We start from the raw sequence: 60948 nt of genomic DNA on the forward strand, positions 1-60948 counted from the left end.
TCCCATCCCATGGACGGAGTGTTGCGCACCGAACCGTTATCATTTACTGATAACATTTTTTCCTCGTATCAGCCAGTTATCAGAAGAAACGAGGAGAGTTCCTTCTTGGAATTGGTTGAATAACATCTCCGCTGGGCCGCCCAATGGTATTGTATGACTTGAATAATACATTCTCTAATTTTTACCCTTGAAAAACTTGATTAGCAAGGATATAAATGATTATGATGCAATGATGTATACATTCTTCAGATTCTCTAGGCAATTGAATATCACCATTTGATTCTTTTATGAACTGAGGACTCTTTTGGCAATTAATTATTTATTTTGTATTTTTGATGTGATTATTCATTAAATGTACAATTAATCAATGCTCATTAAATTTTGAGTTTTCTTATATTAATAATGTTTCATGCGATGTGACTTGTGAAATGGTTTAACAATACCCGGAAATAAATGTATTATTATTACAACTCTGGTAGTGGCGGCTCGTGAGTCAAATGCTGGGGGGGACGCACTCCACCGAGGGGTCATAATTTTTTAATATTTCGTTTATTTTATTAAATTTTTACGGCAATCTAGGAATAAAATTTTGTGATGCCATATGTTCCGTTTTTTTCAACAAAAATACCTAGTTTTCCTAACAAAGCTTGATTAATAAATACTAAATGCAGTAGACTCTCGGTCATACGGATCGGCTTAGTCCGGACTCTCGATTATACTGATCAATGATCTTGAAGAATAAAAATATATTTGCTGCGATATTTTGCAAATACAAACATAAAATACGTAACTTTAGGTTTTAGCGCCTAAATTCTTCGTACGGATATGCCCGCAATACACTTAAGTTGTTCGTTTTGCAATCATAATGCGTTATTTGTCAACTCTATTCAACATTTGCAAAGATTTAGGTAGCAGTGACACTTGTAACACCTGAGGAGGGAGGGGAGTGTCACTGACTTCCACTAGGTAACAAACACTACTAGAATGCGCGCGCTTTGCTATTGCAGATGTAAACTTTGATTGCGGTGTTCGCGTTGCTTCTTGAATACAGTATGATTTAAAATCAAAAATTAAACATTTCTCACACATTTTTAACAAAATCTGAAATACTCACATGCCTTTAGTTATATTGCAGAAGTCCATCCTTCTTTTCTTTTGTCCAGCAAAGTGATCAATTACACGCTCGTTGAAATCAGCGCCGGACAAAAATTTCTTTCCGATTGAACACATGGCAAGGGCCCTAGTCTATAAATAAACCAGGGACTTAATAAACAAGGGACGACACAAAATGGGCCGACGAAAAATACGACCAAAAAGAATAAGGTGCCTGGACTCAGATTTGGGGACAATTTTTCCCTATATTTCCCCAAAACAAAAAAGCACTGTTGATTAATTCAAAATTGTATTCTTGAATGTACACACAGCACTAAGAAACTTCTTAATCGGCAATTAAGCACAGTTAACTCCTCGAAAATGATGTCTGAACTCATTTCACCCCGTTCTTTACGAGAGTCTTGTCGTTACTATAAGGAAGACTCAAGGGAGATAGAAGTCGTGGTCCACTAATGCTGATTCAGCTGAGGGACGAATTTAAGGTCAGCAAAGGCATTCAAGCGAGCAAAAGACGTCACGGACCATCTCCTTGAGTCTAAGATTCATATGTGGTAAACACACGAAACGCCAACAGGTCGCACTTGGAATAACCATGTCTTCGAAATCATTGCCATGATATAATAGAATATAAATTCTAGATCGTAAAAGAAGACGACTCTGAACCACTGATAGGAGCTGTAAGGATCTTCGCACTGATATGAACTCTTCGAAGCCATTTAAATCAGACCCAAGTGGACATTTTTCGTCACACAGCTACCGCTCTGCCGCTGAGGAATTAGGTGAACATTAACTAATAGAACAAGGACGGCTAGAAAAACGATGAACCTACACATAAAAGGTGCATTGTACGCGGAACTTCTTTACATTCATTGAATGACTCTATTTAAAGTCACGTTTTACGGGTTAAATCATGTTTAATCCTTCACCCTATCACGCACGCACCTATTTCTTAAATTATAAATCAGTGGGGAATGTTAACTGATTTTTCCTTATACTGCAGGTCTTTTGATAAATTTATCTGAAAAGTAGGTACCGCATTTCTAATCATCGGGAAGATATGAATACATTGTTCAGGCCTAAACATTATAATATTAGTTTCCCTAAGGCTCTTGAAATTCGTAATCATAACAGAACTGTGGCAAATACTCGAGAATAGTTTTCCTACGTCAATACGGCCTTTAACTGGTTGGATTTTATGTGTTCCGGGATTCAAAAACGCAAGCATAATGAGATAATTTATTTTCTGTAGCAATACCTACCAGTAATTAAAAATTAAAATCGTATAACTACACCCAGTACAATGACCATTCTGATTCCTTACGTCCCTTTTCTGTGGCAGCACCAAGTAGACGCCAGATTATACGCCCGCCGGCCTGCGCAGCGATGTCAACTCACACGCCGCTCTGCGCATTCTCGGACGACGTCCCAAGACCTCCATAAGACACAACGTTACAACGACACTTGTAGACGCGTCATAGCACATGCGGCCCCCACCGCTACCACTCTCCATATAACTGCATAGGGATGGATTGGGACGTTCTGGCCAGCGCCCCACGGCTACAAATACGAACTTCTCGCGCTATTTCTTTTCGTGTTTTTCCTACACTTTCGATGTATGCGACTGAAAAACACTCTGATTAATTAGATGTATAATTATAAATTAATGGATATTTATTTTTTTTACTTTTTCAAATATTTGGGAGGGGCGGCGTCCGAGAGTCCTTATGGTCAAGCCGCCACTGAACTCTGGATAAAACTGTTCCCCTCCCCCTACAGAAGAGACTGCCTTATAATGTGGCTTGTATTGTTAGATCTTCAGTTCCGACCTCATACTTTTTGATGCTGTTGAGCATGGGTAGGTATTTTTAAAAAATCAGGCCAGGTGTTCAGTAATTCTCTCAAACGAAGGATATCGTTTATAGTTTATATGAATCATCATTTTGGGGGGGGATATAACATTATGGCACAGAACTTAAGGCCCCACCGTGCTTCGTCTTTATGTCTTAATCGTTTTCCAGGTGCAACATATTTTAGAGTGGTAAGCGCACCAAGCGACTCGCTGGATGCTCGCGGGCCGCACGCAGAAGTACAGATACTCTAGAGCCACATAGGCAGACTGATACGTTCCTACAAACTTACCCAAAGGCGGATCCAGGGGGGGGCACGTGCCCCCCCCCCTCTCCCAGACCCTTAAAAATATGCTAGATTTTTAATTCGGTCCCATTATCATTTCGTTCGTTTTGCATAACAAGGTATCATTGTGCCCCCCCCCTGAACAAAATCCTGGATACGGCCTTGCTTGTGCCCCCCCCCAAAAAGAAATCCTGGATCCGCCCCGAACTTACCTACCGTCCAATAAGCTCTAGTTTACTCATGGTGCATTAGTCGGACGCTTTTACATAATTTACCATCCAAATGAATGCACGGCATGAGGTAAGTTTAACCGCAGAACTCCGACCATATATTTAGTAACCACTGTTGCTGATATCTCACAGCCTAATTTCTATTCATCATCATCATTAGTCAACAATCCTAAGATTGGTTTGACGCAGCTCTCCATTTCTCTCTCCTATCCGCTAATCTTTTCTAATCTACGTAAAATAGTAGGGTTTTTTCTCCTTTGAAAAACCTTTCCTTTCCGCAGAAACATTAAATTAATGGTTTCGCTGGTGGGGAATACAGGAAAATCGCCGCCCAAATGGCGGCGCGGGATTCCTGTATTCCCTTCCTTCCTAACCTCTCCTTACCCTGGAGGCGTCGTCGGGCTCCCATCGCAGCGCCTTTCCTATCTCTGCGTAATTACTATCTCCGCTTAGAAGGCGTCCCGATAAGGCCACCGAATAACATTGAGAAACGCTTAATTTCTCCTCATCGTCGTTTTCCTCAGTGAGACCATCGCCTCTATAGTGTTTTCCAAGACGCTTTACAAGTTGAAACATTACGATAGAGTTCTAAAAATAATGAACCAACGGAACAGATAAATGTGCATCAATGTCATGGAGACTGGCTCAAAAAACGATATATATTGAATGAAAAAGTGCACTACATACGGAAATTCCTTTGTACTGTGACGTGCTAATACGATACTTATGAACTAGATAGATATTAAGGAAAAATATAACAGATGATGGAGCAAAATAGCCATATAACGCTCGTTGCGATCTAATCTATTAACATACTTTATCACCAATGTGTCCGCCATTTTGGAAAATTACGTCACCGACGCTAGCGCCGCTAGTGGTGATTTGAGTCGACAATACTCTGTGCCGTGACCGTGTGCGCCAGTGCGCCAGTGTGCCCATACTGTCAAGCTGTCAATGCCGGTTTCTGCGCCCGCGATTCCCACTGGTGACCACTTTTTGCTCTGTGGCTCTGTGAAGAGTGTGAAGTCAACTGACGTACTGCTTGGATTAGAGAGGCAATTGGACGGTCTCGCTTACGAATACATAATATAATTATACGTATAGTTATCATTTAATGATGGACCTGGAAGGCATGAAGGAATATTGTTCATTTCCATGGATGATAGGTGTGATTCTGCTGCTTGCTTTTTGGAAGAAGAGGTATTTGTTAATGAATGCATATTCATATTATAGTTCCTTCCGTTTGAGTTCCAAAACTGCCGACTTAAGTGAACCCATAATCTCTGCCTCCTATTTTCAATGGTTTTCTGCAAATTGTCTTCCTATTCACCATTCTTCTTCAAATTCATGATTTGTTCAGAAATAATAATAGTTTAAATATAAATGGAAATACTGAAATACTGCCCACATTGCACAAAATATCTTCTAGATATCTACAAAATATCTAGAACGTCTTCAGCTAATGTCTAGAAAATATCTTGTAATATCTTATAGACATCTTCTAGATATTTTGTAGATATCTGAATGTCCGCTTTTCTGATATCTACAAGATATCTTTGAGAAGATATTTTCTAGACATTCATGTTCAAATTGGAATCATTGTGAAAATTCAGGACAAATGACTAAAATATAATATTTTTCGGTATAACAAGAGTTTATTTTCAACTGAAAGCCTACTGGTGGAGCAGGAGGTGATGGTAGGGTGCCTTCTGGGGATTCTTCCTGAATATTGGAACCTCTCTGGCATACACTTCTTTCTAATGGGGGCTTCGACCTCCGATTCCAAATTTGAAGTTACCAAAGCAGCTTTACAGTTTCCTTTTAGATTTCTCTAAGGAGTCTGCAACATTATCAATGAATGTTGATTCAATGTCTTGCAATACATATAGGTCTTGAAGAATTTTTAATGCAAGTTTTTTCCAACGTATTTGAATACCTTCATCAGGGCTACAAATTCATGATATTTATATGAATGAGTGCATAACTGTGATACGTAAAAGGTTATGGTAATATTTATTACGATAGTAAAAATTAGTTGTAAATTAATCATAAAAAGCAGAGATGAGAATTTGGACATACCTTTTATTCCATTGAATTGGATTTATTTATTGATGGTATCGAAGCTGAGACAGTTCATAGTTACCTATCAATTTTGATTTCACTGGACATGTCCAAAAAGAGTCTCCGCTCAAAAAGACATGTGCTAGACATCTATTAGATTTTTATAATATCCACGACATTGAAGGCATTTTCTAGACTTCTAGGGGATACTTAAAATATCCAAGACATTGAAGATATTTTCTAGATATCTAGAAGATATTTTGTGCTATGTGGGTGTGTGCTTGTAAAGGCCGTTTTACACAGGGTATGTAATTCCGCCGTGCATTGCTTTCTCATTTTGTCGTGCAGTGGCGCAGCTACGACATTACCTAGATCGGGCTATTTTGCTGTATAATACATCCATGCATTCTCGAATTCGTCCGGGAAATTCACTGCTTTACGCGACGCAATGTTGACAGCACCCTTGTACACAATTGGATTGTGCAATTACACCCCTGTCTCGTATAGCGCAATTTCGATATAGCGCAAATTCGTTCCTCGGGGAAACATTGCAACGCAGTGTAGCCTAATCAAAAATCTTAAACGCTTTCGTGATAAAACGTGAACTTGCGCTAAGTACACACGAAATTGCTATCATTTTACTCATATTAATAGTATTGCTTGCTTCAAATCTTCTAATTTGTTTATGTATTAATCGAAATCTATTGCTGTGCAATGGCCAAAAGCGTTACTCGTCATTGGGTCCAGATAGTCGGCCTACCGAAGTAATTTATCTCGTCTCCTTAACAGAATGAGTTAATTTAGATCATAAATTAAGCGTGGGGCTAGTGGAAATGAGTTTTTTTTAAGCAATACTGGTTGAGACGTAATTTTTGCCGTCATAGGTTATCGGGGCGATTGACTTCCAGGTAGAGGGTCTACGCTACAGCCTTCAAGGTCATCGGTATTCACGGGGGAGAAATGGAGCGGTGGCCGAGTTGCGTATGAATAGCATCAACACATAAAAGGGTCCGCTATTGAGTCTCAAACACAATAGCTTTGTTCCCTCCCCGCAGTCGTAGGCCCTCTGCGTCTCAAGAATACAGTTCAACAGTAGAAGGTGATTTCGATAGGGCCATGCAGAGTAAAAACCAAGAGAAAATGGCAAAAAATGGGAATGCGGGTAGAAAAATCAAGAATTTATTAAGAAAAACCATAAACCTAGAAGAGAAATTGATATAGGTCAATTGCTTTGAAAATGGAGAACGTCAAAGCGATATTGCGCGGAAGTTTAAACGCACGATGCCTTATTCTGAATAAAGACGAAGTTAAAACATCAGTGACCTCAGCCGCACCAACTTCAACCAAGCGGTCTACACTACGGAAAGTTCATAGTGAATCAGTACAAAAAGATGAGAGTGGTAATCGCTGCGAGACATTTAGTGAAAGCTCCGGTTGGTTCCAGAATTTAAACGGCAAGCAGGTATTTTCAGTGCGGCGATATCAGGTGAATCTGCAAGTGTTGATAGTGCAGTCACCACAACATTTTCTGATGAACTCCAAGCTGTGATTGAAAGTGGCTCCTTTCCCCCTCAACTAGTTTTTAATGTTGACGAGACTATATTCTTTTGGAAATGAATGCATTCTCGTTCATTCATTTTCAGGGAAGGAAAACCTGGGTCAGGTTTCAAGGCATTTAAAGACTGTTTCATGTAGCTGCTAATGACTCGGAGGACTTCAAATTAAAATGATTTATCATTCATAAACTCCGCTAGCTATGAAATGGCATTCAAAGTAGCATTTGCCTGTCATTTCGATGAGCGACAAAAGGGCCTGGGTGACACAATAGTTGTTTTTAGACTGGTTTGAAAAATCGTCAACTGCCGGAAATGCATTACGAAACCCTGATATAGCTGATGTTAGCCCACCCGCACAACAGGAGGGTATTTCAAAAGCTCATAAGAATTTTTTTTAACGTGAATAAAAGTCTTCAAATGCGTGCATACTATCTTTAAAGATGTTTTAAACTATAAAAATTTATATAAATAATGTTTTCTGAGGCTATTTATGGGAATATATATGTTTTAGAGGAAATTCAATACCCAAGACCTATGCTACCAGGAACGCATCCCTATCTTCCCAATGTTAAAACGCTCTCGTATAACGCAAATTCGTATAGCGCAAAGACCCCAAGGAACGCATCCCTTGCGCTATACGAGACATGGGTGTATGTGCCTTGTGTAAAACTGCCGGGAAAATTGCTTTTTAATGCCTCTGTGTACAGGCAATATTTCACACAGCTCCAGATGTTACGGGTTACATGCTGGATAAATTAAGAATGGGAAATAGATGGCATCACTAAATAATGAAACTATAACTTTAAAAAATAAGTGAAAAAGTTTGCAGTTCAAAGTTCCGTTTGAACGTAGAGATAAAACTTGCTGTTGCATGATATCCCTGTGGATCATAGTAGCACACACTAAGGACTTAAAGCCATTTCATGAAATAGTGTTAAATGATATTCTACTGGGATATTTTTTCATCATTTGGACTTGTAATTTTTCCATTGTGACTTCATCATTTTTAGGGTAAGATGTAATTTAGCTGCATATAAGACCACATTAAGAATTACCTTTCTTTTCATCATCATCAGTCTGGTCTAGTATAGAGTTCTCCTATCAACTTATCTTTTCACACCTACGTATTCCTTCTTTTTCACATTCTTCTTTACCTGCTCCTTATATTTTATTTGAGGTCTTCTTTTTCTGTTCTTGCCATCCACGTGTCAGTGTGGTTTTCATAAGGCTTCTCTTCTCTCCTAAAAATGTCCTCATTCCTCAGTCGATCCATTTGATCCTCATAATTCTTCTGTTGCCCCAAATTTCAAAAGCCTCCACCCTTCATTTCATACCTCACTTCCATGGAGAAGCATACTCCAGGTGGAAGTTCTGATAATTTTTTTCCGTACTTCTATGTCGAAATTCTGTGCTGTTAGTAGATTTTCTTTTTGTGGAATAAAAGCCCAACCCAACTTTTTTTATTTACCCAACTTATGCGAATGCATGCACAGAAAATGGAACCTGTTCTAATTTGGTTCATGCATTCATACATGTTCCGTTCCGGTCCACCAAAATCATTCACGCAAACGTATATTAACTTGTACGTGTTTATGTACCGTGTAAGGTCACCCAACTTGTGCGAATGCATGCACAGAAAATAGAACCTGCTCTAATTTGGTTCATGCATTCAAACATGTTCCGTTCTGGACCGCCAAAATCATTCACTCAAACGTATATTAACTTGCACGTGTTAATGTACCGTGTAACCAGGCCTTAAGAAACGAGAGGCAGAAAACCACTTGGAAAATTTTGATTTTATTCTTGTAATTCATCTTGAAAGTGAGGTTTTTGAAAATGTGAATGTGAATTCCAAAGTGCTACAGGGGCCTAATTCAGGCCTAGGCAGAGTGTGGCAGTTTCTCAGGCATGCTAGTGATTCGTTAAAAGCGGTCAGAAAAGACTATCTCAGGTTTTTTATTAAAGCAGTTGCCCATTCATGAGGTGTTGTTGGTAATTTAAAAAATGAATGGAAGCAAATTGCTAAACGCTTTTTGATGAGTTATACGTTGATCACATTTTGGCAACCCTGCAATATCATTTGAAGTCAAAGTTTTCAATGCAGCACTAGATACTGTCATTGGTCAGTTACAAATAGATTTGAAGGATTGCAATGTATTGATGAAAGGTTTTCATTTCTCATGCCTCAGAATTTAATTAAATTGACTCATGAAACAATAATGGAGGAAAGTAATGGCTCTGGTAAATGTGTATCCTGGCGACCTTTCTATTGAATTGCCTAACCAAGATATATCTTTTAAAACTCGGATGGTTGAAGAAATAGTAAAATAGAAAAGCATTTTAGAAATAATGAATTTGCTTTTTGAAGACAACAGATGCCTCATGAGTTGCCTATCTGATTTGAATACAGCATTGCAGCTTTATTTGACTCTGCCCATTACAACCGCTATGACCAAGAGAAGTTTTCTAAACTTAAATTAATTAAGTCATACTTGAGGAATACCATGACTCAACTTGGTTGAGTGACTGCATTGAACATGAAGAAACTATGGAAATCATTATCGACGAAGTGGTTGAAAAGTTCTTAGCTGTGAAAAAGAGGAGATTGGGCTTAGACAAATTCAAAGGATAAACTTTGTTTGATAGATAAGTTTAGTTATTTAAAATAACTCTCTGTAACATATTTTACAAACTCATCACCAATTGAAAACAAATTTTATAAATACGTGCGGAAAAATTGTGAAAGTGGAGCGAACTGTCAATTCTGTCTAGGTCGAGAACATTTCTTGTATAGTTTACTTTTGTGGTGTTTTGAAAATGGGTGAGTTTGGTGATATAATTTTTTAATTTTTCATTGTATAAGTAGTGTGACTTTTCAAAAAAATTTAAAATCCCTAAAGAAGACCATTGTTTATGATAGAATTGAACACGTTCAACTTTTATGATGCTGTGTAGTACTACAATTTCTTAATTATAAAAGCATATGAAGGTTTTATACAGAATAGGAAGCCTTTAATTCATTTCTGTTTATGTAGACATAGTTTATGGAGGGGCTCCACAAAAATTTTTGCGGAGAGGGGGGAGAGGGGTAGAATGCTATCATTAGTGCCACCACTGTGCATTAAGTATGTGAAAGTAGTTTAATTTAATAAGATGCTATTTCACACCCTCCAGGCCACACCTTGAATTCACTGTGAGCGTTTGGAATACAGCACAGAAAGAAATAATGCACCATCTGATGAAATAAAAAGCTACAAAATTTATCAAAACTGCCCTGAGAGAACATAGACCTGACAGATTTTATACAATAAACCAGCATTTTCATGATATTTTTTAAAAATTGATCTTAAAGTTTGTTCATTCATTGTAGGAAAAGTTAATTTTTCAGGTCCTTGTCTTATTGTGTTCAACAAATGATATTTGACGGTTAAAAGTTTGTTAAACAAAAAAATAATGCATACATTATCTTCATTTCAGAAATGAATATGGGAAATTTTGTACACAAATGTTGGAGAAGGAAAAATTGATAAAAGATATACAACAGGAGACAAGACCTAATGAGTATGCATTCGACGATATCACCTTACTTGGGTGAGTGGAATGTTAATCGCTTTTTTTTAATATTCTTATATCAATAATGAATGGTGTCAAATGATTGGGATATTATTTTAGGTTGGAGGCTCAAGCAGATCACCATATTCAATGTATCGATGCTGCTCTTACATCAATACCAAAATTTTGTTATCACCATAAAGAACTGCGTCAAGAAAAGAAAGGAATGATGCATTTTCAAGAGGAAATCATACAGGCACAAAGGAAATATGCGGTAAGACTTCATTTCCTTTTGCTTAACCCTTGATCTGTGTGTGCCTTGCAAATTAAAAAAAAATCTGTGAAACTACATTTTTTTGCGGTGCATTTGTTGAATAGCTCTTATGGGATTATGTAGTGTGAAGACAGGGGCGGATCCAGGATTTTTTTCTGGGAGGGGCACAAGCAAGGCCGTATCCAGAATTTTGTTCTGGGTGGGGCACAAGGATACCTCGTAATACAAAACGAACGCAATGATAATGGGACCGTATTAAAAATCATGCATATTTTTGAGGGTCTGGGGGGGGCACGTGCCCCCGTGCCCCCCCCCTGGATCCGCCTATGTGTGAAGACACTCTGATTGTGAGATGGCAATTAAACCACTTACATAATCATATTTTCAGCAATGCAACCTTAAGAATAGAAATTTTGAAAAACTCTGGATAACCTTCCATTTTTTAGATCATTCCAATATTTAGATTACCAGATTATAAATCTGCTACTGTATTTCAAGGTCGGTAAATGTTGTACTTGGTGAAGGTTCTAAGTACACTGCTGAATGAAGGTTTTGGAAAGAAGACTTCTGTCCTGCTCCACAAAAAATCGTCTGTAAAATGCAGTTATTGGGAGAAATTTCAAGACTCTTCAAGATCTCAAAAGTTCTTATCAATGAAAAATATTGGAATTGATAACTGAAGATTTTAGGACCATTAATTTTATGGAACATGAATATAAGATATAGACTACATCCATAGAAGAATAGAATGGAGAGTCCAATAGTTCCAACATGAATACCAACTCTAACCACTTGCAGTGTTTGGTTAATTGTCCTATAGTGTGTGCATTCCTTGGCTTTCTCCTTTTTCTTCTGCATTAGAAATGTCTTCACAAAAATGTGTGGGTCAAGTCTCCTATTCATATAACTGATGGATAGGTTTGGGAAACCTTCTCCTCCCAGCCATACCTAAGTTCTTCATATTCTCCAATAGGATGTTGTCCACATCCTCTCTCTTTTTCCTCAAATTCCAATGCCATCCTGACTTGTCCCCTACTCTTTCAACCTGTTCTGAGCTTCTTCTTTTTCATTCATCATCCCTCCATTTTTATCCCTAACTTTTTTACACCAATTGTCAATTTTCCGCTGATAACAATGCAACCTTGCTATGAAGCACACATACCTCTTCCTCTTTCTGATGAGTAACCATTTTGTTTCATTTTTTGTCAGTTTCCATTACTCATACCTGTCCTTAGCATGTTCCTTTTTTTGTAACACTACCAGCTTTCCTATTTGATTGGAGTGCATTTTTGGTGACTTTTCATCATTTCTCAAATTTAGAGTGGGCCACGTTCTACGTGATGGATCTAGCATGTAGAAGTCGTCAAAACAATTTTAAATTTTGCCTAATGGGAGTCGATAGTCTGGTTTTGTACCATAATTTAGATACTGGCATTAGTTTTCATCATTATAATGATATTGAAGGCGAAATAAAACAGTGTCTTAACTAATACGAAGTTCTCTCCATGTTTAGGCATATTTTTCCATCAGTCCAGAGAAACAGGAAGAATTCTCTTGGTTTTTATCAATCTCTAATCTGCATTCCAAAGATTGTTCTCTACAAAAGATTATTAGAGAATCTCCCATTGAAAATGTGTTGTGAGTATCCATTCTATTTTATTGTTTTAACCCTTAACTGATGGAGTTGCATTGTTCAACATTCTTTGATTCTCCTCCTTGTAGTTGGAGTCAATGTACTCCTAGTCAATCAAAGGAGCTGATTGATGAATTGAATCTGCTGAAGGACAAATATCCTGACAAATCTGAGTGAGTTTTATTGAACAATTTAAATTATTTTAATTCTGTTACTTTGTGGGTGGTGTCCTTTGTTGAAGGTTTTGGAAAGGCTTTTATCGTATCCAGATACCGTATTTGTCTGAATATGGTCCCCCTTTTTTTCCAAAAATACCCATGATAAAAGTGAAGGGGGGACTATATTCAAACGTATTTCTTAAAATTTTCCCGAAGCTGAAGCCTCAAAATTAGGGGGGGGACTATATTTGGAGGGGGACTATATGGTGCTTTTTTCAAAATGAGAATATAAGGAAGGAAAGACAGGAAGTGGAGTGTGATAACTTTTTCTTTTTTGCTGGATGGAATGTATAGTGGCTGGAATTGAAAAAACCTTATATTTTTTAAGATTGGTCTGCAGCATTCAATTTTTTGGCAGTTGGTTCTATGACCCCTACAAAACTTCAGCTTGATCAGACTAGTATGTCTTCAGACTGAGCTTTTTTATCAAAATGTTGTGAAAAAAAATCAAGCCTTTGTAATTTTTCATGGTGGTTTCTAGAACTCCCTGGAGTGTTTTAATAAAATTTGAAGGTTGGGAAGAAAATCAGTGGGCATGGACAATATCCCATGTAGAATTCTAAAAATCTAGGGGTAGGTAGGAATCTCGGTAGGTGAAGGTTTGATTGGTCTAGATGATAATTTTAATTAAATTAATGGAGACAAGGGCAAGTGTTTGGGTGACAATGAGTTCAGGAAATCAACTCCTGATGTGGTAGTAGTAATGCAGACCCTAGTGGAGAGGAACCTATAATATAACCAGGACGTATTTGCCTGATTTTTGAATTTTGAAAAAGCATTTCATGGAGTGGACTTGGTAAAGTTAATGTACATTCTTAAGAAAATAGATGTAGGTTAGAGGGATAGGCATTTATAATCTTTTTATGGCACAGACTGGGAGGGAGAGTATTGGATGAAGAATAAGGTTGGGCAAGCATTTCATATTTATTTATCAACATGCCAAGGCCCATTAGGGTAGTTTCCTTCATCAAAGTAAACAAAAGGCATTGATTGCGATTCGTTACCCACCATTAGTGTATTCATAATATACAAATCATTTGGTTTTTGAAATGCCGGTTTAGACGAATGGCAATTTTATCCTCATTTGAAAAAGGCCAGATTGGCGCCCATGCGATGCCACTCCACGTGACGTCACAAGGACAGAGTTTCTATACGAGTAGATAGGAGTTTTACATCGTCTGAGATTACCAATGCATGCATGAGGCACAGAGCTCAGGGAAACATGTCTTAATAATCACCTATAAAAACTAGCTAAGGTCGGAAAGTTTTCTTCGTTTGATAAGGTATTAATAATCCTTATTTAAGCCAGCTACCTACCAGCTAGCAGGGTACTCTGCTACCTGCTAGCATCCTGCATCGTATCAGCGCTTAAAGCCTCGCCCCAAGGTCACCTCACTTGTGGCAGCGTGAACCAGAACGATGTCACACGGAGTTTTTCCAGCATTCATACTTAGCAGTTGGGATTTCACACGCTTGAAATTTTTCACTCTTCATTTAATCGCGAAAAATAGATATAGTCATTTAAAATTCTAAATGCGTGAATTATGTACTCCAGGAGTAATAATCTTTCGATTTAGGCAATAAAAAAATAATAGGAAACCACCCTAATACAAAGCAATATCTTTACAAAATGGCATTAAAAGAATTGGCCAAGGAGTGAGGGAAGGCTGTCCACTATTGCCAATGCTTTTTAACATGTATGCTGCGGAGATGGTAGAAGAGGCGTGGAATGAATTGGGAAAAGAGTTTAAGTGTAGGGAATGATCTTTGAATCAGAGAGGTTTGTGGATGATCAGGCATTAAGAGGGCTGTAGGCAATAGTGAATGTGTTAGATATTAAGCATTCAAGGAGTATGGTATGAGGGTTAATCAAGAGAAAGCTCTATACGGTTTTGTTAATCTTGACGTGCAAGGAATGTGAGGCTCAAAATCAAAATGAGTTGGGAAAAACTTATGCTGACGGGTAAATAAACCAGATGGAATACAATGAAGTTTCATTCAAATTAAAAAATGATGAAATACAATGAAATTGGTCTTATAATGAAAGAATAAGGGATGTCTAAATTTGGTGGGGGACAAGCCAGGGTCTTAACCCTTTTACTGCTATCCTTCTTCCTGGGGTGCAGTCGAAAAATGTGGAGGGTATTTTAATAAAATGCAGCGACTAGGAAAAATAAACATTATATACTTAATTTTTTAGATATCTTTAAGCAGTTTTTTTAATTAATGAGATTAACTTGGACAATAACCACAACATTTTTATACGTTTACTGATATATAAGTTTTTTTATTTCAATGTCCTCAAATTTAACATCAATAACGTAAAAGCCGATATATCGGTGCACTGCACTTATCAGCCGAGCGGTAAAAGCCGATATATCGGCGTGCCGCACTAAAAGGATTAAGCATAATGAACCATGTGAACCTACCTTAACCAGTGATATACTTCAATAATTTGTAATCAGTCCTAATTTGTAGTGTACAGTGGTGGAAAAATTAAAGCAAAGCTCAATTGCATATGAAAACGGCCAGTTCAGGAACTACAAGTAGACTTCCGTCTTCCACATTTTGCCCTCATAATGTCTCATACAACTGGGAATTTAAAAATCCCCTTATACTAGGGAAATAATCATATTCGTAGCATTATGACAAGGCACCAAAGGTCCAGCTACGAATTCTTCCCCTTATTCTCCAAAGTATGCTTCACCCACAACTCACCTAGAATGGAGTTTACTCTTATAGGAACATCTGTGAACACAACTGCCATATTGAGCATTGAAACTGCATCAGGGTGTTGTGGGTAAATAAAGTATCATACAACGAATCAGATTTTCCATGGATCAAGTCTTTGTATGATTTGATGCTGCACACACACTGTGGACATTTCTCTAATCTTAAAACTTTGCAAAACCTAGCACAGGGTCCAGAGGATGTTGCATGGCAATTGAATTCTTATGTGCTTATTTATTTGTTGGAATTCAACTCCTATTTTGCATGCAGTCTACTGTGCAGTGAATTTTGACTACCTTTTCACGTCATCCAGGCGTGCTTCGAGGCCCCTAACATTAGTTGCATGTGCAATGTATTATTCTTCTCCTTCTTCCCCTGTTCAAGGGAAAACTCCATAGAGGTCCTCAAAGCTGAATGAAAGTATATTTTTGAGTCACCTTGAAACCTCCGCGAAATTGGTTGTCTGTTTCCAATTCAAATTGGCATTGCCCTGCTAAATATATTCCATGTCCAATAATAGTTTCCCAAGGATTAAATTGGAACAGCTTAATATACTGCAATTGAAAAGAAAAGCAAAGCTAAATTCATTTAGGTTATGAAAAATTTGATGCCCAATTTAAGCTTTGACAATTTCTTTCATGTGGATATCTGAAGCAATTGATCAATTTGGTCATTCACGGATTGCTCTGATGCTGAAATGAGAGGCATAAATAGACGTTTGTGAATTTCATAATATCTTTTAAACTTGATTCTTAATCACTTATAGGAACTCTCCAAATGCATATTTGATTAAGATCAATAATTAAAAATTTAATATTTATGAAAATAGATGTTTCTGATCTTAGCTTTGAATGTTTTAACTCTATAAACTGACATGAAATGAGAACCAGGAAAGTATTAATTATGGTCTACTACTATGGTCCCGGGGTTAGTAGATCTAAGTACTCCTCACCATGTCCTGGTATTACGAACTCCAAAGGAGCGTCATCGGACAGGGTAGAAACGGGTTTATAGTGTATCCACTGACCATCCTCGATACTCGTTTGTGTTGGCGGCACGGAAAAAAGATCGAGTTCAGACTTTACACATTCACAGGATTGGTGGTGCAGAAAAGACATTTTAGGTAAATATGTCCTTCAAGTCTTGCTTAGAAATCTTTCTTGACAGAACCGTCGTCGTCTTCTTCCCCTTAATCTTCCTCTTCTTATTTGAAGTAGATGTCTTACTCCCTCGGGTGGTAGTCTTCGACTGAGACTTCCTCCTACGCGTTTTCTGAATATACCCACCCCCTGTCATCCTCTGTATTTTACTCTCCGCCCTTCTCATGAGATTCTCTCCAGCCTCTAGAACGCGTTTGCGTATCACCCTTTTTACAGGCTGTGCATCGTTCGAGGCCAAGTCGCCAATGACATTCATTCCGGTTCTAAGAGCCTCGTGACCCACGGTGCGAGCACCGCTTTTCAGTAATGGCAGCACGGATCGAAAGAGCCCTCCCAGAAACTTCCCTATACCGTGACCTTTTTGGTAGCTAACTCCCTGATAAACAGATCCCACCCCATTTCCAACCTGATTTAGGTAGTAACGAGTGTAAGGATCGTAGTTGTTATTCGTCTTTACCATAGCTCCCACGCTTGCGAAAGTGAAGTACTACAGCTGATGTCCCATAAAGAAATGGTATGGGATGACCCGCGTGAGTCCTTAAATCTATTTCTATCGTGTCAAACTCTCTCTTCATAATAGGAACGTAGAATGGTCTGCTGAAAACGTGGTTAACGTTGAGACCAAATTTTTTTTTCTCGGCCGCCGTACTAACTATTCGCAGGAGAGGGGCTACAGTATCGCCTATTACCTGTGGCTCGACGATGTCGCAATAAACGTATATCTGAGAGGGGTAGCCTATATCGAGGTCGGGTTTGCGCCTAGCTTTTTTCTGCTCCACAATGTCACCCCCAGGCTCGAACCCTAGTTGCAACGCCAAAATTTCAGATATGGTAACAACTGTGTCTATCGCCTCAATTGTAATAACTCCCCGTTCGTTGTAAGAAAATTTCACATCGTTAGAGCTAGAAATCTTCTTTAGATCTTCGTTAAATGTCTCAACGAGATCTACGATAGATGAGTAGTGACTCGCCGGTAGTTTTCTGTAATAAGAGTCGTTGCTACTGGCATGGTAAACGGAATATTCGCGCTGTTTACCATAAACGTTGCAAATTGTCATGGGGAAGTGAATCTCTGCGAGAGAGACCTCCCACTGCCCGTCCAAAGAGATATTTCTAGGCAGAAGACATGTAAATTTAGAGGTTGTGTTGCTCCCATGACTAGACATAGAGCTGTTACTAGGGAGCGTGAGGTAGAACTCTTCAGACATCATAACTTCTTTATCGATGACGCTGGAATCCACGAGTTGAATTTGGTGGGATATCCTCTCCACTTGACTAACGCCTCTTTTCTGATCCCTCTCCCCCTCGTTTGAAGTACTTTATCTATTTTGAATGTCCTCGATTTAGAGAGAATAATTTTTTGTAATTCGGGTTCATAAAAAGTACCTTCGATTATTTCGCCTTCTAAATCTCTTAACTCGTAAACTGGCGGCCGCCTCTTAATAACTCTCTCAACTATAAATATTTCTTCACTCCAATTCGATTCGTATCCTTTCCGAAATGACACCTTCTCTCTACTTATTCTCACTCTGTCTCCAACTTTCAGGCGCGCTCTTACGCTCTTCTTCTTCACAGCGCCGTGGACATTATTCCACACTTGAAGAATATTATTCTCGGTAACGTCCGCTGGAGCCATCTTGATTGTAGAGTGAATGGATTTATTGTACGCGTCTACGATCTTCTGAAGGACTTCAACGTATCTCTTGGTGTTGTACATCGTAAAATATCGCCACATCCGAGATTTAAGAGTTCTATTTAGGCGTTCAACTATCGATGATTTGGTGTCCGGATTATTAGAATGGTAATAACCAATCGAATTCTTTTTTAAAAAGTCCTGAAATGTTTTGTTTAAAAATTCGCTGCCCTTATCGGTCATGAGTTTGAGAGGTTTTCGTTTCGTTGATTTCAATATTCGATAAAAACCCTCTGTCACATTTGCGCCTGTCTTTGAGCGCAGAGGGACCGCCCATGAAAAGCGACTAAATACATCGATCACAGTGAGAATATAATTGAATCCATCGTTCTGCTTTCTTATATGCTTCATATCATTTAAATCCGCCTGCCACAGATCGTCCATATTGTCGACAATATATCTATTTCTTTGAAACTTTCGTTTTAAGGGCTTATGAAGCGTGTATGCATCTTGTTTCTGAAGCCATATTCTGACGTCTTTCCTTGACAAAGTAGGTGGTGCAGCTTTCCACAGCTTCTCTGCTCCGGAATATGACGCAGGATGCGCAGGGTCGTAATAAATATTTCGAAGTATCGAATCCACAGACTTCTTCATTTTTTAAAGCGATATGGAGTCCAGCGCTGAATGATCGTCTCCTTAGCGGAGGATGAACTCTTTGGTGAACTCTGAGTCCTCCGACGCATAAATGGCAGCCTTTCTACGTTACGTTCTCTCACCTTCGGTGTGTGGCTCTGAATGATTTGAAGCCGCGGGCGATTCCCTATATATTCCATTGGCGTGTTTATTTCCGATAATAATGACGCGAAGGAAGCGATACCGATAGGGTTTGAATTTTTCCTCTCTCTCATTATATCTCCAACTAGATCTATGATATTGGACCCTGGAATAACGCCACCTTTGATGGTAACCGTTCCATCAGAGCTCCAGCTGATTTTATCTGACAACGAGATTCTGTTCACGAGAAGCTCTGCCCTTTTCCTGTATTTCAGTGGTACTGAATTAAGAATTTCAGACCGTAGGGGAATGCGTCTCTCCTCTCCTGCAGCGACAGAACTTTCATCGTCCACGTTGCGTTCCTTTTCCATTATAGGTAGACCTAATGGTTTCCTTTCCTCTCCCGCAAAGTGTAGAAAACGATGGAGACATTGTTTATATAACTTCCATTTTTCACTGTCTGATTGCATGGGTGCGCGTAAAATTCTCTCCATCTCGTCATCCAGGGCCGAGAGGACTTGGCCGCTGTTGGTCATCGGAACGGCTGGGTTATTCATGCGATGCATAGTTTCATAAGGAACAAGCACCATTTTCTTAGCGTGATCCATTACTTATAAGGCTGGAAATGACACCACTTATAACTGGTAAGAGTAGTGGTAAAATGAAACCTCCCGATTGTACTATTAATTTCTTCTTTTTCTGCCAGCAACCTTTTCCCGTTGCGAGTTTACGTAGCAAGGCTTTGTGCCTCGCTAAACGCTTTCTCTGCGCAGCAGTTAAATCTACTCTTCCTTTCAACGTGTTATCAACGATTTCACAAATGGTTCTGGTGAGCGCTGGGTCCGCCGTTTTGAGAATTGCTGTGCGTATCGAAGGTTTGCAGCGTGCAATGAAGCTCAGAATATCGGCGTGCTTAGCTATCCTCTGCTTCATGGTGACTAAAACATTGACCAAGTGTCTGTTTCTATTTATTACCACTCTAGCGTCAAGTCATTTGTCTTCATTTCCTTGGCTGGTAAAAATAATGATGCGCATCGTCCGGAAATATGTTGGCACGAAAGCGAAATGCATCGGGAGTGGACTGTTTTAAATCGATGAATAAATATCCATGAGCTTCTTGCGCCGCATCGTCATACGCGTCTTGCAAAAATCTAATATCTCTCGGATAAATCTGTCGTGCGAGACTCAAAATCTGACTTCTATCCCTAGGATTTTTGAAGTATACAACATAATGGGTGTTGAGTGATATATCTCTAGCTCCCTTTCCTTGATGAAACAGGTTCTGAGTTAGATGGATAATACTTATATTTCTGTGGTGACTACCCCTTGAGAATAGATCTACCACGACTCTATCATTACTTTCCATCATTAGATCGTCCAAGATCATTAGCTTAGCGCCGCTTGATGGCGGAATACTCTTCATGTCTGGTAGTCCTTCATGGAAGTTGACACCCAAAAGTTTTAAAGGCTCGTAGGAGGGCTGCCATTCCGCATAACACCAGATTATGTCGGAAAACGACACGTCAAACATTTCCTTTTGAAATTTTATAAGTTTACTTGTGAAACAGGTCTTGCCGCACGAGCTAGGTCCGGCAACTAACGCGCAGAACGGATGCTTCAATCGCAGGTCCATCTTAACGATTAAATGTCTAGCTGCTGCGTTTGCGCTTTTTATTGGTTATAAATACCACCATCTGATGTTCGTGCTCTCTAAATTCATGTAAAAAATATAATAAAAAAAGTTGGACTACTCTTGGTCGTACTCCTTGTTGGGAAGTTCTTAAGCCCATCCACCACGTCAAGGTGGTAGCCCACGGAGGGAAAAATTTTGTGGAAATGAAATTCGTATTCATATAAAGAAAGAAAGAAAGACTGGAAAATGTATAAGAAAAACTTATTTTTTGAGATTAAATAGAAGTGATACTGAAAGAGGAAGTAAATAAATTGTAGAGAAATAAGTATTCATACAGAAATAAAAGCAAAGGTTGATTAATTAATTAAGTTAAACTTCAAATACAGCAAACATTGAAAAATAAGCAAAGTATTGAGAGAGAAAAAAAAATTGAAGAGAGAGACGATATTGAGAGAAAAAAGCTGCGATTTTCAAGAATTAAGTTGGTCTTCTTACATGCTCTCTGTTCTTCGCTTTTTATACCCATATGGTAGGGTGTCGTAACCTTCTTCCCGCTTCCTCTTTGTATAGACAACTCTGAAGAGCTTCGTTTCAGCCCTTGTTGCAACATCGTGCTTAGCAGTTCGATAAATTCTGTTTTTGTAGGATATATTCCGGCCTGGAGCTCCGTCGAGGACCATTTCTTTTAAAGTATCAAAACAAACTACTCCATCGTTGGAAGCGTTTATGGTAATACCACGAACTTTACAAACACTCTTCTCGAACGTGGGATCGCGTTTTGATTTCACTATGTACGCATAGTTCTTGGGTCCTCCGGAGACAAACTCCGAAATGTAGCACCCCTCTCCAAGGGGAGAAATTTCGTCCGTCATGTCACCAAGGTAGTCCCCCACAGGCGGCGCCCATTCACCGGGACGCTGCGTGAAAACACAGGAATCAGTGTCGTGATATAAAACACGTCTATTTAGCTTCTCCAAGTACTTGTAGAGCTCCAGCCTTGCATGTGCCGTTGTATAGCACGCTAAGACTATGCTGCTACTGGGGGAGGGAGTGACGGCTTCGTCGACCTCTTCCCAATGGGCGTAGAGGACCTCGTCATTTACTTCAATCAGTCTTAACACTTCAGTATTGGGACTCGATAGAAGCGAGTATAGTTCGTCAACTTTTCTTACAACACTGGTACGAGTAAGATTATCCCGCTGCCCAAATTTTCCCCAAAAGGAATTCAAACAAAGCTTTGCTAGCGAACGCTTTCCTGGATTGTGTCCGATGTTGTTTCGCTCCAGAGTAATGCCTTCTCTCTCCAAAAACAAACTCAAGTACTGTTCCTTCTTCTCGTCCGTCGTGCACCAACCTGGCCATCCGCTCGCTTCCTGTTTAATTTTGAGAAACGAGTCTATGTAGTCGGAGAAGAGCCCTCCTTTTCCCGTTTCCCTAGAATACGCAGTGATTGAGTAGCTCCATACCTCGTGTATTTTTAGAACTCTATAGCCTAGAGCGACGGCTTTTTTCAGCTCATCAGACACCCAAGTACCCTTCAAGGCTCTATCGTCTTCAGAGTGCTCACACGATCCTTGTTCTTCACTCAATGCACACGAACGACAAAGGGGAAAAAACAGCTTCCCGTTGGCTTTCATCGGAAGAACGGGTAGATATAAATCAGAAGGGGGAAGCACATCACATTTCACTATCCCCTCAATGTCTGCTAAAGGAGGGCATTCATCACCTACATACACAGTTGGGTGACCAATAGGGTATGCCTTGTATTTGTTTACATACGGGTAGAGCGAACAGATATCAATGTATTTTATTTCCTCTCCCTCTGCCTCACATGCCTTATGATACAACCTCACTGCGTTCGTTCTCCCTCCGAAGAACGCGTCACGAGGGTTAAGAGGAGTGATTCTAAATAGTTGATTTTCTCTTACAAATGTATTTAGCTCAGAGTCACGCTCCAGTTCTCGTTGAAATTCGCACTCCCATTTCTGCGTCACTTTATAACCCCGCTCCTCTAAAAATTTAATTTTTCTCTCAGTGCTTTCATATCTCGAATTCATGGTCTCTGTGGATCTATTGTTCAAGGGTTCTTCTCTATTCTTGAAGCACTTGGGACATCCGTGGTAGAAACACCCATGGAATTCAAATATTTCCTCGCCGGTAGGTGTTTTCAGATGTCCGTCGACCTTTCTCCCCAGCACCTTTACCTCTCGTCCATTTGCCGCGTGACGTATGGATATTCCTCTCTTTCTCTCCTCAGTGAGAAGCCATTTGATAGCACTCAGAGACTGAATGTCGCCCCAGCGATAGCCACCAGGAGGAATAATGGCGATCTCCTCGCCCCTCAGATATTTCTTTCGAAAAACCCTCATACAAGCGCTGGCTATTGTAAGGGCCTCTCGGAAAGGATCCGTATCATTTAGGCATAGAAAGTCCCTTCGAAACTTGGCGCAAGACAGACGTAGAATATTCACATCTTGAATACAATAATTTTTAATTTCTTCCCTCATTTTGAAGACGTATTCCCCCGCAACCATCTCCTCGTACCATTTGTTAAATTTAGCGAGATCCTGCCGTGACATCCCTTCAACCCCGTAGTCCGCCGCCGGAGGCATTGGTCCTTCATAATCACTATTGTCTCTAGTGTTGAAGAAATGCGGGAAGTAGCCTTTCGCGAGGGAGTCCCCTAGCCCGAGGGCCGAGGGAATCTTAGACAGAGGCATGGGGAGGAAGTTTAAAGAGTCTATAAACTTTACCCCCTCATACTCGATGGACATCAGCTTGGCCCCATTACTTATTATTTTAGGCATCCAATTCATCTTCTCCACCATCGTCTTAGTAATGAAGTGACTGTCGTAGCCCTTTGCATAATGAGCTATGCAAATTATCTCCGTAAACCCCTTCTTACGCAGCGCCGAAATACTTCTCATGAAGTCAAGAACAGGATCGGATTCGTTGTATATTAATTCTCTCTCTCCGCAGACTGAGCATACTTCAAGAGACTCAATGTCAACACAGCTCGCACAGCTCTTTTGGGCGACCAGGAAATTCGGAGTATGAAGAAAATGTCCAGGCTTTCCAGGCATGGGAGTGTCCTGTCTGCATTCTATATCATAGAACACAAAAATGAATTTTGGTGGTGCGACCCTCTTTTTCACCACCACGGGGGACATGAAACACTTATCTCTGCCCTCATGTCTGCGCTTGCATGCGTGACAATATACTTCTCCACATATATGCTTTCCTTTGACGTGTGACAAGTTGTAGACCATCTGACATAGAGTGCAATATTTTATTATTTCGCAGGGAGATTTTCCATTTCCCTTCCTCCGCAGATGATTTGCAAAGCAGGCGTCGCCGTAAAATCTTCTCTTACAAACATCACAGGAAATGGACGGCAAGCAGTCATTGCACGGGGGAGATATCTTGCACCTGGGGCACTCAGACCTGCATCTGTGCTCGTACTGGTGATTATATCCTACTTTACAGGTCCGGCAGTAATAATCACAACTGAAAGCACCCGTGAGTGACGCTATATAGTTAAAATGTCGCTCCCCGTAAATCAAGTCTATGTGCTTACGAACACTTCCATCTGGGGCCGGCGTTGAGGGGCCTTCGAAGAGGACTTCGCGGCCTTTGCGATCACCGTAGACAGTGATTTTATACCCGTCTAGACAGTCCTGGAAAGCATTGAGCTGTTCGAGTCCTCCACCATTCTGCAGATCGATTCCATGTTCTTCACAAATAGCCGTAGCTCTTGTGGTTTGCAGTCCCCCTCCGCGCTTCACAGTCTTAAACGTCAGAGCGGTATCCTCATGACGCGAAATACCCACGCAGATAGCTCTTGCGAGACACAGGTTATCGCGATTAGCAATTACTACTATGGATTTCTTGGCGCTGCAGAATTCGTGGAACGTACATAAAAGGTTCTTATTTCGTCGACCCCCTATCGGCTGCTCTACGTAAGTAAAGATGACACGTAACACTCCATTTATTAAAAAATTCTCACTTGACTGGACAACTTTTTCAATCCTGTTGCAGATCACCTCCGCAGAAAATTGATCCACTCTCCGATAAGAGATGAAGATGGGATTTCCAGGGTTTTCAGAATTGCAAATGGATAATCCCGCCTTGCAATCCTCAGGGATTCCATTCCGCAGTTCCGAGATGAGGGCGTCCAAAGAGGACTGGAACCATGCTAAGGGATCCTCATTAGGCGGCGCTGGGCGTAGCACACAAGCAATTTCACGCCCTCTTAGACGGAAGTTTCTGAGATGGCTACGGTTTTCAGAGAGTACGACAAAGTATTTACTTTCACGTCGCCCTCCCATTTGTCTATTCGTAGGTAGCTCCACTAGAGGATCCATTAATCCTCCATCCACGACAGGATGATCCAATAGGCTCATGTAGCCTCCCGCGTTGTCTTCAAGAGATTCAGAAATAAGGTCTTGTGCTCCCCGCTGATGTTCAACAGATGGTTTCGCCAGCCCGTTTTCTTCGGGAGAACAATCCGAGCTCAATTCATTCATCACGCTAGCTGTCAGAGCGTCTGATGAGCTGGGTTGCATACACGGTCTATTTAACTCATTTGAGAGTGAGGAACTACTCCTCTGATCTTCGCGGGGGGTATTATCAGAGCTGGTGGCGCCACTGAACAATTCTCCAGTTAAAAAAGGAGGCGTTTCGTGGTGAAGGGGAAGGAATGAATTTTCTAAAGACTCTAGCGCTTGGGAGTCGATATTTAAAGGAGTTTCTTCGAATCCAGGTAGAACATGAGGAGAGAAAACATCCAATCCATGAAATTTATCCAAGTCGCTAGAGTGAGCAATATTTTCTTGTTGGTTAGAATTCACTCTTTCAAACTCTGAAGGTGGACGAGCTGTATTTGAAGAGCTTGATGAGCTAGAGGTGGAGTTGATGTTCTGCATTGACGATGTAGAGAATCCATCGTCCACAACCGGTAAGACAGAATCCGATGGCGGAGACACTGATTGATTAATCTCTTCTGCTGCTTGCGATTTCATCAAAAAGTCCACAAATCCACGATCAAGCGTGGGAAAAGGGGAGGCATTGCCTGGTGAAGCAGGTAACACCTGATGAGTCTCATTTTCCGCATTTGAACAATTAGGCGGGACGTTTAATGCCTTAGGGGCAATTGCAGTCGAAGCGGTCTGAGCTTTCTTCACATCTTGAATCATATTAATTAGATCGTCTACTCCCACTTCCTCCCCAAGCACAACCCTACGGTGCACCAAACCGTTCAAGGCACTGTTCAGAAGAGTTAAGTCTGTAAACGCTCCCGAACGATGGGCGCGAATTATTTCAGCGGCCGGCACGAATTCAAAAATTTTATCCATGATAATGATTTATCAACTCACTTCTTTTCCTGGCGATTCTGATGCGTTCCCCTCTGGAGATTCTGTTTTCAATTGGCTGCAACGTGTAGTCCCCACGAAAAGGTTGACAGCGCGGCGACTTCTCACTCTGGACCGACGTGTGATAAACTGGATAGCGAAATGTATAGACAGTCGACACACTGACTACGCCGCGACTTCTCACTCAGGATCGACGTGTGATAAGCAGGATAGCAAAGAGTATAGCCAACCGACACACGTAGCACACAGCAACTCTGGCCTCTAGACGCAACCACGAGACAAACAAGCGATAGAGCTCTACTCTCAGCCCTTTTAAGGGTATGTACTGGCATACCCCCACTCAAAAAAAAATTAAGGGGTGAGTTTCCTTCGAAACGCATGGGAAAATACATTCACTTTGGTCTCTTCAACATACATATTTCTCTCACTGACCATACCCTTCCCAGGGGTGAAGAACCCTTTTTACAAATCATAAGTAACTTTAGGAACACCTTAAGACAGTTAAACACCTTTCACCATCCTTCCCGCGATTTATAGTTTGTCAAACGAAATCTCTTTTTTCAAAATCGTTCAAGCCGTCGCGGGAAAATTCTTTGGACCCTCGAAAAAGCGGCAATGCAATAGTGGAGGGTCATCGACATAAGGCGCTAAACACAGCAGACCCTTTTCTCAACTCCCCCTTCACTCACATAACGTCGGCGCAGAACCTTACCGATCCGTGCCTGAAAGGCCACTGCAGAGCTGTTAAGAGGTGGCCGTCAAAAAATACGGAAAGGCATCCGCATTTAGACAATGCTTCCCAACTCCCTCCCTCCCTTTCTTTCACTTACGTACCTTCCCCCGCCTTTACTTCCCCACCTCTGGAAAAAGGGTTGCGAGTGGGTCTCAGTTGTCCCTCACCCGTCGGTCGGAAAGCACCCATCCACGTTCCACAACAGAGTCAATTATTGAAATGGACGACAAGTATGAGAAAATCACTCCTGAGGAAATTGAACGAGAGGTAAGCACTTTGGCATTTTTTTTTTCTTACGGTCATTGTTACCAATCATTGTATTCGATTTTCAACTCCCCGATTCCAGCACTGAAAACTTATAAATTCTTTATTTCAGATTCAAGCTGCCAACCTTTATAGCTGGGAAGATGACGATCACTCAGATTATGACGATCCACCATCCTCTATCAAGAACGACTTTCGATGCTCTACACCCGTTACAGCAAACAGAGAGTTTCCGGATGGCTTCTGGTCGCCGAATGGCGAGGTATTTGCGGCTGTAGGGAATACAGAGGAGATCAGCAGCACGGCGGAAACCGTAATCATCGACGCTGCAACGTATGATGATGATCATGATACAGAGGCCGAAATCCAAGACAGTCTGATACTTTCATTTGAACTATCAGAACCACTTTCCAGTGATTACTGTACGTGTGCCATTTGTGATACCCTCCCTTTTCAACCCTCGCCGAGGAGGGTCGCGCGGATTGTTGTAGTAACTTCCGTTATTAAATCCGCACCTGCAGTATTTCCTTCCTCCCTTAAACCAAGGGTGGTGGCTAATGCCAGCTCAGCTACTGAAGAAGTACTTTTTATGTTCTGAACTTTTCTTCTCTTAGATCTGTAACACGAAGAAGTAAAGTCTTTCTCGGGCCGCCCTAATGAGCCTAACAAAGCAATAATAGTAGGATATAGAGTGGTACATAAAATGCATTACATATGGAATAAGTATAGATATTCAGAAATTAAATTTACTTTAAAAGTTCAAAACATAACGTAAATATAATACATACCTGTTGCCTTTAAGGAACCAGGAAAGTATTGACGGACAGATTCAGGGATAATTATTGGCTTCGCGAGCCATTCCTTACTTCGCAATAAAAATCGTTTATTAATACGGCAACATTTGTTCCATAATTTTTCGTAATATAGCCAAAATTCCAACCTAAGAAATTCTCGGAGACCATCAACAGCTTCTTCATAGCTCTGGACATTCAGTCTCCGCGACAAAAAATCCAGTAAGAGTATTTTTTTCTCGCCTGATGTTTTACTCTTCATTTCTAATATTTTATTATGCAACTCAAAACGATTTATTTGACATGAATCCATTGCTACCCTAGAAAACAAATCAAAATGATAATTGCCATGATGACAATCTAAAAGTGATATAACACATTGTTTAAGAAGTCGGCAAACACACGTATATTTGGTATGGAAATTGGTAGAACTTACCTTAAAAATTTTCAAGCTGGAAAATCACAGTTCCGTACAACTCCGAGAATAGATAGTAATTATTAGTGATAATTCAATAAAGGTCGAACTAAATCACTGGGCTAGATGAATTTCAGAATTGCACTAGAGCACGACACGTCACTAGGGCAACAAACACGACCTTTCTTCACCGATTCCAAAATAAAACTGCAAGTTGACGTACGTCTTTGCCTTGAAATCCACCCCACCAATGAATTTACTATTAACTAACACACAAACAGACTTCCGAGTCACTTTTTTGCTTTTCAATACTATTGCCTTTTCGTAGGATCCCCAATTATAAAAAAAATACCACACACAGGAAGTACACCCGATGAGAATTTCAGCACACTGCCTGAAAGTACACCACATAGCTTGAATGACTCTAGTGGACTGAAGCTAGTGGTTTAGAAGGTCCCTCAAGAGACGAGAAAATATCTCGAAGGGGTCCTGATATACGCTGACTGTTTACATGGAATCCTATATTCGTTGATTGCTGTCCAGAAAAAAAAATGCAGAGCGAGGCACATGGCCCCTTCGCTAAGGACGCTAAGGACTAAAGACGCAGGCCAAACACACTTGGGGCTCGAGGTGACGACAAACAAGGAGGAGACAGAGAGAAGGCATTGAGCTTAGAAGATACCGTATCTCAAGCTAAAGTAGCTGACCGAGCTGAAGATTTAAGAGATCTGCTAGATTTTGGATGATGTTGAAGATGAGGACTCAGACATCAGTGACGACAGTTCATTCGGGGATTGAAAGTTGAATTACCGTTAATGAAAAAAGACAATGTAAAATCTCATAAAAATGCGAAGTAAAAGGTGAATTCCGAAGTATGTATCCTCTTTATATTCCTGTTCATAACTCTGCATTAAATTAATTCGTAAGATTTAGAGCTAATGATTGGTAATCCATTAATGCTACATTGTTTTTTTATTGAAATATTCCACTACGAATTTAAAAAAACAGGTTCCAAACTTTAAAAACGCAAGTGTTTGATTTCATAATGATTTTTGCATTAATCAAACGTGTTTCTTGTATGCTGTATCACGATGGATGAAAAGTGAAATTTGACAAATTCATTTTAACTCTTTATTTACCAATTTAATATAATATTTAATTATAAATTAAAGGATAAATCATTATCTTTTCTTTCTCCTTCAAACATTCTCCTAGTGTATGGTGATATCAAAGAGTAAAAACCCGTGTAGAAGGACCCTTTACATACCTTTGCCTTTAAAGGCCTTGCGTGGTCATAAAACGCCACTATCCGCGCGACCCTCCTCGGCGAGGGTTGAAAAGGGAGGGTAGTTACTGGTAAGGACAAAGAATATAGGTAGTTGCCTTTCCCAGAAGCTGTTTACTTCTCTCTTTATTTCGCATGCCAACTGAATCTCTTAACAATACTTCAATATCCGAAGCATACTTCGTGAACGTAGAATGGTACGGACAAAAATCTAACCCTTACCATCTTCACTAGAGTAATGCGTTACACGGTTAATCGATCGATCCATTATCTTGGTAATAGTGTTTAATGTCAATACTGACTATGTGCCATGCTTCAAATGGCGATTTTTAAGAAGCAATTCTGAAAAAAACTTGATAAATCGCCCGCAGTTACCAAGCCTCAGAGTCCCGCGTGGCGTAGCTCAGACTTGATGCGCGATCGAAAAATCGCTCTCATTTCCGTGGTCGCAAACTTTTTTCCAAGATTTCTTCGCAATATTCTTAACAAATGTCTACTTCACACTGTGATGTAAATTTCCCGATTACCATATTTCGTAAACGAAAGATAATGTCTACTTAATTTGAAATTTCACGCGAAAAATGGGTACGCCATTTTGTGTTGTAAAACTATGTAAATGTGAACCAAAATCTTCAAAAATCATGAACAATATAGCCAAAGCATCTTTTCAAAGGAATATTGTGTTTTTTATTCCATAAAAATCATAAAACTGCAACACCACCTGCTTAAGTTCAAAGATTTTCGGAGAAAAGCGAGTTCGCGCGAGTTTTTGAAAATTGGTCATGTTTGAGCTGCTGTATCTCAACAACGGATCAACATTATGAAAAATGGCATACAAATCCATAATCAACCATCATTTGTGAAAATTTGTGCCAAGTTTCAGGTCCCTAGCTCAAAAAAAGCCATTTTGGACTTTTGTCCGGCTTTTTCCGATTTCGGACCACTGTGCGTCGCGGGAAAATTCTTTGGACCCTCGAAAAAGCGGCAATGCAATAGTGGAGGGTCATCGACATAAGGCGCTAAACACAGCAGACCCTTTTCTCAACTCCCCCTTCACTCACATAACGTCGGCGCAGAACCTTACCGATCCGTGCCTGAAAGGCCACTGCAGAGCTGTTAAGAGGTGGCCGTCAAAAAATACGGAAAGGCATCCGCATTTAGACAATGCTTCCCAACTCCCTCCCTCCCTTTCTTTCACTTACGTACCTTCCCCCGCCTTTACTTCCCCACCTCTGGAAAAAGGGTTGCGAGTGGGTCTCAGTTGTCCCTCACCCGTCGGTCGGAAAGCACCCATCCACGTTCCACAACAGAGTCAATTATTGAAATGGACGACAAGTATGAGAAAATCACTCCTGAGGAAATTGAACGAGAGGTAAGCACTTTGGCATTTTTTTTTTCTTACGGTCATTGTTACCAATCATTGTATTCGATTTTCAACTCCCCGATTCCAGCACTGAAAACTTATAAATTCTTTATTTCAGATTCAAGCTGCCAACCTTTATAGCTGGGAAGATGACGATCACTCAGATTATGACGATCCACCATCCTCTATCAAGAACGACTTTCGATGCTCTACACCCGTTACAGCAAACAGAGAGTTTCCGGATGGCTTCTGGTCGCCGAATGGCGAGGTATTTGCGGCTGTAGGGAATACAGAGGAGATCAGCAGCACGGCGGAAACCGTAATCATCGACGCTGCAACGTATGATGATGATCATGATACAGAGGCCGAAATCCAAGACAGTCTGATACTTTCATTTGAACTATCAGAACCACTTTCCAGTGATTACTGTACGTGTGCCATTTGTGATAGCTGTGCCAAGAATATTGCGCGTGCTGTTGGTTCAAGTGACCATACCGACAGAAAAATCTCAAATTGCCGTGAGTGTAAGTGTGTGACATGCAAAACATGCCTTAACCTGGCTTTTCACGAAGTAGTTTCAAACTATAGAGACATTTTACAGAGCAGAGAAGAAGTGACTATAGAATCAGGATTTTATTTAAATGTTTAAATGTAAAAAAAATAAATAAATAAATAAATTATAAAATGAAATCTCTGCCTTTCCTTCCATTCACCTGGCCGGCGCTCACATTTCTTATCATCTGCGTGGTTGCAATACCTGTATTGGTTGATATGGATCATATTAAGGTTTGTTTGGGGTAGCAGGAGGAAGTGAGGGCACGGATTTATAGAACGAGTCTTTCGCCATTTCCAAACTAACCGTTGGTTACATAAAAATTCCCAAGTTGTCCGAAGACACTTTAATTACTAAAATAGGGCTGGGCTTGTGACGAGGGAGGGTATGGTACAAAGTCTAATGCATTGTCCTATAGGAAGGAGTCGCTAGGGTCCCAAGAAGGGTTGGAGAGACAGGTCATCGAACCCCTGTTCCACAGAGAGAAGGGGTAAGTGGTTACATAAGAATTTCCAAGATGTCCGAAGACACTTTAATTACGAATATACGACAACGTTAAAGTGAAAATACTTGACGCGGCACTTCTCATTCGTAAAGTGAAAATAAGCCCATCGGTGTTAATAGGGCACAGTCGCGCTCTAGAAAACCAAGAAGGGTTGGAAAGGCAGGTCATCGAACCCCTGTTCCACAGAGAGAAGGGGTAAGTGGTTACATAAGAATTTCCAAAATCTCCGAAGACACTTTAATTACTAAACTAGAGTTGGGCTTGTGACGAGGGAGGGTATGCACAAAGGCTATTGCTTGTCCCATAGGCAAGAGTCGCTAGGGTCCCAAGAAGGGTTGGAAAGGCAGGTCATCGAACCCCTGTTCCACAGAGAGAAGGGGTAAGTGGTTACATAAGAATTTCCAAAATCTCCGAAGACATTTTAATTACTAAACTAGAGCTGGGCTTGTGACGAGGGAGGGTATGGCAAAAAGGCTATTGTTTGTCCTATAGGCAAGAGTCGCTAGGGTCCCAAGAAGGGTTGGAAAGGCAGGTCATCGAACCCCTGTTCCACAGAGAGAAGGGGTAAGTGGTTACATAAGAATTTCCAAGATGTCCGAAGACACTTTAATTACTAAACTAGGGCAGGGTTTGTGACGAAGGAGAGCATGGCACAAAGGCTATTGTTTGTCCTACAGGCAAGAGTCGCTAGGGTCCCAAGAAGGGTTGGAAAGGCAGGTCAACGAACCCCTGTTCCACAGAGAGAAGGGGTAAGTGGTTACATAAGAATTTCCAAGATGTCCGAAGACACTTTAATTACTAAACTAGGGCAGGGTTTGTGACGAGGGAGGGTATGCACAAAGGCTATTGCTTGTCCCATAGGCAAGAGTCGCTAGGGTCCCAAGAAGGGTTAGAAAGGCAGGTCATCGAACCCCTGTTCCTCCAGAGGGGTTAGGGGTATGCCAAGGGACGGGGGGGTTGGTCCGACAAGGGGGTGGAGGTGGGGGTGGGTCAGGGGGAAGGAGGTGGGGGTGGGTCCTGCGAAAGGAAGGAGGTGGGGGTGGGTTCGACGAGGGGGAAGGAGGTGGGGTGGGTCAGGAGGTGCCAGAATTATAGAACATGAGGTCATTGACCCGTGTTCCAAAGTCCCGGGGTTAGTAGTAACGTGCCTAAAAATGTTACATCACCCATTTCGTGATAAAAACACATATCACACTCTGATAAAAATACACATCGCCACTTTATTACTTTTCCGCTTTGAACATAGACTTAGGGCTGGGCGATTACTCATGTACCGCATGGAGCTAACAAAATTAATATTATCAAGGTTCCATTATGCTCAGCTGAAATAAAAATCGGACAGTTGCCAAGACTTCTGGCTCATAACTTCAGAAACGAATATATCAAGGATGTTTTGCAAGGTGCTGAAGGATATATTAGGACCATCCATTTTTTTTTGCTTCGTAGAGAAAGATGATAAAATTTCGCAAAAGATGAGAAAACATATTATGCCGATGTCTCCAACGGATGCCTAAAAACTAGAAATAGTGCTGCCAAATATTATAACTCAATTGCTGTGCACGTCTCCTATGACTACGTGCACTATCAAATGATCTTTCTCCACCTTACACCGATGTAATACACATCTTCGCAGCAGAATGATAGAATGTGTTAGAATATAGATAGATAGAAAGCAGAGTGTTCGAATGGACTGGCTATAATGCATATCCATCAAGATATGGAGTCAAAAATTAACGTTAACGAAGTACTATTGGAAATCTTCAGAGGGAGCCATAAAAAACTGTCATTATTATATATGATGTAACTTAGTAATATTTTCATAATAATAACTATTATACTAAAAAAAAAGAGTACTTACCTAAATTTCGTACAGTTATTGTTGTATTCAATAGTTGTTTTGAATACCAAATATGAGACGACCGCCTATCAGACCCTTGTATCAAAGATTATATACTCTAGCTTGTATCCTCCCCCAAGATAAAAATCCTAGACCCGCCCTGGCATGAGATCACTATACCGTTCTCGATGTTTACCAGAAAAATAGAAGGAATGTTATGTTTATAATTTTTAAATACAATACCAATTCACTATTGATCTCCCACTTCCGTTCCGTTATTTCCGTTTTACTACTTTCTCAACAGTTTTTCTAAGAACAGGTCTATATACCTACCACACGCTTACCCATCTTCCCGTTTAATGCTAGAGCTATCCCTAATTTACTTTCCTTCTCGCCACTAATATAACCCTCCACCCATCAGTAGTCTCCACAATCTTTCCACTTCACTTCGCATCAGTGGCGGATACAGATGGGGGCGCAAAGGGCTTGCTCCCCCCCCCCCTTTGCGGGGCCGCCCGTATTGCCAGGCATTGCAGAACCACAATTATAACTTTTTTTATGTCATAAGATGGGATTGCCTGGTATATGTGTGTAATATATTTTATTAAAATTGTCTTTAACTCTGCATGTGACTTGATTATTTTTTTATTACGATAAAAGTAAAGGTAACTCAAGATATATTTTGCGCCCCCCCCCCTCGAGTTTTTTCTGTATCTGCTACTGCTTCGCATAATCATAGGTATCTATCATCCTTTTCTCCATTTCCCTTTTGATGTACAGGTAAAAGGTCCCAGTATTCTAACTTCCCCGTCCTCATCGTCCCCACATTTCACGCCCCTACATTTATTGCCGACGCGACGTCTTCTTCTTCATCTCCTTGGTCTTATTTTCACTGCTGCTGCTGCTGATGATGATAAGTCTCTGCAAGCAGTGGTGTAGCAAGGGGGTTCAGGGGGTCTGGACCCCCTCTCCCCCCCCCCCCCCCCCCGATATATAAAAAAACACAATTTCTTTCCTTCTTAAAAGATAACAAAATATTGAATAATCATGAATTTACAAAAGATTTCTTTGACAAATGAAGTTTTTTCGACAGTGAAAAGTGTTAAATATGTTTAAAATCCTCAACTTAGTATCCCCTTTTTTAATTCCTACCCTGGTTTTGGACCCCCCCCCCCCCACGAACGAAAGTCCTGGCTACGCCACTGTCTGCAAGGATTTCGAATGTTGACGAACCCGAGGACCTAGCCTACCTCGCTGCCGTGAACGACATCCGCCCTTTGCGACGGGTCCTATTCGATGAGTTACCGAGACTCATTTGGTTGTACTCCATGTTTTCAAGGAAGAGAGAGTCGGTAGGGTTTCCACTTCCATTCCAGCATTGTTTTTTAAGCGACTCTATCACGTGGGCCACCTTTCGCCTAGCTCCTATAACCTTCGACCTATCTGGAATGGGTGACCCCCTACATGGGGTAATTTAGTTGGAATACTGCCAGTGTAGCTACCTAAATGGGTCATAAGAATGCGATACCATTCCCACCGCGGCAAGGTTATAGCCCTAGGGAAAGGCAACCGAGATTAACTAGTAAATAATGCTGAAGGTATACTTTTAAGTGGTCACCGAAGCGTATGGTAAGGTATTTGGAGAAGGCGACCGACAGCTGAGGTCACTTGCGCCATGAGGGAAGGTTGGGTAAGGAAGGGTGGAGAGAAACCCGGCGTCGGCATTAGCCTGCTCTTAACGAAAAGCGTCAAGGGGATTACGGTTAAACATCCCATCCCATGGACGGAGTGTTGCGCACCGAACCGTTATCATTTACTGATAACATTTTTTCCTCGTATCAGCCAGTTATCAGAAGAAACGAGGAGAGTTCCTTCTTGGAATTGGTTGAATAACATCTCCGCTGGGCCGCCCAATGGTATTGTATGACTTGAATAATACATTCTCTAATTTTTACCCTTGAAAAACTTGATTAGCAAGGATATAAATGATTATGATGCAATGATGTATACATTCTTCAGATTCTCTAGGCAATTGAATATCACCATTTGATTCTTTTATGAACTGAGGACTCTTTTGGCAATTAATTATTTATTTTGTATTTTTGATGTGATTATTCATTAAATGTACAATTAATCAATGCTCATTAAATTTTGAGTTTTCTTATATTAATAATGTTTCATGCGATGTGACTTGTGAAATGGTTTAACAATACCCGGAAATAAATGTATTATTATTACAACTCTGGTAGTGGCGGCTCGTGAGTCAAATGCTGGGGGGGACGCACTCCACCGAGGGGTCATAATTTTTTAATATTTCGTTTATTTTATTAAATTTTTACGGCAATCTAGGAATAAAATTTTGTGATGCCATATGTTCCGTTTTTTTCAACAAAAATACCTAGTTTTCCTAACAAAGCTTGATTAATAAATACTAAATGCAGTAGACTCTCGGTCATACGGATCGGCTTAGTCCGGACTCTCGATTATACTGATCAATGATCTTGAAGAATAAAAATATATTTGCTGCGATATTTTGCAAATACAAACATAAAATACGTAACTTTAGGTTTTAGCGCCTAAATTCTTCGTACGGATATGCCCGCAATACACTTAAGTTGTTCGTTTTGCAATCATAATGCGTTATTTGTCAACTCTATTCAACATTTGCAAAGATTTAGGTAGCAGTGACACTTGTAACACCTGAGGAGGGAGGGGAGTGTCACTGACTTCCACTAGGTAACAAACACTACTAGAATGCGCGCGCTTTGCTATTGCAGATGTAAACTTTGATTGCGGTGTTCGCGTTGCTTCTTGAATACAGTATGATTTAAAATCAAAAATTAAACATTTCTCACACATTTTTAACAAAATCTGAAATACTCACATGCCTTTAGTTATATTGCAGAAGTCCATCCTTCTTTTCTTTTGTCCAGCAAAGTGATCAATTACACGCTCGTTGAAATCAGCGCCGGACAAAAATTTCTTTCCGATTGAACACATGGCAAGGGCCCTAGTCTATAAATAAACCAGGGACTTAATAAACAAGGGACGACACAAAATGGGCCGACGAAAAATACGACCAAAAAGAATAAGGTGCCTGGACTCAGATTTGGGGACAATTTTTCCCTATATTTCCCCAAAACAAAAAAGCACTGTTGATTAATTCAAAATTGTATTCTTGAATGTACACACAGCACTAAGAAACTTCTTAATCGGCAATTAAGCACAGTTAACTCCTCGAAAATGATGTCTGAACTCATTTCACCCCGTTCTTTACGAGAGTCTTGTCGTTACTATAAGGAAGACTCAAGGGAGATAGAAGTCGTGGTCCACTAATGCTGATTCAGCTGAGGGACGAATTTAAGGTCAGCAAAGGCATTCAAGCGAGCAAAAGACGTCACGGACCATCTCCTTGAGTCTAAGATTCATATGTGGTAAACACACGAAACGCCAACAGGTCGCACTTGGAATAACCATGTCTTCGAAATCATTGCCATGATATAATAGAATATAAATTCTAGATCGTAAAAGAAGACGACTCTGAACCACTGATAGGAGCTGTAAGGATCTTCGCACTGATATGAACTCTTCGAAGCCATTTAAATCAGACCCAAGTGGACATTTTTCGTCACACAGCTACCGCTCTGCCGCTGAGGAATTAGGTGAACATTAACTAATAGAACAAGGACGGCTAGAAAAACGATGAACCTACACATAAAAGGTGCATTGTACGCGGAACTTCTTTACATTCATTGAATGACTCTATTTAAAGTCACGTTTTACGGGTTAAATCATGTTTAATCCTTCACCCTATCACGCACGCACCTATTTCTTAAATTATAAATCAGTGGGGAATGTTAACTGATTTTTCCTTATACTGCAGGTCTTTTGATAAATTTATCTGAAAAGTAGGTACCGCATTTCTAATCATCGGGAAGATATGAATACATTGTTCAGGCCTAAACATTATAATATTAGTTTCCCTAAGGCTCTTGAAATTCGTAATCATAACAGAACTGTGGCAAATACTCGAGAATAGTTTTCCTACGTCAATACGGCCTTTAACTGGTTGGATTTTATGTGTTCCGGGATTCAAAAACGCAAGCATAATGAGATAATTTATTTTCTGTAGCAATACCTACCAGTAATTAAAAATTAAAATCGTATAACTACACCCAGTACAATGACCATTCTGATTCCTTACGTCCCTTTTCTGTGGCAGCACCAAGTAGACGCCAGATTATACGCCCGCCGGCCTGCGCAGCGATGTCAACTCACACGCCGCTCTGCGCATTCTCGGACGACGTCCCAAGACCTCCATAAGACACAACGTTACAACGACACTTGTAGACGCGTCATAGCACATGCGGCCCCCACCGCTACCACTCTCCATATAACTGCATAGGGATGGATTGGGACGTTCTGGCCAGCGCCCCACGGCTACAAATACGAACTTCTCGCGCTATTTCTTTTCGTGTTTTTCCTACACTTTCGATGTATGCGACTGAAAAACACTCTGATTAATTAGATGTATAATTATAAATTAATGGATATTTATTTTTTTTACTTTTTCAAATATTTGGGAGGGGCGGCGTCCGAGAGTCCTTATGGTCAAGCCGCCACTGAACTCTGGATAAAACTGTTCCCCTCCCCCTACAGAAGAGACTGCCTTATAATGTGGCTTGTATTGTTAGATCTTCAGTTCCGACCTCATACTTTTTGATGCTGTTGAGCATGGGTAGGTATTTTTAAAAAATCAGGCCAGGTGTTCAGTAATTCTCTCAAACGAAGGATATCGTTTATAGTTTATATGAATCATCATTTTGGGGGGGGATATAACATTATGGCACAGAACTTAAGGCCCCACCGTGCTTCGTCTTTATGTCTTAATCGTTTTCCAGGTGCAACATATTTTAGAGTGGTAAGCGCACCAAGCGACTCGCTGGATGCTCGCGGGCCGCACGCAGAAGTACAGATACTCTAGAGCCACATAGGCAGACTGATACGTTCCTACAAACTTACCCAAAGGCGGATCCAGGGGGGGGCACGTGCCCCCCCCCCTCTCCCAGACCCTTAAAAATATGCTAGATTTTTAATTCGGTCCCATTATCATTTCGTTCGTTTTGCATAACAAGGTATCATTGTGCCCCCCCCCTGAACAAAATCCTGGATACGGCCTTGCTTGTGCCCCCCCCAAAAAGAAATCCTGGATCCGCCCCGAACTTACCTACCGTCCAATAAGCTCTAGTTTACTCATGGTGCATTAGTCGGACGCTTTTACATAATTTACCATCCAAATGAATGCACGGCATGAGGTAAGTTTAACCGCAGAACTCCGACCATATATTTAGTAACCACTGTTGCTGATATCTCACAGCCTAATTTCTATTCATCATCATCATTAGTCAACAATCCTAAGATTGGTTTGACGCAGCTCTCCATTTCTCTCTCCTATCCGCTAATCTTTTCTAATCTACGTAAAATAGTAGGGTTTTTTCTCCTTTGAAAAACCTTTCCTTTCCGCAGAAACATTAAATTAATGGTTTCGCTGGTGGGGAATACAGGAAAATCGCCGCCCGAATGGCGGCGCGGGATTCCTGTATTCCCTTCCTTCCTAACCTCTCCTTACCCTGGAGGCGTCGTCGGGCTCCCATCGCAGCGCCTTTCCTATCTCTGCGTAATTACTATCTCCGCTTAGAAGGCGTCCCGATAAGGCCACCGAATAACATTGAGAAACGCTTAATTTCTCCTCATCGTCGTTTTCCTCAGTGAGACCATCGCCTCTATAGTGTTTTCCAAGACGCTTTACAAGTTGAAACATTACGATAGAGTTCTAAAAATAATGAACCAACGGAACAGATAAATGTGCATCAATGTCATGGAGACTGGCTCAAAAAACGATATATATTGAATGAAAAAGTGCACTACATACGGAAATTCCTTTGTACTGTGACGTGCTAATACGATACTTATGAACTAGATAGATATTAAGGAAAAATATAACAGATGATGGAGCAAAATAGCCATATAACGCTCGTTGCGATCTAATCTATTAACATACTTTATCACCAATGTGTCCGCCATTTTGGAAAATTACGTCACCGACGCTAGCGCCGCTAGTGGTGATTTGAGTCGACAATACTCTGTGCCGTGACCGTGTGCGCCAGTGCGCCAGTGTGCCCATACTGTCAAGCTGTCAATGCCGGTTTCTGCGCCCGCGATTCCCACTGGTGACCACTTTTTGCTCTGTGGCTCTGTGAAGAGTGTGAAGTCAACTGACGTACTGCTTGGATTAGAGAGGCAATTGGACGGTCTCGCTTACGAATACATAATATAATTATACGTATAGTTATCATTTAATGATGGACCTGGAAGGCATGAAGGAATATTGTTCATTTCCATGGATGATAGGTGTGATTCTGCTGCTTGCTTTTTGGAAGAAGAGGTATTTGTTAATGAATGCATATTCATATTATAGTTCCTTCCGTTTGAGTTCCAAAACTGCCGACTTAAGTGAACCCATAATCTCTGCCTCCTATTTTCAATGGTTTTCTGCAAATTGTCTTCCTATTCACCATTCTTCTTCAAATTCATGATTTGTTCAGAAATAATAATAGTTTAAATATAAATGGAAATACTGAAATACTGCCCACATTGCACAAAATATCTTCTAGATATCTACAAAATATCTAGAACGTCTTCAGCTAATGTCTAGAAAATATCTTGTAATATCTTATAGACATCTTCTAGATATTTTGTAGATATCTGAATGTCCGCTTTTCTGATATCTACAAGATATCTTTGAGAAGATATTTTCTAGACATTCATGTTCAAATTGGAATCATTGTGAAAATTCAGGACAAATGACTAAAATATAATATTTTTCGGTATAACAAGAGTTTATTTTCAACTGAAAGCCTACTGGTGGAGCAGGAGGTGATGGTAGGGTGCCTTCTGGGGATTCTTCCTGAATATTGGAACCTCTCTGGCATACACTTCTTTCTAATGGGGGCTTCGACCTCCGATTCCAAATTTGAAGTTACCAAAGCAGCTTTACAGTTTCCTTTTAGATTTCTCTAAGGAGTCTGCAACATTATCAATGAATGTTGATTCAATGTCTTGCAATACATATAGGTCTTGAAGAATTTTTAATGCAAGTTTTTTCCAACGTATTTGAATACCTTCATCAGGGCTACAAATTCATGATATTTATATGAATGAGTGCATAACTGTGATACGTAAAAGGTTATGGTAATATTTATTACGATAGTAAAAATTAGTTGTAAATTAATCATAAAAAGCAGAGATGAGAATTTGGACATACCTTTTATTCCATTGAATTGGATTTATTTATTGATGGTATCGAAGCTGAGACAGTTCATAGTTACCTATCAATTTTGATTTCACTGGACATGTCCAAAAAGAGTCTCCGCTCAAAAAGACATGTGCTAGACATCTATTAGATTTTTATAATATCCACGACATTGAAGGCATTTTCTAGACTTCTAGGGGATACTTAAAATATCCAAGACATTGAAGATATTTTCTAGATATCTAGAAGATATTTTGTGCTATGTGGGTGTGTGCTTGTAAAGGCCGTTTTACACAGGGTATGTAATTCCGCCGTGCATTGCTTTCTCATTTTGTCGTGCAGTGGCGCAGCTACGACATTACCTAGATCGGGCTATTTTGCTGTATAATACATCCATGCATTCTCGAATTCGTCCGGGAAATTCACTGCTTTACGCGACGCAATGTTGACAGCACCCTTGTACACAATTGGATTGTGCAATTACACCCCTGTCTCGTATAGCGCAATTTCAATTAGCGCAATTTCGATATAGCGCAAATTCGTTCCTCGGGGAAACATTGCAACGCAGTGTAGCCTAATCAAAAATCTTAAACGCTTTCGTGATAAAACGTGAACTTGCGCTAAGTACACACGAAATTGCTATCATTTTACTCATATTAATAGTATTGCTTGCTTCAAATCTTCTAATTTGTTTATGTATTAATCGAAATCTATTGCTGTGCAATGGCCAAAAGCGTTACTCGTCATTGGGTCCAGATAGTCGGCCTACCGAAGTAATTTATCTCGTCTCCTTAACAGAATGAGTTAATTTAGATCATAAATTAAGCGTGGGGCTAGTGGAAATGAGTTTTTTTTAAGCAATACTGGTTGAGACGTAATTTTTGCCGTCATAGGTTATCGGGGCGATTGACTTCCAGGTAGAGGGTCTACGCTACAGCCTTCAAGGTCATCGGTATTCACGGGGGAGAAATGGAGCGGTGGCCGAGTTGCGTATGAATAGCATCAACACATAAAAGGGTCCGCTATTGAGTCTCAAACACAATAGCTTTGTTCCCTCCCCGCAGTCGTAGGCCCTCTGCGTCTCAAGAATACAGTTCAACAGTAGAAGGTGATTTCGATAGGGCCATGCAGAGTAAAAACCAAGAGAAAATGGCAAAAAATGGGAATGCGGGTAGAAAAATCAAGAATTTATTAAGAAAAACCATAAACCTAGAAGAGAAATTGATATAGGTCAATTGCTTTGAAAATGGAGAACGTCAAAGCGATATTGCGCGGAAGTTTAAACGCACGATGCCTTATTCTGAATAAAGACGAAGTTAAAACATCAGTGACCTCAGCCGCACCAACTTCAACCAAGCGGTCTACACTACGGAAAGTTCATAGTGAATCAGTACAAAAAGATGAGAGTGGTAATCGCTGCGAGACATTTAGTGAAAGCTCCGGTTGGTTCCAGAATTTAAACGGCAAGCAGGTATTTTCAGTGCGGCGATATCAGGTGAATCTGCAAGTGTTGATAGTGCAGTCACCACAACATTTTCTGATGAACTCCAAGCTGTGATTGAAAGTGGCTCCTTTCCCCCTCAACTAGTTTTTAATGTTGACGAGACTATATTCTTTTGGAAATGAATGCATTCTCGTTCATTCATTTTCAGGGAAGGAAAACCTGGGTCAGGTTTCAAGGCATTTAAAGACTGTTTCATGTAGCTGCTAATGACTCGGAGGACTTCAAATTAAAATGATTTATCATTCATAAACTCCGCTAGCTATGAAATGGCATTCAAAGTAGCATTTGCCTGTCATTTCGATGAGCGACAAAAGGGCCTGGGTGACACAATAGTTGTTTTTAGACTGGTTTGAAAAATCGTCAACTGCCGGAAATGCATTACGAAACCCTGATATAGCTGATGTTAGCCCACCCGCACAACAGGAGGGTATTTCAAAAGCTCATAAGAATTTTTTTTAACGTGAATAAAAGTCTTCAAATGCGTGCATACTATCTTTAAAGATGTTTTAAACTATAAAAATTTATATAAATAATGTTTTCTGAGGCTATTTATGGGAATATATATGTTTTAGAGGAAATTCAATACCCAAGACCTATGCTACCAGGAACGCATCCCTATCTTCCCAATGTTAAAACGCTCTCGTATAACGCAAATTCGTATAGCGCAAAGACCCCAAGGAACGCATCCCTTGCGCTATACGAGACATGGGTGTATGTGCCTTGTGTAAAACTGCCGGGAAAATTGCTTTTTAATGCCTCTGTGTACAGGCAATATTTCACACAGCTCCAGATGTTACGGGTTACATGCTGGATAAATTAAGAATGGGAAATAGATGGCATCACTAAATAATGAAACTATAACTTTAAAAAATAAGTGAAAAAGTTTGCAGTTCAAAGTTCCGTTTGAACGTAGAGATAAAACTTGCTGTTGCATGATATCCCTGTGGATCATAGTAGCACACACTAAGGACTTAAAGCCATTTCATGAAATAGTGTTAAATGATATTCTACTGGGATATTTTTTCATCATTTGGACTTGTAATTTTTCCATTGTGACTTCATCATTTTTAGGGTAAGATGTAATTTAGCTGCATATAAGACCACATTAAGAATTACCTTTCTTTTCATCATCATCAGTCTGGTCTAGTATAGAGTTCTCCTATCAACTTATCTTTTCACACCTACGTATTCCTTCTTTTTCACATTCTTCTTTACCTGCTCCTTATATTTTATTTGAGGTCTTCTTTTTCTGTTCTTGCCATCCACGTGTCAGTGTGGTTTTCATAAGGCTTCTCTTCTCTCCTAAAAATGTCCTCATTCCTCAGTCGATCCATTTGATCCTCATAATTCTTCTGTTGCCCCAAATTTCAAAAGCCTCCACCCTTCATTTCATACCTCACTTCCATGGAGAAGCATACTCCAGGTGGAAGTTCTGATAATTTTTTTCCGTACTTCTATGTCGAAATTCTGTGCTGTTAGTAGATTTTCTTTTTGTGGAATAAAAGCCCAACCCAACTTTTTTTATTTACCCAACTTATGCGAATGCATGCACAGAAAATGGAACCTGTTCTAATTTGGTTCATGCATTCATACATGTTCCGTTCCGGTCCACCAAAATCATTCACGCAAACGTATATTAACTTGTACGTGTTTATGTACCGTGTAAGGTCACCCAACTTGTGCGAATGCATGCACAGAAAATAGAACCTGCTCTAATTTGGTTCATGCATTCAAACATGTTCCGTTCTGGACCGCCAAAATCATTCACTCAAACGTATATTAACTTGCACGTGTTAATGTACCGTGTAACCAGGCCTTAAGAAACGAGAGGCAGAAAACCACTTGGAAAATTTTGATTTTATTCTTGTAATTCATCTTGAAAGTGAGGTTTTTGAAAATGTGAATGTGAATTCCAAAGTGCTACAGGGGCCTAATTCAGGCCTAGGCAGAGTGTGGCAGTTTCTCAGGCATGCTAGTGATTCGTTAAAAGCGGTCAGAAAAGACTATCTCAGGTTTTTTATTAAAGCAGTTGCCCATTCATGAGGTGTTGTTGGTAATTTAAAAAATGAATGGAAGCAAATTGCTAAACGCTTTTTGATGAGTTATACGTTGATCACATTTTGGCAACCCTGCAATATCATTTGAAGTCAAAGTTTTCAATGCAGCACTAGATACTGTCATTGGTCAGTTACAAATAGATTTGAAGGATTGCAATGTATTGATGAAAGGTTTTCATTTCTCATGCCTCAGAATTTAATTAAATTGACTCATGAAACAATAATGGAGGAAAGTAATGGCTCTGGTAAATGTGTATCCTGGCGACCTTTCTATTGAATTGCCTAACCAAGATATATCTTTTAAAACTCGGATGGTTGAAGAAATAGTAAAATAGAAAAGCATTTTAGAAATAATGAATTTGCTTTTTGAAGACAACAGATGCCTCATGAGTTGCCTATCTGATTTGAATACAGCATTGCAGCTTTATTTGACTCTGCCCATTACAACCGCTATGACCAAGAGAAGTTTTCTAAACTTAAATTAATTAAGTCATACTTGAGGAATACCATGACTCAACTTGGTTGAGTGACTGCATTGAACATGAAGAAACTATGGAAATCATTATCGACGAAGTGGTTGAAAAGTTCTTAGCTGTGAAAAAGAGGAGATTGGGCTTAGACAAATTCAAAGGATAAACTTTGTTTGATAGATAAGTTTAGTTATTTAAAATAACTCTCTGTAACATATTTTACAAACTCATCACCAATTGAAAACAAATTTTATAAATACGTGCGGAAAAATTGTGAAAGTGGAGCGAACTGTCAATTCTGTCTAGGTCGAGAACATTTCTTGTATAGTTTACTTTTGTGGTGTTTTGAAAATGGGTGAGTTTGGTGATATAATTTTTTAATTTTTCATTGTATAAGTAGTGTGACTTTTCAAAAAAATTTAAAATCCCTAAAGAAGACCATTGTTTATGATAGAATTGAACACGTTCAACTTTTATGATGCTGTGTAGTACTACAATTTCTTAATTATAAAAACATATGAAGGTTTTATACAGAATAGGAAGCCTTTAATTCATTTCTGTTTATGTAGACATAGTTTATGGAGGGGCTCCACAAAAATTTTTGCGGAGAGGGGGGAGAGGGGTAGAATGCTATCATTAGTGCCACCACTGTGCATTAAGTATGTGAAAGTAGTTTAATTTAATAAGATGCTATTTCACACCCTCCAGGCCACACCTTGAATTCACTGTGAGCGTTTGGAATACAGCACAGAAAGAAATAATGCACCATCTGATGAAATAAAAAGCTACAAAATTTATCAAAACTGCCCTGAGAGAACATAGACCTGACAGATTTTATACAATAAACCAGCATTTTCATGATATTTTTTAAAAATTGATCTTAAAGTTTGTTCATTCATTGTAGGAAAAGTTAATTTTTCAGGTCCTTGTCTTATTGTGTTCAACAAATGATATTTGACGGTTAAAAGTTTGTTAAACAAAAAAATAATGCATACATTATCTTCATTTCAGAAATGAATATGGGAAATTTTGTACACAAATGTTGGAGAAGGAAAAATTGATAAAAGATATACAACAGGAGACAAGACCTAATGAGTATGCATTCGACGATATCACCTTACTTGGGTGAGTGGAATGTTAATCGCTTTTTTTTAATATTCTTATATCAATAATGAATGGTGTCAAATGATTGGGATATTATTTTAGGTTGGAGGCTCAAGCAGATCACCATATTCAATGTATCGATGCTGCTCTTACATCAATACCAAAATTTTGTTATCACCATAAAGAACTGCGTCAAGAAAAGAAAGGAATGATGCATTTTCAAGAGGAAATCATACAGGCACAAAGGAAATATGCGGTAAGACTTCATTTCCTTTTGCTTAACCCTTGATCTGTGTGTGCCTTGCAAATTAAAAAAAAATCTGTGAAACTACATTTTTTTGCGGTGCATTTGTTGAATAGCTCTTATGGGATTATGTAGTGTGAAGACAGGGGCGGATCCAGGATTTTTTTCTGGGAGGGGCACAAGCAAGGCCGTATCCAGAATTTTGTTCTGGGTGGGGCACAAGGATACCTCGTAATACAAAACGAACGCAATGATAATGGGACCGTATTAAAAATCATGCATATTTTTGAGGGTCTGGGGGGGGCACGTGCCCCCGTGCCCCCCCCCTGGATCCGCCTATGTGTGAAGACACTCTGATTGTGAGATGGCAATTAAACCACTTACATAATCATATTTTCAGCAATGCAACCTTAAGAATAGAAATTTTGAAAAACTCTGGATAACCTTCCATTTTTTAGATCATTCCAATATTTAGATTACCAGATTATAAATCTGCTACTGTATTTCAAGGTCGGTAAATGTTGTACTTGGTGAAGGTTCTAAGTACACTGCTGAATGAAGGTTTTGGAAAGAAGACTTCTGTCCTGCTCCACAAAAAATCGTCTGTAAAATGCAGTTATTGGGAGAAATTTCAAGACTCTTCAAGATCTCAAAAGTTCTTATCAATGAAAAATATTGGAATTGATAACTGAAGATTTTAGGACCATTAATTTTATGGAACATGAATATAAGATATAGACTACATCCATAGAAGAATAGAATGGAGAGTCCAATAGTTCCAACATGAATACCAACTCTAACCACTTGCAGTGTTTGGTTAATTGTCCTATAGTGTGTGCATTCCTTGGCTTTCTCCTTTTTCTTCTGCATTAGAAATGTCTTCACAAAAATGTGTGGGTCAAGTCTCCTATTCATATAACTGATGGATAGGTTTGGGAAACCTTCTCCTCCCAGCCATACCTAAGTTCTTCATATTCTCCAATAGGATGTTGTCCACATCCTCTCTCTTTTTCCTCAAATTCCAATGCCATCCTGACTTGTCCCCTACTCTTTCAACCTGTTCTGAGCTTCTTCTTTTTCATTCATCATCCCTCCATTTTTATCCCTAACTTTTTTACACCAATTGTCAATTTTCCGCTGATAACAATGCAACCTTGCTATGAAGCACACATACCTCTTCCTCTTTCTGATGAGTAACCATTTTGTTTCATTTTTTGTCAGTTTCCATTACTCATACCTGTCCTTAGCATGTTCCTTTTTTTGTAACACTACCAGCTTTCCTATTTGATTGGAGTGCATTTTTGGTGACTTTTCATCATTTCTCAAATTTAGAGTGGGCCACGTTCTACGTGATGGATCTAGCATGTAGAAGTCGTCAAAACCATTTTAAATTTTGCCTAATGGGAGTCGATAGTCTGGTTTTGTACCATAATTTAGATACTGGCATTAGTTTTCATCATTATAATGATATTGAAGGCGAAATAAAACAGTGTCTTAACTAATACGAAGTTCTCTCCATGTTTAGGCATATTTTTCCATCAGTCCAGAGAAACAGGAAGAATTCTCTTGGTTTTTATCAATCTCTAATCTGCATTCCAAAGATTGTTCTCTACAAAAGATTATTAGAGAATCTCCCATTGAAAATGTGTTGTGAGTATCCATTCTATTTTATTGTTTTAACCCTTAACTGATGGAGTTGCATTGTTCAACATTCTTTGATTCTCCTCCTTGTAGTTGGAGTCAATGTACTCCTAGTCAATCAAAGGAGCTGATTGATGAATTGAATCTGCTGAAGGACAAATATCCTGACAAATCTGAGTGAGTTTTATTGAACAATTTAAATTATTTTAATTCTGTTACTTTGTGGGTGGTGTCCTTTGTTGAAGGTTTTGGAAAGGCTTTTATCGTATCCAGATACCGTATTTGTCTGAATATGGTCCCCCTTTTTTTCCAAAAATACCCATGATAAAAGTAAAGGGGGGACTATATTCAAACGTATTTCTTAAAATTTTCCCGAAGCTGAAGCCTCAAAATTAGGGGGGGGACTATATTTGGAGGGGGACTATATGGTGCTTTTTTCAAAATGAGAATATAAGGAAGGAAAGACAGGAAGTGGAGTGTGATAACTTTTTCTTTTTTGCTGGATGGAATGTATAGTGGCTGGAATTGAAAAAACCTTATATTTTTTAAGATTGGTCTGCAGCATTCAATTTTTTGGCAGTTGGTTCTATGACCCCTACAAAACTTCAGCTTGATCAGACTAGTATGTCTTCAGACTGAGCTTTTTTATCAAAATGTTGTGAAAAAAAATCAAGCCTTTGTAATTTTTCATGGTGGTTTCTAGAACTCCCTGGAGTGTTTTAATAAAATTTGAAGGTTGGGAAGAAAATCAGTGGGCATGGACAATATCCCATGTAGAATTCTAAAAATCTAGGGGTAGGTAGGAATCTCGGTAGGTGAAGGTTTGATTGGTCTAGATGATAATTTTAATTAAATTAATGGAGACAAGGGCAAGTGTTTGGGTGACAATGAGTTCAGGAAATCAACTCCTGATGTGGTAGTAGTAATGCAGACCCTAGTGGAGAGGAACCTATAATATAACCAGGACGTATTTGCCTGATTTTTGAATTTTGAAAAAGCATTTCATGGAGTGGACTTGGTAAAGTTAATGTACATTCTTAAGAAAATAGATGTAGGTTAGAGGGATAGGCATTTATAATCTTTTTATGGCACAGACTGGGAGGGAGAGTATTGGATGAAGAATAAGGTTGGGCAAGCATTTCATATTTATTTATCAACATGCCAAGGCCCATTAGGGTAGTTTCCTTCATCAAAGTAAACAAAAGGCATTGATTGCGATTCGTTACCCACCATTAGTGTATTCATAATATACAAATCATTTGGTTTTTGAAATGCCGGTTTAGACGAATGGCAATTTTATCCTCATTTGAAAAAGGCCAGATTGGCGCCCATGCGATGCCACTCCACGTGACGTCACAAGGACAGAGTTTCTATACGAGTAGATAGGAGTTTTACATCGTCTGAGATTACCAATGCATGCATGAGGCACAGAGCTCAGGGAAACATGTCTTAATAATCACCTATAAAAACTAGCTAAGGTCGGAAAGTTTTCTTCGTTTGATAAGGTATTAATAATCCTTATTTAAGCCAGCTACCTACCAGCTAGCAGGGTACTCTGCTACCTGCTAGCATCCTGCATCGTATCAGCGCTTAAAGCCTCGCCCCAAGGTCACCTCACTTGTGGCAGCGTGAACCAGAACGATGTCACACGGAGTTTTTCCAGCATTCATACTTAGCAGTTGGGATTTCACACGCTTGAAATTTTTCACTCTTCATTTAATCGCGAAAAATAGATATAGTCATTTAAAATTCTAAATGCGTGAATTATGTACTCCAGGAGTAATAATCTTTCGATTTAGGCAATAAAAAAATAATAGGAAACCACCCTAATACAAAGCAATATCTTTACAAAATGGCATTAAAAGAATTGGCCAAGGAGTGAGGGAAGGCTGTCCACTATTGCCAATGCTTTTTAACATGTATGCTGCGGAGATGGTAGAAGAGGCGTGGAATGAATTGGGAAAAGAGTTTAAGTGTAGGGAATGATCTTTGAATCAGAGAGGTTTGTGGATGATCAGGCATTAAGAGGGCTGTAGGCAATAGTGAATGTGTTAGATATTAAGCATTCAAGGAGTATGGTATGAGGGTTAATCAAGAGAAAGCTCTATACGGTTTTGTTAATCTTGACGTGCAAGGAATGTGAGGCTCAAAATCAAAATGAGTTGGGAAAAACTTATGCTGACGGGTAAATAAACCAGATGGAATACAATGAAGTTTCATTCAAATTAAAAAATGATGAAATACAATGAAATTGGTCTTATAATGAAAGAATAAGGGATGTCTAAATTTGGTGGGGGACAAGCCAGGGTCTTAACCCTTTTACTGCTATCCTTCTTCCTGGGGTGCAGTCGAAAAATGTGGAGGGTATTTTAATAAAATGCAGCGACTAGGAAAAATAAACATTATATACTTAATTTTTTAGATATCTTTAAGCAGTTTTTTTAATTAATGAGATTAACTTGGACAATAACCACAACATTTTTATACGTTTACTGATATATAAGTTTTTTTATTTCAATGTCCTCAAATTTAACATCAATAACGTAAAAGCCGATATATCGGTGCACTGCACTTATCAGCCGAGCGGTAAAAGCCGATATATCGGCGTGCCGCACTAAAAGGATTAAGCATAATGAACCATGTGAACCTACCTTAACCAGTGATATACTTCAATAATTTGTAATCAGTCCTAATTTGTAGTGTACAGTGGTGGAAAAATTAAAGCAAAGCTCAATTGCATATGAAAACGGCCAGTTCAGGAACTACAAGTAGACTTCCGTCTTCCACATTTTGCCCTCATAATGTCTCATACAACTGGGAATTTAAAAATCCCCTTATACTAGGGAAATAATCATATTCGTAGCATTATGACAAGGCACCAAAGGTCCAGCTACGAATTCTTCCCCTTATTCTCCAAAGTATGCTTCACCCACAACTCACCTAGAATGGAGTTTACTCTTATAGGAACATCTGTGAACACAACTGCCATATTGAGCATTGAAACTGCATCAGGGTGTTGTGGGTAAATAAAGTATCATACAACGAATCAGATTTTCCATGGATCAAGTCTTTGTATGATTTGATGCTGCACACACACTGTGGACATTTCTCTAATCTTAAAACTTTGCAAAACCTAGCACAGGGTCCAGAGGATGTTGCATGGCAATTGAATTCTTATGTGCTTATTTATTTGTTGGAATTCAACTCCTATTTTGCATGCAGTCTACTGTGCAGTGAATTTTGACTACCTTTTCACGTCATCCAGGCGTGCTTCGAGGCCCCTAACATTAGTTGCATGTGCAATGTATTATTCTTCTCCTTCTTCCCCTGTTCAAGGGAAAACTCCATAGAGGTCCTCAAAGCTGAATGAAAGTATATTTTTGAGTCACCTTGAAACCTCCGCGAAATTGGTTGTCTGTTTCCAATTCAAATTGGCATTGCCCTGCTAAATATATTCCATGTCCAATAATAGTTTCCCAAGGATTAAATTGGAACAGCTTAATATACTGCAATTGAAAAGAAAAGCAAAGCTAAATTCATTTAGGTTATGAAAAATTTGATGCCCAATTTAAGCTTTGACAATTTCTTTCATGTGGATATCTGAAGCAATTGATCAATTTGGTCATTCACGGATTGCTCTGATGCTGAAATGAGAGGCATAAATAGACGTTTGTGAATTTCATAATATCTTTTAAACTTGATTCTTAATCACTTATAGGAACTCTCCAAATGCATATTTGATTAAGATCAATAATTAAAAATTTAATATTTATGAAAATAGATGTTTCTGATCTTAGCTTTGAATGTTTTAACTCTATAAACTGACATGAAATGAGAACCAGGAAAGTATTAATTATGGTTCCTATGTACTGCCTAGTTATATAGAACTCTGCTAAGATTTAAGAATTTTGATTGGGTGGAAAGGGACCTAATAGAAATCGACTCTATGATAAGAGGATGACTTTTTTCTAGAACTTTAACCGTGATAATCTAATTATTCATCAGACTCCCGATTATGTGGCTGCGGTTTATCCGTGTATGAGTTTACACTCCTCCGATGTTTTCCGGGATCTTTATAAACAAATTAATTTGAATGCAATTTGCATTCTAATGCAAGGCTACTCTGGGCTTGTTATTTCCATTAGAATCCCTTTCGTGACCTGGAATTATTTCATTTACTTGCTGACAAGGAATGTTTCAAGTGTACTTGGACATCTGCGCTAGCAATGCTGACGACGATCAGCGATTGAAAAAAAACCTCTTGATTAATTTTAGAAGATTCTTCAATGGTCAGCCAATTGTAGATTGATAAATGTCATTTATGATCTTCAATTATAATTTCAAATGTGCTTTTATTGCCGTAGCCTAGAATGCAATTAAATATGGTCCAGGGAGCTGGAGGCTTCATAGCACATGGGATTGTTCACGCCATGACTAGTTAAGGTCAAACTGGAAAGGAAGGCTTAAGTAAAAGTGAAGGCAGCGGAGGAAGTGGAAGAAGAGATAACATGAGTCATAGCGAGGCTCTCGCTTGTGTAGACAATTTGCCGTAAGTCCTGGTTTCCTATTACCACTGCTGCATGACTGGGTAATCGCATGCACGTTGCCTTCACGGGAGTTTGGTGTTCCTTTTTTCCAAGCATCGCATTGGACGATCGCACTCAGTTACCACGGATCTGCATCCTGCAATAGTTGCATCCTGCACAACTTGTGCGAGATGCGACTATGCGGTGTGGTGCTCGACAGTGCAGTTTCAGGCCTCGCGCATGCAGTGGTTTTGAAAGATTGCGATCTGGAAAAGAAAGCTCTTAATTATTCCAGAAAGCAATTGAAAGTAACAGAAAGTATGCGTAAATTATAATAAATGGTTTGATCTACATCAATTATGAAAATTACAAGAAATTAAAGTGAAAGTATGGATTATTTTTGCTTTCCGATTGTTTGTGCTGCCTCTCGCCATCATTAGCCAGGATAATTGGGATTTAGCTGTCATAAAATAATGTAGCTAGTAAAATAATATTATACTAGCTATACATTGATACCTCTCATAGACTAATATATTTTTCCTTGTGACTTTTAAGCATAATCAATCTTTTAATACTTGAATCTATTTCCTCTTAAGCAAGCAAAATGTTTTTTTTTTCAATTCCGATCTTTGATGCTAGCTTTTTTTCAAATGCTGTATACTCTTCTCTACAGCACATGTACCATGGAGTCATTTACCTGTCTGCTACTTTCTTGTGTCCAGATCGTTTTCTGCAAGGAATTTAATGTCTTCAATTAAACTCATTTGCTTTCATTTTGTTTACTTACAATTATTCTGCTTCACCAGTCCATCTTTAATGCATATTTCAATTACGCTATCATCGTGGAAGTAATCCCTCAAAAGAAAGTGAAAAGGAAATATTCTGCTTTATATGAGAAAAATTTCTGGTGAGCATTCGGCTGCTAACTGGAAATATTTTTTTGCTTAGACAATGGCAAGATTGGACCAAACATTATATTTCACATGATGGTCAAAAAACTCTATCGCTCCTCTTCATTGAATAGAGAATATTGGAAATTCAGCCAGAAAATGAAGGTAATGTTGCAATGAATGGTCGTTCATGTAATCGCTAGAATAAAATATCTTCATTGATAGGTAAAGGTATTGAACAACTCATTTTTTATTTGCTACATTTTGGTTCATAACCAAGTCTTTTGAACTTATAACGACAAAGATCTACATCAGATAAGTGGATGTTATAAATTACTATGCAAATTAACGTAACTGTCATCCAACAGCAGTTCTGAAGCAAAGTTCCAATGCTAAATTGAGCACTATTCTATCCCTAAACCTATGTTGAGTGTTAAAAGTTATTAAAATGTGAACGTATAGAGACTATATAAACAGCAGACAGTGCCATAATGGGCACTTTCTCAATCCCTCCGAGATCTCAATCCCTCTGAGACTCAATCCCTCTGAGACTCAACCCCTCTGAGACTCGACCCCTCTGAGACTTGACCCCTCTGAGACTTGACCCCTCTGAGACTTGACCCCTCTGAGACTTCACCACGAGGAGACGATTCGCGAGCTCCTGAGTACCAATCTCGCGAAGCTCCAGAGTACGTCGTGCCTGCCTGATCCACGCGTGCCGCTGATCCTCGCGTCCTGTGAACTGCTCACAATTTATAGTGAATTCACCAATGGTGTCGGCCTCTTTACGGCATGTGTGAACTTCAATTACTTTCCGCCACCGTTTACCCAATTGTAAGGTGAATCGTCAGCGTGAAACCTGTTTCCCCTCCTCTGCCTACACCTCCCCTCTCACGCCTGCTTCGAGCGCGGCCGCGATCCTGTAAGCCGCCTGGCTCGCTCTCTGCTACTGACCTCAGACAAGGAAGGAGCTCTCTCTCGTGCCCGGCTTCTTCCCAACGGCAGGAGTACATTGTCCTCAGGCAATTTGGTGTTTTGTGTATTGTGCTCCTAAGGCTTGCTTTGGTTGTTGAATGTGTTATTGCTGTTGGAAATCAACCATATTGTTTGTTAATTTTTTACTCCTAACCACCTATTTCTCGTCAATTCATTCTCGCGACGTGTGTGCGTTGCAAACGCCAACAGTAAAATATTTCTAAGACTTTGAAATTACATTTGTTCCACGATAATAATGAAATATGTTAAATAACTTAATGTGTAATCCACATTTTGTCAGAAAATTTATTGGTAAGTCTTACATTTTGTTAGCCTAATCATTTTCTCAATGATTCTGATGAAATACGTTGGCGCATAAAATTTCCTGATTGAAAACCATTGAGTTTGGGCGGCTCGATGTTCTGCCTCACTTAGCTCTATGGGACTTCCGAGAAAATTTCCCTTGAAGTGAGGGAGGAAGCATAGGCCGTGACAAATTGCGCTTACAGCTTATGTTATGGGCCTTGGAGCGTGGCTGGACGATGTGGAAAAGGTAGTCAAAATTCACTACTCCACAGTCGACTGCATGCAAGATAGGAGTTAAATTTCAACAAATAAATAAGTGTGCGTGAATTCAATAGCCATGCTATATCCTCTGGACCACATGCTAGTTTTTGCGAAGAAGAACCACTAATAGATTTGCGGGGCAGAGTTTAATATTCACCTATTCAATCTCATTTCATACCTGGTTAAGACGAAACACATCAGGCCAAGGGCGTACCCAGGATCAAAATTAAAGGGGGGCAAGCCGTGCTCGTTCAAGTTGAAAAACAAAGAAAAGGTTATGAAGCCAAAATTTAAAGAACATTATAACAGTGCTTTATTGATGATTGGTTTCCAGGTTAATTTTGCGTCGACTCATTTTTGGCAGATGACAGTTTTGGGTGTGTTGCAGCTGCTGTCTTCGGATCTTCTTTCGAGCAGGAACACACCCGAAACTGTCATTCACCAAAAATAAGATGACACGGAATTAACGTGGAAACCAATCATCAATTTAATCACTGCAGAACCCTCCATAATAGTGCTTTTGGTTTTTAAAATATTTTCCCGGAAAAAATATTTTTATTTTGATTACATGTTTTATACTAATATCACTCTTCTTGGATTCAAAGGAAATTTGTTCAAAAATTTCAATTTGAAATAAATTTATTTTTGCTTATAGGGGGGAGGGGGCAGCTTCCCCTTCCAGCCCCCCTCTGGGTATGCCCTTGCATCAGGCACATAGCATTGAGTATTACTACCATTGGAGAAGTTTAGCATTGCAGGATAATAACTATGTATCACATTTAAATATGCTATCCCCCTCCCATCAGCACTCGGCCGACCCCTATGATACTTTTCTCCTCTCTTAGATCTTAGCTCTGAGGAAAACTCCTTGCTGGTGTGGGTTGCCCAACTGGGCTGAATGTAGCATTACTCCTGCTGGTGCATCTCTTGGTCTCATTGGAATGGCCAAGTCTTTCCACTGTGATAGGCTGTAGTCCAAGAGAAAGAAAGATATCATAGGTGTGAAAAGGTCTGAAAGTAACATAAGTACAACATGGAATTTTTTATTAAAATGTACAATACATAATGGTAAAATTTTCTCAAGTTTCATGTTGCTAATATGTTTATAATTTGTTAATATTATTGGAAAATGAACTTTTAGACTTTCTTTGATGATTTTAATGCTGAAAGCTTTAACTGTGTGTCAATAATGGAATTTGTGTAAATTTTTGAATGTTTTCGTTCCTCATAGGGCCGATATAAAAACTGCCGTATTCTATGCTTGGAACTATTGGAAAGAGGGTATTGAGAACTTGAAGTCAGAAAAATTTAGACAAGTAGTAGCAAGACTCCTTAAGTCACAGGCCTAGAGGACCGTGGAAATTGTGGTAATTATCATATTTTAATTAAATGAAGACATTTTTCATCTAATCATTTTATTTAACATTAGGCTATAGTATAGTGGAGAATTTTCCTGACATTAGTTTAACACTTAATTATCATGGAAGCAAATTGCAGGCAAACAAAATACTTGTTTTAAGGTTCAGAATCTCTATTCCAGATATAGTAGCTGGTCAGAGTGATGTCTCCGTGGAAGGATGTATGTAATAATGATGAGTTGATTTCCTCCTTGCCATTGCTGTGCCTTACATAGACATGTGAAACATTAAGAAACATGTTCAACATGGTCAAGGAAGATTGATGTTAATCAGTCTTCATCCAAAAGGTCTTTTATGCTATGGATAGGACTTATAGATTTTATTGTGTATTCTAGTTACATACTTTGGAGAAGGTATTTTAACTCTATTGAATTTACTTTATCCCCTTACTCTTTTTCAAATACTAGTTGATATTGTGATTTAATAATCAATTTTCAAAGCACAACCTTCGCATCTGCCTCAATTTTTTACAAATGCTGTTTCTGCTGTCAGTATCTCAATCATCTTTCAAGCTTTCTAAGTGATATTATGTTGAGAACATTGGAATAGGAGCTGTAGTTTTTCCTTAGTTTAATATTTGAATTTGTGGTGATCTGTTTAGTTTCCCATGACATGAAAGCAATGGTTAGTGAATACTATCTCAAAATATGTAGTGTGTTTTTTCAATTCATCCGTTTGTGAATTTATTTGATGTTCATGAAACTCAATTAGTAGTTACATGTATATTTGGCATGAATAGTATTGATTGTTGCTAATGTGTATAAGGATGTGAATAGTTCTGGAGCTATAATCATGTTTCTACTGTATCAATATCACTAGTAATCTATTGTTAATGATTTTTTATTTCTTATACAATTGATATTACATTGCTGTTGCGATAAATTGACTTTAATTTATGATTAACCTTTCGTTTAGCATTCGTGCATGGCTTTTTTCATGATCCCTAATGTTACTTCAGTAGGAGTAAAAATATTTTTATTGTTTTAGATTGTAAATAGCTGTGTTCTTCTTAAGCCTTCTAAAATAATTATCTAAACCATTAAAAAGACATAAGATGATGTAGATAGCCAATATTATCACCCTTGAGGTCTTTTAATTCTCAGTCATTAACCCTTTCCTGCCGGAGACTACGAAAGCAAAACTTTACCTCGCTACGATTAGCATAAGAACATTTTAAACCTCTCTGTACAGAGCTCTTTTTTGGGGGTGAGTTGCCTGGTTTACACTCGTCCCTCGGATTTTGGACCCAACTCAACGGGGCACCCGACCATTATCCCTGCCTCTCACATGACCCTTGAGCCCTTTCTTAGCGGGAGTCCGTGGTCAACTAATTATTTTACCGGTGTTTTTATAAATAATTATTGATTACGATTTCTGAGAATTTACACTTATATAATAATAACTAACATAATTTTAAGCATTGTGAAATTTTAAACAGATTTCTAGCGTTGAAAATAACCTAGTTAGGACCTTTTTATTTTTCAGAAGGTTAGACGTCAAAATTATTCCTTGAATAAACCTAGATATAATACTTCCCACCCTTCTTTTTCATTTGGGCTTTGGACCAACAATGGCAAAGTTAAAAGTATGTTTTTTTTTTCTTTTATTTTTATTTATTTTTTATTATTTTTTTATTTTATATATACTTTAATCTCCAACAAATTAAACTAGTAATTTTTTTGTGTGTGAAAAATCCTGAAGCATGGATCCACACACTGTCCCACATCTCACTCTAAGCAAATGTACCTTGACTCTTGTCTTTTTGATTCTTCTGCACACCACACATCTTCTACAGAGCAATTTTTTAGTCACAGGATGGACAGTTACCGAAGTAGGGAAATGTTTTTCACTTAATCTAATAAGGTTCTCATTTGATCTCCTTCCACTACTTTTTTTGCATTCTTTTTTGTGGTACGTTTCCAGATACTCACGAACTAAGGCGAGATGGAACTTTTCCAATGGTATTTTCTCCTTTTTTACCAGTCTGTAAAGCGAATGGGCGTTTAACAGGCAAAGATCGACCATGTGGAAGAAAAACTTTTTGTACCATTTAACAGATTTGCAAACCGACTCTATAGAACTCAGCATCATGTCTGTTTTGTCCACAGCACCCATGTAGCAATTATAATTGGAAACGAACTTTGGCTTTCTTGCCTATCCTACTTTGGACTACATGGAAAAAGTCCTTGGAAATAAAAACAGGCGAGGGGGTAGGAGACGAGTGAGTAAGATCTTGAAATTTTTGAAGTCTTTCTATCTAGGCAGAAACGGGCGAGTGAAGTGATTTGTGCAGTTTGAGTTTCCAGTCTGTCTCGCCTTGTTTGGGTGAAATGGTAATAACACGTACCGACAGGGCAGCATTTTTACGGTTCTACCATCTTATTCAAGTTCTGTTGTTGGAGTACCATATATTTTTGTGCGCTGAATCCGAAAACTGCCTTATTTTTTTTAGATTGAGTCAGAATTTTTTAAATTTGCCATCTGTCAATTTCGTACATCTTCCTATCTAAATCTAAATATACCTATCTAAATTTAAATAAAAATAAATTAATACATGGGGAAATAAAAATATGTAGGTAGTAAACATGCTCATAGGACATCAGGACGGAAAGAAATAATTATGCTATATTAAGCTATAAAAATAAAGAATTCTTATATAATAATATGGTATAATATAAAAAATACATGTAAAAATAATATAATGTTGATTCGATCGATTTTGGTCTGTGTAGTATCGGAAAGGAAAAAAGAAACTCCTGAGGCATGGGCCGAGGGACGGGGTAGGTGATTTTGTGAAATGTGCGACGTAGTTACTTTTGACATGGTTACTATCCTGCGGCGCTGAGATTACCCCGATTATTGTTTGATCTGTTGGGAAGATTCATACAATGTGCATGTCGTATTTTGCCTTAAAATTTTCCACGGCTGAAATTAAATTGCATAACCCGTACAAGAGCTTTAAATAATATGGTTCATAAGTAGGAAAAGCATCACAGTGCAATGGCGCATGTGGAAAGAGGATAGGAACTCTTTCCACTTCTTTTATGGGATGCTGCATTCACTGTAGCATTAAATTAAAGTTTCGGATCCAGATTCGATGTATTCAGTGACTTTGGGTCGGAAGTATCCGGTGAAGGGAATTATCCGCGGGCAATTGGATCCTATGCATCCAATACGACCATCCCTAGTTTTAGTATTTGCTATTGTAACTCTGTCGTTTATTAACTCGTCACTCACCATGCGCATTATTAGGGACAATGCAATAAAATTATTCTTGGACCTCCGCCGTTTTTCAGTCTGTCCCAATTGTATTCTATCGACATCTTCATAGCCTACTACATATTGCCTCCAATGCATCTGAAACAAGCAGTGAAGTGCCTTCCAACCATTTTAGTAGTTCCTCCTTGTGAGCTTTGGAATGCTCATATTAAAAGAATCAATGTGTTCCACACCGTCCACCTTTAACCTCCTTTAGAGTTAACCTCCAGACACGCATTTTAACTTTTCTCAATTTCAAAGTTACCATAATGTGAATGAGTTTCTTAACGAGGGCTGTTAATTCATGTAATGTGCGTATGTTTTCAGGGGCGGATAAAGGATTTCTTTCTGGGGGGGCATAATCAATGCCATATCAAGGATTTTGTTGTGTGTGGGGGGGGGGCAAGGATTCCTCGTAATTCAAAACAAACACAGTGACAATGGGACTTAATTAAAAATCTTGCATATTTTTAAGGGTCTGGGCGCGGGGGGCACACGCCCCCGTGCTTCCCTCCAGATCCGCCTATGTATGTTTTCAATGTATACTGTTAATGTGAGGTTTTTATATTTTTTACTACTGTTTTGCTTCATCAGGAGACACTAATTTACATATAGCTGTATGTGATGTAAATGTATGTATTGCCTATGTATTATAAATGATTATGTGTCAATAAATTGTTATCATTAAAACTCTTGTAAGACTAGCAGCTAACAAATTTAACCCCTTTTTTAAGAATTTTTAAAAACTAAATGTACATTTTGTAAATGGGAAACTCTGGTAAATAAAAATAAAAATTATTATTTCCTACGTTTGTTTCATTCCTTATAGTTGTGAATACTAAGCAGCAAGCCGAAGTTAGATGAATGCAATTGTTACCCATGCAGAAGACCAGTGGCGCAGCGAGGGGGGATTTTGGGGGTTAAAACCCCCTCCAGAGCTCAGAGAAATTTTTAAGTTTAATCCATTTCACTTATTTGGATCAGTATTACTTATAGAATAGTGTAAGGATTAATCAAAGATCCATCAGAAGGCCGTAACACTCGCCATTCTGAACCATTATTCTTAAAAATTTTCTAAAGGCCCTCGCAACTCCTGCTTACCCTGGCGGGTATGCAATACCCCCACACCCCTAAGTATTATTTGTGCCCCTATATTTTGTAAAA

The 60948-nt window shown here is 39.3% G+C and overlaps 4 protein-coding genes across 7 annotated transcripts; all 4 read left to right on the top strand.

Moving 5' to 3' along the window:
- Positions 1 to 4438: 4438 nt before the first annotated feature.
- LOC124161409 lies at positions 4439 to 12729 on the top strand. Its single transcript, XM_046537726.1, has 5 exons — positions 4439 to 4676; positions 10571 to 10684; positions 10766 to 10919; positions 12433 to 12557; positions 12642 to 12729. The coding sequence occupies exons 1-5, from the start codon at positions 4591 to 4593 to the stop codon at positions 12727 to 12729; spliced, it is 567 nt and encodes a 188-aa protein (XP_046393682.1). The 5' UTR covers positions 4439 to 4590.
- A 14260-nt stretch (positions 12730 to 26989) lies between these two features.
- Positions 26990 to 27667, top strand: LOC124161410. The gene is made up of 2 exons (XM_046537727.1): positions 26990 to 27072; positions 27182 to 27667. The coding sequence occupies exons 1-2, from the start codon at positions 27025 to 27027 to the stop codon at positions 27665 to 27667; spliced, it is 534 nt and encodes a 177-aa protein (XP_046393683.1). The 5' UTR covers positions 26990 to 27024.
- A 2816-nt stretch (positions 27668 to 30483) lies between these two features.
- Positions 30484 to 31572, top strand: LOC124161411. Its single transcript, XM_046537728.1, has 2 exons — positions 30484 to 30932; positions 31042 to 31572. Exons 1-2 carry the CDS (start codon positions 30885 to 30887, stop codon positions 31570 to 31572), a joined length of 579 nt encoding a protein of 192 aa, XP_046393684.1. The 5' UTR covers positions 30484 to 30884.
- Positions 31573 to 35661: 4089 nt separating this feature from the next.
- On the top strand, positions 35662 to 60466 carry LOC124161044. Of its 4 annotated transcripts, XR_006865303.1 has the most exons (8): positions 40021 to 40263; positions 46173 to 46286; positions 46368 to 46521; positions 48035 to 48159; positions 48244 to 48327; positions 55954 to 56117; positions 56340 to 56475; positions 56649 to 60466. XR_006865303.1 is itself a non-coding variant. In XM_046537200.1 (7 exons), exons 2-6 carry the CDS (start codon positions 46201 to 46203, stop codon positions 56455 to 56457), a joined length of 567 nt encoding a protein of 188 aa, XP_046393156.1. In that variant the 5' UTR covers positions 35662 to 35734; positions 46173 to 46200; the 3' UTR covers positions 56458 to 56475; positions 56649 to 60466. The 4 variants fall into 4 exon arrangements, 3 of the variants coding, with proteins under 3 accessions (XP_046393156.1, XP_046393155.1, XP_046393154.1); XM_046537200.1 differs by lacking the exons at positions 40021 to 40263; positions 55954 to 56117 and adding an exon at positions 35662 to 35734; XM_046537198.1 differs by lacking the exon at positions 55954 to 56117 and having other exon boundaries at positions 40029 to 40263.
- The last annotated feature ends 482 nt before the right edge of the window (positions 60467 to 60948 follow it).

Source organism: Ischnura elegans, chromosome 6 (assembly GCF_921293095.1).
Source record: "Ischnura elegans chromosome 6, ioIscEleg1.1, whole genome shotgun sequence".
Classification (NCBI taxonomy): Eukaryota; Metazoa; Arthropoda; class Insecta; order Odonata; family Coenagrionidae; genus Ischnura; species Ischnura elegans.

What these genes read in the sequence shown, in the direction of transcription:
- LOC124161044 (XM_046537198.1), top strand. Translation starts at nt 40,178, where the DNA reads ATGATGGACCTGGAAGGCATGAAGGAATATTGTTCATTTCCATGGATG. An exon ending in AGGCACAAAGGAAATATGCG is followed by an intron (nt 46,522 to 48,034) that starts GTAAGACTTCAT and finishes CTCCATGTTTAG; the next exon opens with GCATATTTTTCCATCAGTCC. An exon ending in TCTCCCATTGAAAATGTGTT is followed by an intron (nt 48,160 to 48,243) that starts GTGAGTATCCAT and finishes TCCTCCTTGTAG; the next exon opens with TTGGAGTCAATGTACTCCTA.
- LOC124161409 (XM_046537726.1), top strand. Translation starts at nt 4,591, where the DNA reads ATGATGGACCTGGAAGGCATGAAGGAATATTGTTCATTTCCATGGATG. An exon ending in CTTGCTTTTTGGAAGAAGAG is followed by an intron (nt 4,677 to 10,570) that starts GTATTTGTTAAT and finishes TCTTCATTTCAG; the next exon opens with AAATGAATATGGGAAATTTT. An exon ending in TCTCCCATTGAAAATGTGTT is followed by an intron (nt 12,558 to 12,641) that starts GTGAGTATCCAT and finishes TCCTCCTTGTAG; the next exon opens with TTGGAGTCAATGTACTCCTA.
- LOC124161411 (XM_046537728.1), top strand. Translation starts at nt 30,885, where the DNA reads ATGGACGACAAGTATGAGAAAATCACTCCTGAGGAAATTGAACGAGAG. An exon ending in CTGAGGAAATTGAACGAGAG is followed by an intron (nt 30,933 to 31,041) that starts GTAAGCACTTTG and finishes TCTTTATTTCAG; the next exon opens with ATTCAAGCTGCCAACCTTTA.
- LOC124161410 (XM_046537727.1), top strand. Translation starts at nt 27,025, where the DNA reads ATGGACGACAAGTATGAGAAAATCACTCCTGAGGAAATTGAACGAGAG. An exon ending in CTGAGGAAATTGAACGAGAG is followed by an intron (nt 27,073 to 27,181) that starts GTAAGCACTTTG and finishes TCTTTATTTCAG; the next exon opens with ATTCAAGCTGCCAACCTTTA.